The following is a 72,089-nucleotide window of genomic DNA, read 5'->3' on the forward strand; positions in this document are numbered from 1 at the left end:
AGAATTGATCAATGCAGAAGAGATGTGCATTTGTTTAAAATCTTTTTTCTAATTCAACCTCGTTATATTTGCGTTTTTCTTTCTAGTTATTTCTAATAAAGTTTATAGTTGAACAATAAAATATCAAGCCTGGATTACATTTCCTTGTCATAAGGGTTTGATAATAACATAGAAATCATTAAAATCTCTATAAATCAGTATTGGAATTTGTTTTCCTCACTTATATCAGCATCGTTATGAGTCAGTCTGTAGTTTGAACCCCAGTAACTCAGTGACCCTGCCCCTCAGTCAGTTACGTTGCCATGACATTTATCGTTTCTCCAAATATCCCCAGTAAAACCAGCACGACGAGACGCCGGCTCCAGTTCGAGAGCTTTCTGGGAAACTTGTCTTATGTAGCCTGCTAATTTCTTAAATAAGCCACAGCATGAGAAGCCCCGGGTGAGAGTCAGTGATTCATCAGTCACCATTCTTCTTGTGATTATCATTTCTATTTTCACATCTGGGAAAGTCTTTGATGTGTGTGTGTGTGTGTGTGTGTGTGTTTGTGTGTGTGTACGTGTGTGTGTGTGTCTGTCAGCACAGAACTGCAGCTCCCATGGTCGTGAACCTTTTCAACCTGAGATCCACTTCAATGAAGCGTCTGCTGAAAACATTTCTGTGCTGACGGTGGTTTTTTTCATTTTCTTTATCCACTTTTGAAGATATTTAACTTGATTAATGAGTTTAAAACTTTTTTTTACAAGTTTCTCCTCCACCCAGAAATCCCCCTTTAGTGACCTCAGAGATCCAGAAATGTTCGCCACGTGTTGAAAACTGGAAAACACTATTAATAACTAAGAATCATTAAATTCAAACAAGCTGCACCAAGTTACACACGCTCACGGATCAATTCCCTAAAAGGAAGCAAGAAGGTTCCTGGTTCTAATCCCAGTTTGGCCGAGGCCTGTCTGTGTGGGTCTTCTCTGGGTTCTCAGCCGTCTTCCAACCATCGAGACTGGAGTTAGATTGATTAGACTCTAAATCCACTGTAGGTGTGAGTGTGTAAGTTTGTTTTGACTCTGTGATACAATGGTGATCTGTCCAGGATGAACTCCGCCTCCTGCCCAAGGTCAAAGGTTAGGCCCCCCCCTCCCGCAGTCCTCGAAGAATAAGCGGTAAAGATAATATCTCGCAATATTAAAGAAAGTTGAGTTGCTTTTGTGCAACTTGATCCCAAACACAAAGGAACAGAGGTGAACTGCACTTTTTTAATCCTTTTTTAATATTTGTTATTGTTGCCTTCACCTCGATTTCTCACTTTAATGTCAGAGTCAGAAAATAACGAAGCGTAACGTTGCCTCTCTACTTCCTGGAGTAGTTCAGTTATCTCGCCTCTCCACCTTTAACCAACACGTCTGTAGAATCTGTTTTTTCTTTTCCTCTGAACACACACACTGTTACACTCTGGCTTTTTTATTCATGGAAAAAAAGAAGAATATAGCAGAACATGAAGGAAACGCCGGCCGAGACTGGCACATTTGTCAGGGTGTTAACAGGTGAAGGGTAATTTCCTAAAGGTGCAGACCCCCCCCCCGCCCCCCCGGCCTCACCTGCGGTTCACAGTGAGGTCGGGACACCTGCGCCGCTCGCTACCTCTTTCAACTCCCTGCAGACGGCTGCGTTACTCCAGGTGTTCACACCCCAAACATTTCTTTATTTCAGGTTTTTTCACAGGTGCTTCAGATACACTCAGCAGGAGAAGTGAAGATGCAGAAGAAGAGCCCGGGCACAGTCGCTCTGAGACGACGAGGCACGAACAGAAACTTCAAAAATCTTCCACGGTGAGCTGCTGCTGCACAAACTTCAAATATATTTACAGTAATAAACAATCAATGATTCATAAGATGTGATATTTACAGTTATTACAAATAACGTGTTCAGCGGAATGAGTCTGGAGCCGGAATCTCAGCAGTGGGGTTTTTAAAACAATTTACATTGCTCCATGTTTTTTGTTTTTTTTTCTTGTTTCCAGAGGAGGAGGAGGAGGAGGAGAAAAAAAAAGGAAAAAAGCCTCTGGTGTCAAAAGAGTCTGGTCAAGTTAATGCCAAGAAAATCTGTGGTACAATACAAACAGTTTAATTGTGTAATCAACAATCAATAACCACTTCTAGTTAGAACATTTCTGAAGAGAGGGAACCGAGAAACACTTATAAAACAGTCAGTCGTAACAAAATAACCGGTGTTCTCATCGAAATCAACTCATAAAAAAAGAAACACTTTTATACAGGATATTTATACAGGAATAGTTTTTTTTTTTTTTTTTTTGAATTGGATTGTTAACCAAAGGAAGACACATCGCAGACATTGATTTTTCACACAGATTGCATATGTTTTTCTCTCTAAGGTGTTCTATAGGTTAGTCATTTTACCTAAGCTTATTTGCATGATAGTAAAAATTGCATACAACATTAAATCGTGAAGCTTGTAGCATAAGTTGCTCGACATACAGCACTTTTTATAGGCAACCTTTAAAGCACATTTCTCCATTTAAAACGTTTAAGACACTTTTTGTTTTTACTGCCCATCGAAATTACATTTATAAATAGAAAAGAAAAGAAAAACTTATAAAATAATAAAAATGAAAGATCGGTGGAGTTTTTAAAAAAAAAAAAGCGCTACGGGAACATAAAAACTTGAATTCTTTAAAAAACAAAAAAGAAAAGTAATTACATCAGAAACACTGCATCAACTGCAAATAAATAATGTCGGACAACATAAAACATGGTGGAATTCACATTTTCTAACTGTGTGTGGAAATTCAGAAAGTTACAGTGACAAAGGTTTTGCAAAATAATCTAACATCGGCAGTGCCGTATAGTACAAGGCATTTGTTGGCATAGTTTCTTTAAGACTGTATTTTTTTTACAGTTACAATATATGTTTATATATATATTTATATATATATATATATATTTATATTTCCTCCCTAACAAATAATACGTAAAGACTGAGCTGTTCTCGGAGACGCACCAGGGCGGGGTGGGCTCCCATTCTCAGAACAGCCGATCTGCCAGCAGGCTCCAGACTGGTTACCATTAAGGCCTTGTCAACCACTTGGTCCTCAATTTCATTTGCTTTTTTCTTATTTATTTTTTTTAAATCCAGTTAAACATCACGTACGTAAACACCTATCAAAGTCCTGGCACGACTTTTTTCTTTTTAAATATAATAATAATAATAATAATAATAATAATCAGTAGCTCAAAAAAGATAAAGTAAGTCAGTGTAAAACAACAGACATAGAGTGCAGTCAGCAAATATCCACGGCAACATACTTAGAATATTTTTTTGTGCAGATTATTTAAATGATGCATCAGTCTTTACAGTGAATATTACAAGTTTTACAAAATCCAAAAAGTAGTACTTGAATCTGAAATGGGTTTTCCAGTGTGTCTGTGGGTCTGTAACTGATACAGTATAAACACTCCTCGTACAGTCTGTGCGCTGTACTGATTAAAAAACACTACTCTCTTTATTTGCAGTGTGGTGGTTCAGTGTCGGCCGGAGCGTTCAGCACAGTCAGTCTGTGTGTGCACAGGGAAACTCTCAGTGGACGTTCAGACAGGGGGAGGGAGGGGAGGGGGAGGAGTCCTACTCCTTGGCCTCGTGCTCGTGCTCGCACTGAGCCTCGGCGCCTCGGCCCAGCTGCTCCTCGATCTTGATGGAGAAGATGGTGTTGTTGGTCTGCGTGCCCTCCTCCAGCTCGTTCATCAGCTCGCCGCTCTCCCGGAAGTCCGTCAGCTCCTCCTCGAAGGCCGGGCTGCTGCTGCTGCTGCTGCTGTTGGTGTTGGTGGTGGCCGCCGTGCTGTTGTGGTTGTTACCGGGCTCCTTGGGCGCCTTGGCCGGGTGATTGACGTAGAAGCGCTGGTTCTGGAAGAACTTGATGATGGTGAGCTTGGGCAGGTCGAGCTGGGCCGACAGCGTGTGGATGGCCTCCTCGTCCGGGTACAGGCCCACGTCCTGGATGAAGCTCTGCAGGATGCCCAGAGCCTCCAGGGAGATCTTCCCGCCGCCGGTGCGGGACTTGATGCCCCCTCCGCGGCCGCACTCGTCCTCCATCTCGGCCGGAGAGGCTGTGGAGGGCTGGCGAGGCGGCAACCGGGGACCGGCGTTGGGCTGCAGGTGCTGCAAAGGCTGCTGGGACAACAGGGGCTGGCAGGGGTGCTGGAGAGACAGGGAGGCCTGGTGCTGCTGCTGTGGCTGGAGCGACTGAGCCTGCAGTGGGAAAAAGGGAGGAGAGGCGGGGATGTTATCAGCAAACACTTATCTGCGCCTTAATAAGGCCTTTCATTAAAATCAATTGAGTTGTGAGGGAGAACGGACCGGCTGTGTGGTTGAAGGAATGTTCCATGTAATATCTCATTGAATGTAATCAGCTCTGCAGATATGTTTTTCTTCCCTTTTTTGGTGGTGGGAGATTGTGTCTCTCATTGTGGGTGCAGAGGCTTCAGCAACACACTCGTGGTCACACACACACACACACACAAAGTCCAACAACACAATCAGCCCCGCACACACAGTGGGAATTCACAGGGAAACTGGCCTCTCTATTATAGCCTCGGCTGCTTATCAGGCTCTATTGCCCGCCAGTGATAAACAAGCTCCCTGTGCACAATTCACGTAGCGATGGAACCGGCTGATTTGCCGCAGTGCGAGAATGCTATCGATGGCTTTCACTGGGCCGTCACAATCCCGTTAGTGTAAACACATGACACATTACTCGTAAAATGTCTCATTGTGTGGCTGGAGAGGGAAGCGAGTGGGCAACTCGCGCTCCCTATTGACCCGGCGAAATGGGTGCTCTTTTTTATTTTTTCACTCCTGAGTCAGACCCTGTGGAAGAGGTGTTTCGTAATGAAGTTTTGCAAAGCAGCACTTTGCAGGGACTCTGTTCGCCAGCTGCATAAATGCACCCAGAGATGTGATTTTACAGTAGCAATATACCGAGCTATGATCGTTGTTGTTGAGCAAATGAGAGCTAATTTGGCTAATGTATCGTGTTATTGAGGGACGGGCACAAAATATTTAAACCATCGTCTCTTATGGACGATGTAAAACTGCGACATTAAACCTGAAATAATCCCATTTTATCAATCTCGCACTATTTCTGTTTGCACGTGAAGTACAAACAACATTTCCCCCCCCTTTTTTCCATATCTGCTGCTGAAACTGATTTGCGAGAGAAATCCTATTACCTTATTTATATCTTCATATCTTTATAATGGCAGCCTTTGTGAAACACCGGCCATGTATCCAAGTAACGAAACAACTCATCAACCACCTCGGCTGCGGCTCAGACTTTTAATAGAAGTATTATTGTGCTTCATTAAGATATTTCGACCGTTAACGGAGCCCGTGTGTTATTTCCTCTTCATCTGCCAGATGTCTCTTATAAAGCAGCTTTATTAAATAAGTTCAGCCTAATGATACGGTTCACTGGGAAGTGGAACTTTTTAAGTGTTGCTTTGTTTCAAATTAACAAGAGTTCATAAAAATTCCCAAGTGTTGCTTATTACAAATTCCAGGGAAAATTTGTAAAGATTAAATGAACGGAGGGGAAAATTATGTCTTTGTTTCCGATTCAGAGGAAAATAAGAGAATATGCACAGCTACAATAAGCAGAGTTTAATCGGTGGAGTGTTTGTTTGTGTCTCACTTGCTCCCTGAACACATGAACTCATGTGGAATCTCATCCATCTATTCACTGATCATTCTCACAACCGGTCAAAGAATCATTTAGTTTGTTAAATAATTATAAATATCGAGAAAATATTGAGAAAAACTGATCAGAACTCAAATTTCCTCAAATAAGAAAAGCAGCAAAAATTGATGATCTTAATAGTTGCAAATGATTTTTCTCTAAATTAACTGATTGATAAACTTATCACCGGTGAAACTGTGCAGATGTATTTTCATGTACGTGTGTTTCCCACATGAAGATCAACATGTGTGAAAGATAATATTTAGGAAACCTGTGTAATTTGAACAGTATTTAATTGTATTTGTCTTGTTTTTTGTGTTTTACTATAAATAAATCCAGTATTGAATGATGATATGATAATTACATACATCAATATTAGGTTTAAAGTTAGTTTCCTCATGAAAAACCTGAAGCTTTGAGCTCAGTGTCTCAGTGTCTCAGTGTCAGTGGCCTCGCCCTCCTCACCTGTAGCTGGTCACTGGAAATGTGCATCAGGTGCGACGGCCGCTCGTTGTGGTGCTGCTGCTGCCCGGCGCTGCTCTCCTGCTCGTAGATGGCGTCGCGCTCGACCTGCGACAGGCTCAGGAAGCGGCGGATCATGGAGAGGTTCTCCCAGAGCGTCCGGTTCTCCGGGGACGGGTCCTCCTTCCAGCGGAGCAGCTCACAGAGCCAGCCCTGAGCGAGGGATGAGAGAGAGAGAGCAGCTCGGTTAAACACGGTCTTTACACTCCAATATGTGTACAGGTCATTATGATGAATTGTTGTTCTTTCAACAGGGTTAAAACCAATTGTAGGCCCAAGAATATGGAAACTGGTTCATGAAGTAAACCTGAGATTATTCATACAAAAATCACAATATTCAGTAATTATTGTGATTATTAAACCTGCTTCTAAAAGAGGCCGAGATGGAAACGTCCACTGACACTTTTCAAGTGATTCGAGTCGTTTTAACATGAAAGAAAAATCATCATTTTACAAAAAACACTTTCCAGGGCTGAGAGAAATGAAACTGTAATAACAAGACGTCTTATTATTTCACAACGGCTGCACCTGCAGTTAGTGTGAGTTTTTTTTTCTGCCGCAGCTGCAGATGAAGCCGTGAATTAGCCAAGGTCAAGCGACACAGCGAGAAGGAGGGATTCAACGTGACGAGAGACACACGCTCGCATATTGAGCAGCACCCTTGGGAGGCGGCGAGTGACTCCCATGTTTGAAACGCTCCAGCAGAGGGCCATGAAAGACAGAGCTGAGGAAGAGGAGAGGAAAACTACAATCTGAAATGTTTTATTTGATAAATACGGAGCGTGCACGACGAGGGTGACCTTGATTCAGTGTGAGGCGCGTCACTGAGAGTGCGGCATGAAAGACGGAATGAACTTCACTTGTAGTTTTATATGTTTATGTGTCACGCTGAGTTACAAACATTTTCTTTGAGGGGAGATATGATCAAGATTTTGTTCTTCAAAGTAACAAAACCAAAGCAAATTGCATTCAGATGAATGATGGGTTCATCGTCGTGAGTTTCTCTGTGTAAAGAAAACGTCTCTGATGTTAATGCGGCGCCGCTCGTAACAGTTATAATCACTGTGATCATTTTAAACGTCATTTTGCATTTATTTAACTGATATTTCAATGTGTGGAGATATTTGTAAGAAGAATAAAATTGAAAAGTTGGTGGATTAATCAAAATTAGTCGATAAACAAATCATTTTTTAGAATTGTACTATTTATTTGACTGATTGTGTAATTTATTATTATTATTACTATTGTATTTTGGGTTTTTAAAAAGCTGCTCAGACAAAAACATCGATCTGCAGCATCACCTCGAGTTTTAAGAAATTGTACAATTCCCTTTTCACTATTTTCTATCATGATAAAGACACAAACAATAATAAACAGATGAATAAATACTGAAAACGGTCATTATTTGCAGCCCTGCATTCAAACTACATGCTTTTATTCTCTCATTTCTCTACTTCTTAGTGCTTTTGTCTTCTCAGAGTTCAGCCTCAGGTTCCTGGTTGAGATCAGGACGTGGGATCAGGTTCAGATTAGAGTGAAATTCAAGGTTGCAGATGAGAGAACTAAAAAAGACGAGTTAAGCGTGTTAAGATTCTCCAAATCAACCGCTCCGTTCATACATCATTCTCCTTTTTTTCAAAATAAACACAATGTTCCCACAGTGCTTGGGTGGTCTGTAATTACCAATCATGAGCTAATTAAACTTTTATCACGGGCCTGATTGGAAAAAATAGTCACATGACAATGTAGTTGGAAAACATAAAAATTGGTGTAATGTGCGATATTAAAAACACAAACAGCTTGTCCCAACTTTAAATAGAATATTGATTTTGTGATTGTGTGACGGTCTTAACTGTGGAATATAAAAGTTAAACGGGAGCTCAACAGGCTGCAGCTGCCGCCGTCCGCCGTCGACAACCCAGATCCACGAGACCGTGGATGTTTGTCTGGTGAATTTTCGGTCTCGGCTCTTTGGAATAAACACGGAAAAATAAAATATCTCCCAAATATCAGTGAATCAAACGTGTGTTTGTGTTTGTTCACTGAGCCGAGTGATAAACCGAGGAGTCACGACGGCACAGACAGAAGGGCTCTGCAGGGGTTGAGTGATGTGGTCACCCAGGCTGAGACGTGACAAACCAAACCTCAGCAGGCGAGTGTGTGTGTGTGTGTGTGTGTGTGAGTGTGTGAGAGAGAGAGTGGAGGGAAACAACACACTGTAGAGTTGTGTGGAAGAGCGAGGAGGAGGAGGAGGAGGTGGGAAGAATCTGTGGTGAAGCTACAACAAAGCTGTAAAGGGACAAGAGTGGATGAAGAAGGAGGGAGTGACTGGGGAGTGTAGCCGGCGTGGAGAAAACGCAGCGTCAAAGAGAAGCAGTGAGGTGAGAGTGTGTGTGTGTGTGTGTGTGTGTGCGTGTGTGTGTGTGTGTGTGTGTGTGTGTGTGTGTGTGTGTCAGAGGGCTACTCGCTCAGCCGGGTACTCCATCCTGGCAGAGTGACAGAGCGGCGCTGTAATCTCCCGGCCAGTGCGCGGCAGCACCTTTCATTTCCACAGGATTACACCGCGCTGCTGGTCCGCACACAGACACACACGCATGCACACACACAGAGGGCAGAGCCACGTCGCCACACTGCATGCAAGAGATAACTCAGCAGTTTGGTTGTCCCCTGTTCCAACTCCTCCCATAAGCCACATCAAACCCAGGAGGGGTTTTGGAGAGGGAGCCGAGAGGTGGTGGGGGAAGAGAGGGAGACATAAAGAGAGGGAGGAGAGGGAAAGAGGGAGAGAGAGAGAGAGGGAGGAGAGAGGGAAGAGGGGGCCGTAAAGCTAGCGAGCTTGCATGCCCACCTTGTTCCTTTGCCACGTTTATTGTTGCGTTTTTAATTTGCATGCAGAGGGATTTGGATGGCGCTCTAGTTGGGCTGTCTGTGGTTTCAGCTGATTCGGTAGTGAGGGAGAACACACACACACACACACACACAGACACACAAGACAAAACACAAACAGACGCACACAAACCACCCCACACCATCTTGTCAAAGCCAGGGAAACAGTACCCCGGCCCAACGATGGAGTAATCCAACTCAAACACTCCCCAAACCAGCAGGATTAAACCCAAAGTAGCAGAGCCAGTCAAACAAAGGCACGACGTGAACTCCATTCCAATGCCAGGAAGTCCATTTGATGAAATAAAGTACAGAGAGTTTATTAGTTCACGAGTGTGAACGTTTGTTTGTGCGGCTTTTTTTACTTCGCGGCGCGTTGTTTGATCGCTTCGGCAGCTTTCGAGGCGACGACGAGCTTCAACGGAGGAACATGTTAGCATTTCAGTGTGTCGAGCAGCAGTGAGCGCTGCTCCTGCCCGGCACCGTGGCCATTGGACAGTCAGCATTTTCCACGGCAGCTTCAAGAGCTTTGTTTGTGTTTGTCTAATTGCATTGCTTCCACAGGACAGCCAGTGAAAGCAGGGGGACGGACGGGACAGAGAGGTGAGAGACAAAGATGGTGAGAAAACAGGAAGACAAAGAGGAATCTGACTCCAGTTTAAAAGTTTGCATTCAACTTGTTTCTCCCACTAACTCGAAGCTGTGTGAAGTTTATCTAAAAAGTTGAACATTCCCTCAGTGTGGTGACTCCACCGCACTGTTGTGATTCTGTTTCCCCTCTTCGACTTGTTTAATGTGATTTGTTGAGCCTCTCCACCGCGGCGGACAAGCACCGACCCACCGCTCTTGATTGGATCACGGACGTCGCTGCCCCGGCTGCTAAAGTGTTCCAACACAGTCCGGGAAACAAAAAAAATAAAAATCTAGGGCCCTTCAATCCAGTGTGCTCTGCGTTTTGTTGAAGATCATTAAGGGCCCTCTATAAATAAACAGAACAGGTAGTTCAGAACAGGCCATTACGGACTCAGTGTGTTTCACAGCAACACCACCCCCGTTCTGTCAAGAAACTGTCTCGAGCCGCAGGAACCAGACGACTGATTCAAGATCAGCCCGAGTCTGACGAGTTGGATGATTATCACTTAGAGGAAAAACCTACACTCCTGCTAGAAAACAGTAGATCCTGATATAACAGACTTTCTTTTTAATTAGACATCATGTTTGAGTCTCACACCTCTCATCAGCCCACTCTCCGCTGAACCACAGGCACACGACTCCAGGAAAACAAGCTGAGTTAAAGTAAAACAAGTGTCCAGCAGACGGTTAATGACAGTCTGGTTTAGAACTGGATAAAAGATGCACGTTGGTCGGGAGGCTCGTGTTCCTCTGTGTCCGAAATCACTCCACATATATTTAAATTATGATTTTTAATCAACATTTATTGACTAAAGAATGAATTATATTTGTGGTTATATTTCATAAAATCATTTTGTTCAAAATGGCTTAAAATAACAGCATAAAATGTAGAAATACAACCCTCTAAAAATAAATAACAAGCAAAACAGCTTTTTATTATAAACCCTCAGTCAAGCAACTAATCAATTAATTGTAGAAATAAATAGCAGATCAATTAGAATAATTTCAAACCATGTTTAATTCTCAGACAGGGGTTGGCTGCTTTTTAAGGTGACTTGAAAAAAACCTTGATGGCATGAATGAAGTTGACGATGTTAGAAACTGTGAAGAGTTTATAAAGCACATCTCTACATGTCAGTGTTGTTTACTCAGCAGATCAGCGAATAACATCCTCATGACGCTGCTTAAGAAACCCGGCGAGGCCGTGGACACAAACACAATCAGACCGGAGACCAACTTCTGAACATGCACTGAAGTAAACCCATGTGTTTTATCTGTTTTATCCGGATGCTACACGAATCTCTCAGTCGAAGCCACAGATGCTGCAAACAGGTTCATCGAAGCAATGAGTAGCGACAGGCACAGGATTATCGTGCTATGTTGGCACACACCTGCCACAATATTGCCCAATAATCCGCTGCCTCTGGGTCATTGTTGCTTAATTATTAATTAGTTCTCAAACAACGGGACGAGCAATCAAGAAGCTGCAGCCTTTTCTTGTTTCGCAGCGGACGCAGATCTGACCACAGGCTCCCGGGTCACAAGGTGCCAAATTAAAAGGGTAATAAACTCTTCAGCGGGCCATTGTATGGCGCTGGTATAAATAGCAGCCGGGGTGTTCTGATAAAAATATTTTCCCTCGCAAACACAATAGTTGAATTCATGCGCAAAGATTCACCCGGCTCTGCAGCGCCGGCGCACCGTGGATGTGAGCGCTGCAGTCACAAGCTGCCAATGAGAGCATAGGCCTGCTCTGTCAGAGAACAGCATGGTATTCACCGGCCCCAGCCGCCCACCCGTTCACCCATTCACCGCCAGGCTACAACCGCGGAGAACACCCCCAACATGGAAGCTCGGAGAGACAGTAACGGACGACGGACGGAGAGAGAGAGACAGACAGACAGACGGATGGACGGAGGGATGAGCAGACAGGGAGCTCTGTCACACGGCCGGGGCCAACACCTTCCCTCTAATCTCATTTGCTCGGTATCAGCCCCATCAGGCTGACCTCGGCCACCGCAGAAATTAATAAATAAAGTAAGCCAACAGATGTCCATCAATTTGCCATTTGAGTTTTTTTTTTTTTCTCCTCTCTCTCCCTCTTTCCTCTGTTTACTGAGTGTCCAAACATAACGGCTCAGTTTTCAAAACCCAGAAACAGACGACGAGAGAATATAGAAGAGAATCATTTAGTTAAAGATGACAAGATCAGAAAATGTACAGGAAAAAAAACCCTCCTAGATGAAGAAATGCTTAGTAAGAGGACAGAGCTGCTTCCAGGGGCAGAGAGACAACCCTCTCCTCTGTGTGAACAATGGAGAGAGAACCAGAAGTGGAGGGCGAGACAATGCGTTATTGTCTTTCCTCCTCCTTGAACCTGGCAGCGGCCCAAGCCACTGGCAGACAACGCCATGCAGATAAATGCAGCCGATAACACGGTGCGCCAGAACCTGTTCCTCCTGCCCGAGCGAGACGAACCGGTGGCTGAACGTGCACGCTCACCCCCCCCCCCACACAAGGTAACTCTGCTGTAGATACATTACGCCACGGTGGACGCCCATCTGCCCGACGACGGCCCGAGTCTCGAAATGTTCCTGATGCTCGGGCATATGCAAACCTCTCGGGACAACGAGCAATAACCGACCGCACGACTCAGGGCCAGATTTTTTTTCCTTTTTCAGGGGGACAAGTCTTTATATGCAAACAGAGCAGCTACGAGTGACTGTACAAATTGTCTTTGGCAAAGTATGAAGACAGGGAAAGGGAAATGGGGTCAGCGGCCTAATTGAACTGCGTTGGCCATCGGAAGGACGGCAATTATGTCCCCCGAAAAATAAATAGTGACAAACAAATCGTTCGCTGCTAATGGACCAATCATTACACCACAAAGTCCTGTTTATTTGTCTATTAATGTTTGTATTGACGTGTCTGGATCAGGTCAACAAAGACTCAAACTACCCACAAGCTCTATATGGACAATTAATGAAGAGACAAGCGTTGATGGATTGAGTTCTGGTGGCTCCATCGCTTCTTAATGGTGCAATGTTAAAACCATTGATCATCGTGGCACCACTGGGATCCCTGGATGAATGTGAAAGGTTAAGCTGTGCAGGCGTCACACATCCAAAGCAATCGTGTTTATACTCTTTTCATTCTCCCGAGCGACAGAGGACGATCACGGCACGGACAAGGTTTCCACTGGAAAACGTCTGCTAGCGAGATCTTCACATATACGAATTTGTGTCGGTGCAGGAGAGGAGAAGATTAGGGAACCGTGCATTCGTTATAAACCCAAAGTAATCATGTTTGCTATTCTTTCATTCACTTAGAGCCGCGGTGAGGATGAGGTTTGTGCTGGAAATGGCTTTGCTAGATCACAAAATACTAATTTATCAAGCGTCCCTGAGAAGAAGATTACCGAGCCGCCGTCTTTTTCTTTTTTTTTTACCCAACATGCAATGTGCCCTGACGCTGACGATCATGTCATCAATACACCTTTACTCGGTTCCCTCAACTGTGCAGACTCCTGACATTGTACCTGCTGGACATCGACAGCAGACAGAAACACAACAGACGGAACGAGGACAGAAACAAATATTTCAAATGGTTTTCTGAAGGAAGAAAGAGTTTGTTTCATATAAAGGAAAAATATTTTTTTCTTTTCTGAAAATATACCGCTCTGTTTACACTGTATCTGCGGCTGTTCGCCATACGGTGCTCAAAGACTCGACTTTATTGTTAAGTCACATTTTTTTTATTTACCTCTGAATCATTTTTCATAACCTCGCCATCTGATTCATATTCACACGCCGGTGTCCCGTGCGCTCGCGAGGAGGCAGACTACAAAGCAGACGGATCAAACGGACAATCTTTGTGAGATGACATGTCGGCCCTGCGGAGGTTTTGGATTCACCGCCACGGAAACGGATGAGAACATTTCCAGTTCTCATATAAGTACAAATGGCTCCTCTCTTAAGGAAAAGCTTCTGAGGATTAGAAACCGAGTCATCTAAATCATTTGAAACTCGCCTTTGACAAGTCTTTTTTCTATATTTTTTATTATTATTATTAAATCACGTTGATGTGACTCTGATGTCTTGTCAGAGTGGAGGCTTTCCAGATAGCTGTTGCCAGATTGTGTCACTATCCTCTTTTGTGCGGATGTCAGCGGCTGAGCTTCAGGAGAGAAATTTTGCCAGTCGGAATCATACATTGCCAAACAATTAATCTCTATTCGAGCCGCGACACGGAGAAGTCTTAGCCAAACAGCGAGCGTTTTCTGAAGAGGGGGTCGCGACCTCTGCCGATACAATACGCGAGTCGACAACAATGACAGACTGACGGCTAACACGGCACACATTGTGGAGGCAAGGCATGACTGTGCAGGAAACGGCCCTCTCTGTGTCAGCACTAGCTCCCAGAAACAATACGGACCAGTTTCTGTGTGGCCGTGTACGTCATGGCTGGAGAACCAATAAAGTGCGCGGGGGATTTTTTCCGAGCAACCAAACAGAGGCAGATGGAGCATAAAGAATAACCAAAGGCAAATGACCAGTCCATCTGAAATGGAGCACATTAAACATCTGTGTGGTTACGGGTTTTTTTTTTGCTTCCTCTCTCTGAACCACACGTTTTGTTCTTTTTCAGCAAAGTTCCTCTCTCACACACACAACAGCACAGAACGTGGAAACAACAACACGAGACGGGATGGATCCTTCTGTAAACATGTGTGAATTAAATATCTACAATTAAACAGGAAGATTCATATTTTGTCTCATGAAAAAGGTAAAAATTCACATTAAATATGAATGAATATGGGGGGAAATCGTGTTCCCTGTGTCCAGTTAAGAACTTGAGATCGTGTGTGTGTGCACAAAATGGTTGAAAAGCGACTCACTGACGATGCTACGGCACACACGCCTCTTTGTATTAAATATTAGTACAGTTGAAATTGCACCATAATCTGGTTTCGCCTGGCGGTGGGCTGATATTTGGGGAACCGGCAGCGTCTGCACAGCCACACAGGATGTTCAAACACGGCTCTCCCACCAATAATTCACTTCTTGTTTATAATCTTTTCTGTTCGATACTGCTGAGGCAGATGGAGGATGAATGCACGGAAGACAACAAACACGCCGGAGATGAACTAGAGATAAACAAACGACGGCAGCGAGATTACAAACGCAGAAAGCACCTACATGGAGTCTGATTCCATCAATTATAAGAGCTTGATTGAGATTTAATTCAAAGCTGGGGTTTAATTGCTAATATCAAAGCATAATTAAGCTGATAAATCATGACTGATCTTATTGAATTAGGGATTGAAATAGCGGAGAACCTGCAAATTGTCTATGTCAGCTAAATAAGTGTTCTTAATTGGCCGACAAGTTTGCTTCAGCTACTAATGAAACCCAACAAAATTTTTCATCCCCAAAAAGTGTTTTGAAATAAAAGCCTCAATATTCAGGAGCTGGATCTGTGTCCTGTTCTCCCTGGAAATGTAGCTTCAACCTCAAGTCGAGCGTTTACATGAGTGGACACAACAAAAAAACCTCTGTCTCTGCACGAGGGTGAGAAGGAAGTGAAAGTGTTTTTGTCTTCCACCTCCGTTAACGTGGGGATCGTGACTGAAGGACACGATGGATACAAGTAGAGAGAGAAGAGAATGTGAAAGACAGAGTGAGAGCAAACACTGATCGGAAAACCAAGTGCACACAAGCACCAGCATGAGCACTTGGATGGATCCTAATATCTCCCAGTGCAATTCCCCCTCACTCACACACACACACACACACACACACACACACACACACACACACACACACACACACACACACACACACACACACCCCTGTATGCACACACACTCGCACAGACACACTCGCTCTCTCTCTCTCTCCCAGACTGCATCTGCCGGAGCTAGTGGCTGTAGTTAAATTGAAATATTTCCCGGCGTGTGTCAGAAGCATGCAGAATGGTAATTATGACAGATCTGATTAGGCGGGCCGAGTCGGGCGGCTCCGGGCTGCAGGTGCGACCTTGTGCATTCCTGCGTGTGTAAATAAAATTAATTACAAGCGTAGGGGGCGCGCAGCGCGTGACATCAGCACGCACAGGGGGGACTCCCACGGGGGGCACCCTAATGGAATATTTTCCCCGAGTCTAATAATACAGTTGGTATTGACTTGAGGTAATTAGGGGGATCATTAAAGCGCTTTTCCCGGCGTATTTGCCTGCCTGATCAGATTAGCGAGAATGGGCCTCAGAACAAGCCCTGTGTGGTCTGTCAGGAGGAGTGGAGACAGTGGGAGAGAGTCAGCTAGCTAACATTTGTAGGAAAGGAAACAGCAAAATGCTGCGCCTGTCAGTGGGACACGGACACCACCTGCTAACAAGCGAGCGGAGTGTCACGACGAGTAAGGTTAGGAGACAGATTCACTGAGCGAGGGGCGAGTGAGGGACTCACAAAGTGCTGGTTCAGTAAACTAGTGAACACCTGCTCCACAGCAGAAAAGACGCGCGGTGTAATAATGCAGTGGATGTGACGACAAAGAGACGCGAGTCCTGTCGAGGCAGAATCCGAGTTGGGAGCGCGGGGTGGGAGGCAGGCGAGGAGCAGAGAGTGAGTTGTGCGATTGGAGACAGATGGGGTGAGAGGTGGCATGTAAGGCGTAAGTGAGAGAGATGGCAGGAGAGACACCAAAGTGCTCTGGGCATGCTCAGTGAGACCCCCGAGGAGGAGGAGGGTTCGACGGAGAGAAAAACAGACTGGTGGGAATTCCACTGTCCATTAAACAATAAGAGAAAGGCTCATTTCAGAGGGAGGGGAGGACTTAACTGTTTGCAAGATAATTCATTCGCTAAATTAATTATTCAGACAGCTCGGTCTCCAGTTCAAGAAATTGTGTCTTTAATAATAGAGAGGATCTGGCCTAGCCTGTTTCCCATGGCAACCTAATAACCAAGCAGGCACAGGAGATAAATAAATAAATCAATTAATAAACAGTCATGGCCCCTTTAGATCCCTGAGGGTTGTGATATGCTCGCTCTGATCTGCCTAATTTGAGGGAGAGAGGGTTGTGGGGGAACTGAGAGGCCACAAACAAAACAATGAAGACGTCTCGACGCCGATGAGAGGCGGTGCAAAGATGTTGCAGCACGTGAAAGAAAAAAAGTGTCTGGAAACATCTTCACTTTGTCACAGGGATGCAACTCAACACAATCTGTGCACAACTGTTCGTGCAAAAACACGACTTCTCGTGTGCCGACCGCACACGGCTCCTCGGAAACACACAAACCTCCGTCACCATCTACAGGCGCACCCCCCGAAAGGTCAGCCATCTGCCCCTCTTGTTAGGCAGCCATTGGATGGAGCAGCGTGTGTGTGTGTGTGTGTGTGTGTGTTATTTTGGTCGGGTGGGTTGTGTGTTTAACATCCGAGATTCAAACCCCGACCGTGACACAGACTCCACCTTTAACAGGAGATCTGTCGTTTTTTTTAAGTGAGCGGTTGTTTGTCCGTCACCTTCTCTTCCTCCTCGTGTCGGTGTCCCCACCCACCTCCACCCAGCTCCACCCACTCCCCACCCACTCCCCACCTCTCCATACCAACGAGCCACTCGCTCCACTGCCCCCTCCCGCAGCATCACCACCCCCTACCCCTCCCCTCCAAGGACTGCTGCTCAAGCGGGTGCAGGGTGACAGATGGCATACACCAACCCACCCACCCCCTCCCTGCCCGCCACTCTCCTCCCACCACCACCACCACCACCCCACTGCACCAGCCCCCACCCGGCCCCCGGTGGCGCAGCGGCGGACCAGATCAGTGCCATTCTGTCTCATTAGAGCCTGGCTAATTAGTGTAGCCTCTTCCAGGGGAGAATGAGCGAGTGAGTGAGAGACAGAGAGAGAAGGAGACGTGGGGAGGGAGGGCAGCGGCGGCGGCGGTGGCAGCGGCTGCGTTCTGTACTCTGCTGGTCATTGAGGAGTCGCAGGGCTTTGAGCCCCGCGGTGCGTCGGGCTCCCCGGGTGCTTGTTTTATGACAGCGGGGACTCTGATTCCATCCGCTGTGCCATTCCTCTCAGGAAGTGTCGAGGATGTTTAGACATAGAAGTTGTGTCAAAGGATTGCCCCCGAGCTGCTCCGCCCCCACCCTCGGCTAACCTCCCATCACTCAGCCGAACATTAGCCGCCCTCTCTGCCAGGCTAGCCAACACAGCAAGCCTCCCCCATTAACATGAATGAGAACAAAGCAGGCTAGCTCGCGAGATAGCACTCCAGTCCGACTGAGCCAGTTAATAATGTTGACATCAACGCCGGGCGATCCAGATCAGAGCGCGCACCTCGATGGGCTAAGACGAAAACGGGCCGCTTGGCGAACGCAGCTCCCTTCTGGTGGTGACATCACTGGATCTGAACCAGTGGCGCAGGGTTTGTTTTCTCCCAAGTCTGACATCTCCTGAAGCGACGCAGAGAAGGGAGCTGGAGAATCTGATCAGCTCGAGTCATCGCGGGATGGATCATGAATAATAATTCTGATCTTTAGAGTAAATATATGTGTCGTAGTAAATCAGAAGGGCTGGACTGCGTGGCACAGGATTGCTTCCACAAAAAAAAATGTGTACGTTCAAACTTGAAGTGAATGGCAGCCATTAATCTGATGGAGTTTGGGTTGGAGTCGCTGCTCTACAGTTACGACTGTGGCAGTAAAAGTGTGATTGAAATGCAACATTGAATACGTGAGAGGAGGGGTGGGAGGTGGGGCAGTTAAGGGCTGGCAGAGGCCTGCTGTGGTTACGAGTCCTGAGAGAGGACGGCGTGGCTGCATTCCAGGAACCCCCCAGCACACCGGCAGACACAAACACACACAGTCAAACATCCCTGCACATAAACCTATATTTGATGCACGCAAAACACACATCTATATATAGGACAAACACACACCTAAGCACACACACTCAGTGCAGCACACACCAATCAGTTAACTCCTGTTTACTGCTCCTCCACCCTGGGGACCACTGTGACCTCCGTCAACTCCACGTCTCTCTCTCAGTTCTCCGCCGGTTCTCTCCTTCCTGTCTAAGCCATTTAATCTGTCTCTCTGTGAATGAGGCGAACGTGCAACACACAAACAGCGAAAACGCTACATGGTGTACACACACACCCGAAAACATACGGGACTGATACCAGCGGATCCAGGTCGCCTGATCCCGTGCTTGCGTAAGCGAGCTGGAATGAATGCTGGGAAATCCTAAGCTGAGCTGAAAGAGGCAGAGGTTGAACTGCACAGCGAAGCTGACAGGACGGCAACCAGCCTCCGAGATGAGGCCTCTTCCGCACCCTCCCCCAACAATTATTTTCCCGGACCCCATATGGGCATGCTGCCAGTCCAGCCCATCCTCCATCCTCATCACCAACCACATCCACGCTGCGCTCCCCAGCTCAGTAGCAGCAGTCTCTGCTGGCATGGCGCTCTACCTCAGGCTTGCTGGTTATTTTCTTCCTGCGAGGCTGAAACCCTCCGTGGACCTCGGCTTTTGTCACTTTCAAATATACATTTTTCTTTTCTTCCTTCTAACTATAAGGAGCTCACGGACAATTAACGCTGATTTACTCAACACTCACGAAAATGTCCTTTGACTGAGGTGAATTCTCTGGTCGCGTGAAGCGATCGCCGGTTTAGTGCCGGCACCAGGAACCTTTTTCTGGAACCAGTGAATAAGCAGAAATGAGGAGCTAACCTGAGCTGCAGTATCTGGTGTGTGTGCACCGCAACTACCTCTTTATCTGGAAACTTCTGCAGCGTCCTCACGTATCGATTATACAGGATTTTTGCTCTGGGCGGAAGATGGATTCAATATTCTATTCATTCTTTCTTTAGCTGTTTCTAAAATAAAACACATGACGTCTCATAACATTTGTATGGACATTAACAGTTGGAACTGAGTCTGCAATCATCAATTATTTTAATGATCAATTCTGCCAGTTAACTTCTTAGTTGTGTGTCCCTCACAATTTGTCCAAAGAAGACGTATTCAAATTGCTTCCTTTGTTTGACCCGAACCCAAACACGTCCGATTCCCAGTGATACAAGCAGCAAGTTTCACGAGCTGGAAACAGCATTAATGCTCAAAAAGTGACTCAATTAACTGATTAGAAAAATAGCTCCCATTATATTTTCTGACAATCAAGGAATCAATTATTTGATGAGCTCTGCTGCCGTCTGCAAAACAACGACTCGACAAGCGTGTGGCTTCTGTCTCGAAGGGTCAAACGACACAACATTTAAGGGAAAAGCCAGAAAAAGTAAACTTGTGACCTTGTCCCACTTTGAATAAAAACCAAAACAAGGCCCCGTGCAGGGTTTTAGAAGCTCTTTGAGGAAACTGTGACTGAGAACTGGGTGCTATCGTCTGTGATTTTCAGGGTTCAGGGGTCCTGATGGGGAGGAGCAGCCGCTGGCCTGGCATTGCTGGTGGATGTGGCAACGCCGGCTGGGTAGTAAGGGGGGAGACCAGCTGCCCGGGGAGCGCCCATTACGAGATGGAGCCAGAGATAAGTGCTCTCCCAGGCCCCCTTTCACAGGCATAATTAGCACACTTCTTATCTGCTGCTCAATTCACATTCACACTCGCCTGCCATGAATGGAACGTGAAAGAGAGGCAGAAATCGGGGGGAACGCGAGAGGTAGAGGGGCAAGACAGAGGGATGGGAGGGAGGTGGAGAAGACACACCGTGGAAACCTGTTCCCAGACAAACCTTCATTTGGGAAGAGAGACACGTTTGAGTTAATACCGCCAGCGCCTCGCTCTCCACGTTCCTCTCTCCCCATCCTTCCACGGAGTCTTTGAACTCCTTAACAAAAACAGTGGTTTGTGCATCAAACTGCAATTTGGTAAAACAAAGCTATCTGGGGGTATAATCATCCTAATCAGCAAGAAAAAAATAAAGCCTTTGCAGATATTTCTAGATTATTCCGCCCTTGGTGATCTATTTCTCCCCCCGTCTTTTTCATCAGGCACGATTGTGGAAATCTTCCCAACTCTGCCTCCGACAGACACATGAAAACCTTTAATAATAGCTCCTTAGTGCCACAATTTTAAATTGCTTTTAATAAAGACGTGACTGTGCCGTGTTTTCTCTTCTTCCCCCTGTTTCCAACACACACAAGCTTGTATTGTGTGAGTTCCCTGCTCTTCTGGAAGAAGATAACAGGGGCCCCCATGGCCTTGCTGAGCTAATATAAACAGGTTTGTTTGGTGTTGAAACCGTGTCGACTGTTAAAACTCCAAACCCATAATAAAGAAGACATGTGTCATTATGCCGCTAAACGACCGCAGTGACGCACTGAGGCAGGTTCTGTTTCGACTTCTTTTCCTTTTTATAATCTGTGTGTGTGTGTATCAAACAGTTCAGGTGAATTAAATCAGGTCAAGATTAGATAATTTTTTTTTTTGGGGGGGGGATGATGAATAAAGATCATGTTTCATTTTTTCAGCTTCAGTTGTGGAAAGAGAAATAAAGAGCGCTCTTTTCATGTTGCATGTTAGTGGTCAATTGGGTTTTCTGGAAGAAGACACTGAATCAGCGATGAAGGAAAACACCAAAAAGGCTTTTTCACAGCTGATAACATCAGGTTTTTGGGTTTTGCTGCAAATCTCTGTTTTTAAACTGAGCTCTCCCCCCCGTGTGTGGTCAGGTACCTGGCTCTTGGAGGCAGCCACCTTGGCGAACAGAGCCTGGGAGACTTTGGCCCGCTTCATCTCCTGCTGGATCTCGTCGTAGATGGTGGAGTTGATGTTGAGGATGCAGCTCTCCGTCTTGCCGTTCCACTCGCTCGGCAGAGGCGACTGTTTTACCTGTTACCGGAATGAAAAAGGGATGAAAAAGTTAAAACATCAGCCACAATTTTGAATCTTCCATGTGTATGTGATGGTTTTTGATTGTGTGCAAGGACAGAGTCAATGCAGTTGACCTTAAAATCATTTTCTCACATTATCAGAGTCATGTGTGACAGCCTGTATATACTTAATACTAAACGCTGCTGCTGTTGTGTGACTGAACCACAAGGTTTCTCTTTATCATTTTATTATCAAGGCATTCTGCTGACAATTTAACACTCACAGACGAGCTCTATTCAACAAAATCTAATTATTAGATGTACTTAAAATCAAAATAGTGCATCATACATATATATTTATATAGAAACTATTTCAAACAACAACCGATCAAAAGGAAAATATTAGCCTCGCACTTTAAAGTCACGTGTTGCTCTTATTAATGCTTCACGAACAGAAATTGCATGTTGGGGAAATGTTGAGCGCCAGAATGTGTATGATCTGTTAAAATGTGTAAATTCAGATTGGTGAAGGGGGGGGGTGAGGTTATCTGCTCACAGGGGAAATGCCCACAGGGATCCGGGGATTCCAGTCCTCGGGCCTCACGCTGTTGCAGTCTTCCCTCCGGGGCTGCTGCGTCGGGAAAACAACACAACCATATTTGTTCAGACTCACATGACGAAAATGGAAATCTGGCAAAAGCACAAGCAGCCACGCACCCAGATTACACCCATGCACGGCACTGTGGCTATTTCCCTGAAAAACACTCAAACGTGTTGTATGAGATGTTATTATTCGCATGTCAAGCTGGTGATTAAAAAATAAATGCAAGTCTAATGAAATCAAATCATCTTCATTGAGCGTCTTGTTGCATCTTGACAAAAATCCTTTCACAACGTAACAAGTATCCTAATAAAAGCGTTACCCACGATGCATTAGCATATGAATCATTTCATACGAGCCCCTTCTGAAAGGAGACATCCACAGGGCTGGGTACGAGTGCGAGTACATGGTATGCAAATAAACCGTAATAACACCAACAGCGACTAACTCGTGATGGAGCCGGTGATCAAAAAAACATATATATTCAAGTATTTGTCTAGACTCCTAATACGAGAGCCTTCATGTGTTCGAGTCAATCACATAATCCTAACATTTTGTGGTGAGAGTGGAATGTCGGTGCGATCCCGGGGCCCTTTCATCCAGTTTTTACGACGGCTCAACGTGGGCTTGTCAGTCTGAGCGGTAGGTTACCATGTCAAGCTAATTGTTAAGGCCGAGACGTGCACTAACTGGCTTTGGGGGAGTAGAGCCGACCCGATCAGTACACGTGAGAGAAACATACCTCCGCATCTGTTTTTATGAGGCCAATAAAAACCCTCCTCTGTCTCTAGCTCAATTGCCACCCTGGCTGATTTATGTGCTTAAATTCACACCGCATTGCTCCATAGGAGAGGCTGGCAGATGGCCAGGTGTATGAGTGTGTGTCTGTGGGTGTGCGTGTGAGAACCGCCTTGTGCGGGAACAGGTCTGACATGATGAATGTCTGACATGATAAATGTTAATGGGTTAAAGTCATACAGGTAAGGGCTATATCAGGCCTCCAGATTTTTGAACTTATGTGCCGACAGGATACAAAAGCACAAACCAGAGGCTTTGGGGGGGGGTTTGGATCATTCTTGAAATAGATTGCTCTCCACGTTGCATAGTTTATTGTGCAGCTTTGAATTTGTTTTCAGATCTGTGAGCTGGTCTCAGATCTGCTGTGTACAGGGCGAGGATCACCAGATGGGATTATTGAAAAAGTAAAAAAAAGTCGTAACTCCAGATCCCTACCTCTGCCACTGGGATGTTAATAAAAGCATTAACACTGGGTTATTCATTCCTGTGCACAGTTCCACTCTATCACTCTGAATAATGTCCTGCATTAGCACAACCTCTGATTGTAAAGATGGGCTGTGAACTGCAAAGTGGCCCCGCTTAAGTTCAGCCCCGCTGCCTGAGAATGAGACTCTCCAGTTGTGTGCGACTGCAGGGGAGCTGCTGGGCCCGTGGTTCTGTCTCTGTGTTCTTCTCACCTAGAGAAAAGCCGAGGATGGGACAGACGAGGCCTTTGTCCACCGTCCTCACCTCCTCGACTCAGCTGACTGCAGCTCAAAACAGGCTCAACTGGTACGAAAGTTGCCCACATACCTTTAAAACCAGGGACGGAGATTGGCGGTTGTGCCGGCGGTTCGCAGTGATTTTAAGAGGCACTGACTAAATGATGTTTGATCTTTCACAGAGCTTGTCATCACCGAGTGAGTTTTATTTTTTTTTAAATGGGAGGGTTGTTAATGCCGCCTAATGCACGAGAAAAGGTCAAAATTAGCACAAAAAATTACCCATCGTTTGTGCACCGTTCTCACCTGGTGTGGGGAGAGGGGGGAGGAAGGAAGCGGAGCTCATTTACATGCAGGGGAAATGTAAAGGAAGAACTCCAGACGGGGATAAAGTTGATATTCCACGTGTTTTCCAGACAGGTTGCAAACTTACACGTGGGAATGTGAAGCACGTAACTGAACAATGTGCGAGGGCGGAGGCGTGTGAGCGCATACTTCCGATCGTCACATGTAAACAGAGTGTGCTAACGAGTGCGTCTCAGGACTGCATCTACTCACACGTGTTCTGTGATATTTGGAAAATAGCCGCTGTTGATCCACTGTTTTCTTATCTGCAACTGCTTTTTAATCCACATTCAAGTAAAGGGATAGTTTCTATTGAATTCCACTTTTCTTTTCAGCCATTTAAACGTCAAGAACTATCAGTTTTGTTTCCTTGTGTTACGTTTGAAAGTCTTGTTCCTCTGAAGGGAGACATTATCTCATTAACCTTCAATGGGCAAAGCAAACAACACAAATGTTTACACAGTACAAGTGATGCAATGGCTCAGGTGGGTAACAAGACTGGGAACTGGGGGTTTATAAAGAAGTTTGAGGAACACAGGTGCCAGAGCTAGCCGTGTCTACGCTCAGCAGCTGATTCGATAACCGTAATCTCGCAGACTGACGAAGGACAATCGCCAAAGTATCGTTCCAGAACTGAACGCAGCTGATCTGAAATCATCAGTGGACACGCGACACACGATGCTGGACTCAGGAGCAAAGGGAAGAAACTAATGTATGTCTCTGCCTATGGAACAGCTCTGCCTCTAAGATAATAAGATATCTGCAAAACTGAAACTCGGAAAAACCACAGGAAAACATGCACGTGGAGGAATCAAACATCTGGTACCTGTACAGGGCGGCTGGGTGGCGTGCTGATGAGTGGAGGGGCGCCCATCGCAGAGGCGGCTGTCAGGCTGCGCTCCCTCTCGTCCTGATAGATGCGGTCGCGCTCGACCTCCGGCAGCTGCAGGAAGTTCTGCATGGCGCGCAGGTTGACCAACAGCGACTGCGACGCCGTCTTAGGGTCTTCCTCCTTGCGCAGGATCTCAGACAGCAAGCCCTGCGTGACGGACCGGGGCGAAGAGAGTTGATGAGATGGAGAAAAACTAAAAGGAGGGGACCAGAGCTCCCAGTGAGTGAAACAGTTTGGTTTCAGAGGCAAAACAAGACGGAGAGTAATCACATCAGTGGCTTCTTAAACAAGACGGCAAAAGAGAGTCATAAGTGTAAATGGAGACTCTAATGACACTGGAGAAGTGGCGCTCTTACACCCACTTAAACAGTAAACTAATAAAACCTTTCAGGGACTCAATATGTAGTCCAGTAGTTTTTTTTCCTCTGTAGATGCAGGTGGACTCCGGCTTTTCCTGTGTATCTACTTTTCTTCCAATCGTTAAAATCATTTAATTGATTTTCCCTCCTCGTCCAAATCCTCGAGCTTCACAGCAACAGACAAACCTGCGCCACAGAAAGGTCGGAGCTCACTCCATTTGGGCGAAGTCGTGTTGCAGATCTTGGACACGTCCTCGGCGCCGCACGCCGCTCTGGATAAGAGCCGCTGCGACTTGCCTGAAGCGCGAGAGTCTTGCGCGGGCAATCAGCGTATCCTCTGTTTACTTTTCAATAGCGCTCAATTCCAATCATTACGAGACGGCGACGACTCCATTATCAGAGACGTGTGATTGGGCCTTTTCATCAGCTCCTGGCCACACACTGAGCCAACCATCACTCCGCTTCTCTCACTATCAATAGGTGTGATTTGGTAATAAAACAAGGTGATGGAGAAAACATGCTTTTATTTTTTTATTTCTAGTTTCTTTTTTTTCCTTTTTCCCCTCCTCTTGGAAAGTGAGTCACGCTGCAAATATGTGCTCGATGTCATTTGGCTATTAAAGTGTAAGCGGCTATATACGTGTCATGCTTCAATAGGCGGGGTGTGTGGTTTCCAGACAAGTGTGGACAGATCAGAGTCTGAGGAGCGAGACTGTAGGTGCACAAGTATTCACGGGGATGGATTTGTGGCGTTTTCTCTTTTTCTGGTTTGCGGCGCGTGTGGCGGCCCTTGTTGGCGTCTGCATTCTTCTTATCGTTCTTTGCCATCAACCCATGTTGGTCTATCTTTGTGGTCGATCGCTTTCCGCTCCTTCCCACCACGAGAAGCCCCCCCCACCACCACCACCACCTTTTCTTTTATTAACTCAAGCTCGCGGAGAAAACACACGTCTAATAAATGATCCTCCGAAGGCGAACTCTCCAACGGCACATTGGGCTAATTCCTCATATCAGCCACAGATAAGACTGTGTGGGAGCTCGCCCGTCTGCACAGAAACACCAGTGTCTCACTGGATACACACACACACGACACACACACACACACGCACACACACACGCACACGCGCACACTCACACACACACACACACACACACACACACACACACACACACACACACACACACACACACACACACACGCTTCCTTTTCAGGGGGGGGTTCCTGTACATTCTAATTCTAATTGATTCTTATCAGTTTCTGTTGTTTTTTTCTTCTTCTTTCATACACGGCGACTTCAAAGTGAATGGAGTCTTAATGAGGTTTGCTGTCACCTCCCTTCAACCCCCTCTAATACACACAGTACATCTTGAGCCATTATCACTGTCCTCTGTGTGTGTGTCGCGTGCGGTGTGTGTGTGTGTGTGTGTGTGTGTGTGTGTGTGTGTGTGTGTGTGTGTGTGTGTGTGTGAGGCCTCCGACTCCTAAAGTGAAACCACAGATTTTGGCACAGAGAGCGCACGACCATTGACCGAGCCTGGGTCTCTCACATGGGCAGGCTGCCAGCTGCCTTCAAGTACAGTAGAGGTGCGACATTACCGGAGTGTACGAATGAGAATTATGAACGAGATATGAGACGTGGAAACAGACGGATTCAAACGTCGGGCTGTTCTTAGTCTAAGTGTTTAACGAGCTGTTGCTGCGGAATCGGAGACGCGTTTAGTTTTAATCGTGGAGAGGAAGAGTTTTATCTCAACGCTGACTTGTTAGAAGACGAAGCTGGACATACGTTTTAGTTTCACCCTGTTGCCACCAAAAGTGGTCGGTTTCCCAGGATGCATCAGTTGGCAGGAAGTTCAAGTTCTTCTTGAACTTGAACTGAGTACATTTTTTGTACGTGAAGCATTTTACTACCTTGTCAATGTCTGCGTCAGACCGGGGTATAAAATTGTAGATTAAAAAATTGAATTATGATTAAATTACATTAAAAGATAAATTCAATCATCAGTCAACCTGAGATTATGTCGCAAATATGTTCTATGATTATACAAGTCCAGTTTCAAAGTATAGAACATGACTGTATTCATCATCGAAGTCCAGGACAAGTCAGGTTCCATTGACCTGCAACTTCTGATCTAATTTCCTTATCTGAAAGTTCTGTGTCTCAATCAGCTGCCAAACTAAAGCTTCCTTATCAAAGGCACATGAAGGGGAATTAGACACATAATTGACATAAAGACGATAGCTTTACTCCAGCCCATCTGTCTTCCCCTCCTCACCTGGGTTCTGTTGAAAGCCACGCGGGCGAAGACGGCCTGAGAGATGCCAGCTCGCTTCAACTCGTCCCTCACCCACTGGTAGATCTCCATGGACACCTCCGTGTTGGACCCCAGCTGTGGCTCCAGGGGCTTGTTGTGGGAGTTGCGGTTGACAGGCGGGTGGTTGAGGTACTGCTGTGACAGGGACTGCTGCGCCAGCAGCCGGTTCACTGCATACTGCTGGTTGAGGATCTGTGCCATCACGAGCTGCTGGTTGACCAGCTGGGGGCTGATGGGCGTGGACACCAGGCCCGGGTGGTGCAGGCCTGGGATCTGGGGCTGCCGGCCTCCTGTCTGACCACCGTGCGATGGCGGAGCGTGAGGCAGCGGCGGCACCGGCGAGGAGGGGGTCTGTTCTGCTGTGCTGCCGGGGATGGGCTGCTGCTGCTGGGAGAAGCCCAGGTGATTGTGGTTGTGGTTGGAGCTGGGTGGGGACAGGTCAGCCAGGCCGTCCATCTCAGCTGGAAAGACAGATTATAAAATACTCATGTCAACTCTCAACATCACAAAGAAAACACAGGAGATCAGAGCGTACAGCAGAAAGAGAGGGAAAAGCTGAATGACATGTGCTGGTCAATCTGAAAAATGTGACACTTTAATCGCAAAATCATGACCATAACTCAAATAGCCATTGTGTCTAATCAGACGAATGAATGAAACAGATCTTCTCTGTATCAGATCAAATTTGAGTGAGTCTTAGTGGGTCAGCGAACATTCCAGTTGATCCGCCAACGACTGGTTAAAAAAAGAAAAAGATGTTAACACAGATAAAAAGGCTTCATTGTGTTTGACCTGTGTCTCTCACAACCCATGCCTCGGAAATTAAGTTCAGAACGTCTGGCCTCATCACGAGCAAAGAAGAGGAAATCTAGGCAAAACAGTGGAGTGTGTGTGTGTGTGTGTGTAAGAACAAGATTAATGTGTATCTGTGTGTGAGAGTGTGAGTGTATCCACAAAGGAGCAATGCTGATAAATCAGATTCTCTCTTTACATCCTTAATTCTAAAATAAGGAACACGAGCCCGACAACATGACACTTTTAGGGGAGGGTGGTCTAAATATAAACGTAGGGAGCAGCGAACAGAGACGGGAGGAGCACATCAGAGGATGTGGTGTGTAACCTGAACGGAACGGACTTAAATAAAAATCTGTGTGCCGTCATCTGATGGCGTTTAAGAGATTTTAGCGGCATCTCTGGCTTTGGGAATCTTTAAGACCATAATGGCTGCTGGGGAATATTTTAACACCGGTTTAAATTATGTGCTCAGAGAACGAAAACAATGATTTAACATTCAAAGTGCTACCCACAGCGAAGGGGAAAGGAGCATTTTGGAGCAGCTGAATGTTTTGAGTTTTTTTTTGTTTTTTCGGTCCATCTTGAAGGAATCCACATATGCCGAGACTTTGCCTTTTTTTTTTTTTGCGTGCACCGTGCCGAGGCGAGCGCGTGAGGGGGCAGCGATTGAGGATTCACACGGATGGCAACATTAACACCTCAGAAGTGTGCTGCGGCCTCCACATTCCACAGAAAAGCAGCGTATGAGATTGTGAAAAGCGTAAATGGCTGTTACGAGGGTTGGGGTGGTGGTGGGGGGATGCTCTCTTCAATAAGCTGAATTTTTTAGCAGATGAAAGATTAAGTGCATGGATGTTTTCCAAAAATACCCACAATAATCGTGTGTTTTGAGCTGCCTGTTTCTTAACTGTCAGTAAAGCACAAAACGCCCGGCCAAGACGGGTCTATTGAGCGTTTGTCGAAAACAAATGATGCAGGGGGTGGAGTGGGGGTGGGAAAGAAACAAAACAAAAAAATCTTGGTAATAATCACATCTCTTCCCATAATCCCTGGCATTCCCTGGCTCTGATGGTATGGCGCGCCTATTCACTCATATGTGAATGTGTGTGTTTCTTGTGTGCATGTGTGTGTGTGTGTGCATATCCTTGCTCGCACAGACTGCTGGGGCATGCTCACGACACACAAACACACAGGCACACGGAGGCATTTCCATGCAAATTGAAAAGAGAAGGGGTGACAGAAGAGCATGGCAGGCCCTGGGAGAAAAAGGCTGCCACAGAAGCGGGAGTCCTCATGTGGAATCCTGCCACAAAAGAGCCCCGGATTAAACACACAATGGGAATGGGATGTGGGCTGAGGGAGGGAGGGAGTGTGTGCTTGTATGTGACAGTGAGTGAGAGAGAGGGAATGGGAGAGAGAGAGGGAGACACACACAAAGTGACCTAACTCCCTCTCCCGTGTTGGCGTCCCTGCCACGTCAAAAGAAACAACAACGCGCTCGCTGGCGGCTGGTAGCGGCCCCTTCAGCTGGCAGAGCGGCGGAGGGGCTGGCCAGCACCTGTGACCAGGTACTTATTCCCCTCGACTTCAGGCTCAAACTTGCAACGCAGAGTGGCGAAGTAAATGCAGAGTCACACGTGACGCTGCGGCCAAACCACAAAGGGACGACCTCGGCACTCCCTCTCCCGGCCTTCATACTTGGCATTTCTGCAGCACTTGCTCCTCCTGCCATTTGTGGCCATGTGCGCGGAGCAGACAGCAGCTCGTCATGAATATTGAGGTTAGAGGAGTTGCCACGGGTGTGTGTTGGGCACCTGATGCTCGTGTGCCAAGGTTTTGTGTCTGAGGTTTGGCTCACATGACACAAGAGCTCCTAGAGTTTGTGTGTAAGCACATCTTGAACTGTTATCACCGCCTCTGTGTACGTGCACAGAGTGTTTTCTTCTTATCAGTCGCCGATGTCCTCAGATAGAACGATACAGAAACACATTAAAATGAACAGTATAGCAGTTCAAGCTTTTGTTTTTCAGTCACGGGAGGGAAAACAGACTCAGGGTTACTCCAGTTGAAAAAGGATTGGCTGTGTTCACGTCGCATTGTTGGATCGTTGTATTGAGGCACCGAAAAGCGATTGACCAAGAAAAACCTGTTCTGAAGTCAGTTGTAGAAAGTATATTCAACGTTATTCTAACAGCGAATTGTCAAGATAGTAATAATATATGCGTACGTAGCCGAATGAACAACGCACGTATACTTCTTCTCTTTTGCCCGAAAAACACTTTCTTACGATCTTGCAAATCCGCCATTATATAAAGTCGTTCGCTTTTAAGGGGGAATGGGAGATCGCACTCGGATCGGTTTATTGAATGTCGCACCCAAACGCACAAGCAATCAATTAGGAAGCTAAGCTAACAACTTTAAACATGTCCCAATGCTAAACTAGTCGATTCAGACACATCTGAAATGTGCTTGTGTTTAAATGGAGCCTTTTATGTGAAGGGCGTGACCAGGACGGATGATTCAAAAGCTTCGTTCTAAGTTAAATTATAGATTGAGAAAATTTTAATTCTAGACTACAAGCAAACAGCTATTTTTATTTAAATGTGGCTTTAAAGCACCAGCTGAGTTTTAGGATTAAAAATAAGATTAGAGTTGAGATCGGGACATTTAATACTGAGCATACAGGGATTGAGGAAGACATGTAGCTCCTCACATGTCGAGTTTATCTTCATCGTATCAAACAAAGGGTGAGGAAAAAAACCTGGTCTATATGAGATAAAGCCTTAAATTTACAGAAAAATCTGTGTTTAAATATAGGAATGAAGTTTTTAACATCTAGGCTTGAGTGGTTCTGCTTAAGGTTGCAGAAAGCCTCCAGGAAATTCATCTATGCCATTGCACTGTCCTCCAAAGTGAAAAAAACAAAAAACAAGAGTGTTTTAGTGTGTAGGTGAGTGTGTTTGTGTGTGTTTGTGTGTGTTTGTGTGGCCATGTTGTGACATACCTAATGCATTGGCACGCGGGCTCTCACGGAGGACACACGTTCCCAGGTAGCCCTCAAGCTGGGAGGGTTGGCGCATGCCTGCACAGTCGGATGGCAGGTCACGCACATGCACACACACACACACACACACAAACACACAAACACACACAGCAGAGAGAGTAGACGTGTGAGGAAAAGAAACACCAGGTTAAGCTTTTCTCCTTCTATTAGCTCTCAGCCACTCCAGCAGAAACATGACACTGGGAGCAGCAGCGCCACAGAGGCCGGGGCCGGCAGCTGCAGCAGCACAGTCCCACTTTTGAGGAACATAAAACCAGATTTACCCAAAAACAAAATAAAGCTATTGTGACAGAAAAGGTGTGGGAGTATACAAGAGAATACACAAGTACAGCAGGTCTGAAGTAAATCATGTTCCCTGCGTTTGCTGCCACTTTAACAGAAGAAGAAGAAGAAGAAGAAAAAAAAACATCAGATAAGATATGATCACAACGCGCCATTTGCATGGACGCTGTGAAAACATTTTTTGATATAACATCTCATGTGTCATCGCTGCAAGCGGCAGCACACTGGAAAAAGTAAAAAAACAACAAAACAAAGATTGTTCAACAGATCGTTTGGAGCTAATATCTGAAGATTAAAGTGCACTACGAGCTCCGCAACATGGGGGTGATCTGCTTAATCAGAAAAACCTTATATATGGGAACTCCTATCTGCAGCAGGGGTGATACTGGCATTATATAACCTCATTTCCTGGCAGGTCAAAGGGGAAATTTGTAGATACTATAAAGCATGCTTTGTTAGAGGGTTGATAAGAAAATATAATTGAATTTCGGACTAGGCGTTGGCCGGTTGAAGTCATCGCTGCCTTTTTTTTGTTCATGGAAAACAAGAGTTACAATCCAATACACCACAAACAAAAAAAAACAAAAAAAAAACCCAGGCCTCAGCTTGATTCCAGGCATCAGTGTTAGTTAGAACAATAAGGGATAAATTAAAGATAACACCGTGTTCAACTGAGCAATCCTGAATTATTAGATAACGAGATAAAAATGTATTTCTGCCTCGTGCAGCAGCAGGAAGACAAAGAGGCGGTTGGTTAGAGAACATATTGTAATGGTGACTGGTGTGTGTGTGTGATGTGTGTGTGTGTGTGTGTGTGTGTGTGTGTGTGTGTGTGTGTGTGTGTGTTGTGTGTGTGCAAAGAGACAAAAGTGTGAGCGCCATACTTTGCGCCCCTCCGTTTTGCTTACCCATCATATCTTTTGTCTTCTTGAAATGTTTATACCAGCGCCCAAATTCCTGACACTTCGCCGCCGACACATTTGCATAGTAAGTGCTGTTCACAATGGAGGAAATCATACTCTGAAAGAGAGAGATTGATTGAGAGAGAGGGAGAGAGAATGAGAGAGGGACTTTGGATTCTCATTGTGGAAAATACAGACATAATATTAAAGCTTGTGAAACATGCAGTAACACTGTAGCTTGTCAAAACAAATAAAAGATCGGGGACATGGTAGCACCCGGCAGTGGAGAAAAAAAAAAACACAGAAACTGAAAAGCATCAGACATGCAGAAATTTCCCATATCGTCCTCTAAAGGTAAAACAAATTAAATCAAACAAGGCTTTATCTGTTCTTTTTTATCAAATGCCGTTGAGTTTGTCAGAAGGTTTTTATTTTTTTGTGTGTGTGTTTTTTTTGTGTGTGTGTATTTCAGAGTGGGTGAATTATGAGGTCAACTGAGTTCCTACGTGTGTGTGTGTGTGTGTGTGTGTGTGTGTGTGTGTGTGTGTGTGTGTGTGTGTGTGTGTGTGTGTGTGTGTGTGTGACATCGGGAGCAGACGGCAGGAGAGATATTTACCTTCCAAAAGAAAAAGAGGAAGATAACAGCTTATTGAATATCAGCATCTGGGGAGTCGGGCGATGTAAACAGATAAACCTCCTTTTATTTTTCCAGCTCTTTATTTACACAATCTGTTTAAGACAACAACTTCAAGCAGATTGAGGGCCGCTCTGAGCATGTCGCCCTCCGCCGCTCGCGTGCTCCCATCCCTCCCTTTACACCCGACTCTTTGCCCTCTCCACATTCACTTCAACCATTCCTCCTTTCGCCTGAGAAAAAACACAGCTTTTGTTTTTTTTTTTCTCCGCCTCCTTCCAGTTTCATTAAAATGAATGTTTTAACACCTTGGCGGCCTCCGGGCGAATAGTGAGGTTGGTGCAGGAGAAATTGTTTTTGATTGTTATAAATATTCAAAAGAACCATACCATCTGTTTTCAAATTACAGGTATGCCATCTTTATCATTTTCTATAATATATGCACTTGGAGGATGGCAGGGGAACCTTCTGGCAGAGCAGCATGGTGGTGGGAGCACAATGAACAGGTTGAACTGGATGATTCTGGTTCTCTGGCTCCAGCGTCTCTCTCTGCGCAAAACAAAAACGCGGGGCGGCAGCTGTGGCGGCAGGAAGTCTCGTCCTACTGAACTTTGAACTTCTGACCCCCCTCCGTTACAACCGTGCGCATCGTACGTGATGGCAACACGCGTTGAACACAACACAACACAACTCAACACAATCTTGTGGAGTTCGTAAGAGGAGCCGGAAGGAGAACGATGGACACTTCTCGCTTCAGTCTGCTTGAGATTGAACTTAAGCAAAAGCTGCCAAAAGCGCCATTTTCACCAGTTTCTTGTGACGGCTCTATTGAAAACTGGACTTCTGGGGCCAGTAAGACCACACATGGAAGCCAGAGCTCCCAAAGACAATGAGTGTGCAAGCTGACAAGTCTTAGTGCGAAAGTATTAAAATGCAAATAAGAGCAAACCAAAAATACAACGAGGAAGTGTTCACTTATCTGTTAATACTTATTCGTGTAAACCACGAATCATCCCCTGAACGTGACTCTGGTCGTACTCGCTCGCACCAGGTTGAGTCAGTTCGGCTGCTTTTTGTCACACCCACTCAGCCGCTTCCTTTTTTATTTTTTTTATTTGTGAAGTCAAATATAGGAAAGCGAGGCGCGAGAGGAGTCACGCTGGTGACTGAGTGTGAGTTTGTGCCAACTATGCTGCGGTGCATCGTGCTGTCGTGATGAGAAACAGGAGGATGAAGAGGTCTGCACGTGAACTCGCACTGTAAAGCTGAGCAGTCTTTTATAGGTACATTAAAAAGGCCTCAGCTCAATGAAGACCCTGATGGAGTTCGCGTCGGGGGTTAAGATGAAAGAATTGCTCCTCTAATGGGGTCAGACTGTTACGCTTGAGGCTGCTGCTGCTTCTTCTGGACTCGTGCAAATATGAGGACACAGCAAGTGCAACAGTTTTAAAGCGAGAACTCCCGTTCATCCGTCATTGATGCGCTAAAGCCATCAGGACACGTGGGTTGGCTTTTGATTTACTGCCTTTGGAACAAAAACGCGAATATTTGGGATGGTGATTGGTAGAGCAGCAAACCACAAATTCCTGTTTAACCAGGTTCTGAGAGCCAACTCCCAAGTCAAATATCCATGTGAAAGCCACGAATCTGAAGTAAGAAGAATTCTCCTTTAAGTGGAGGGGATAATGAACTCCTCTCCTCCTGCCTGCCATGTTTTATTTACAGTATATCTGGGCTAAAGCAGCTCCAGGCAACAAACAAGAGGCCTGCAGAAGATGGTGTGCCTCTCTCTCTCTCTCTCTCCCTTCCCATCTTTTTCTCTATCTCCCTCGCTCCCTCTTTCTCCGCCATCTTTGACACAGATGTTCTAATAAACGCTCCTCATTAATCAGCCCTCTCCCTCAATACATCACTCTACCTCTCACAGGGGGCCCCGGCGTGTATGTGTGAACGAAACAATGCACACACACACACACACACACACACACACACACACACACACACACACACACACACACACACACACACACACACACACAGAGACACACACACACACTCCTGTTCTCTCTCTCCTCTGTGCTCCGCCACACACACATTCATCCGCACTAAGTGAAATCAAGCAAATAACCAGAGTCTCTACTGCCACTGCGGTGCCAGCAGGAGGACTGTGCTAGGGCTTGTCAACAGGTAGCATGGCTCTGTGTGTTCGAGTGTGTGTGTGTGTGTGTGTGTGTGTGTGTGTGTGTGTGTGTGTGTGTGTGTGTGTGTGTGTGTGGGTGTGTGTGTGTGGGTGTGAGTGTGGACCCTTTAAGTGATAGCCATCTGCAGCACAGAGAGCTTATCAGCAAGACCAGGAAGTGGCACTGGGCTACTATCGGTCCCCAACATCTACTCTACACCCCATCATGGGAGACAGGAAGAGAGAGAGAAAGGAGATGTGGGTGAGTGTGTGTGTGTGTGTGTGTGTGTGTGTGTGTGTGTGTGTGTGTGTGTGTGTGTGTGTGTGTGTGTGTGTGTGTGTGTGTGTGTGTGTGTGTCAGAGAGTAGTGGTGCAGCAGGCAGGTACTGTGTGGGCACCCAGCTGCCAGCGTTAGAAAGTGGTGCATACACCGGCAAATGCAAACACACACCGAGCACAACCCCTGCAGATAAACACACTTGGTGCAGTTACACGAATGCACACGTGTCAATAAACACAAAAACACACACGCACGTACACACACAAAAACACACATTCCAACTTAGCCTGATGTCTTGAATCAGCTGGGGAAAACGCGCATCCCATTTGCAACACTGTGCCTCGTCTCTCGCCAACATCTAACACAGCTCAATTATGGCGCATATCCACCTCAAGTGGGGTGACCCCCTCCTCTCCCTTCAATCTAACACACACACACACACATGCACACAGACACACACACTGGCAGCCAGGTTGTGCCTATGGCAGCTGAGGTGGTGAAGGCCTGCAAAGATGGCATTTTGATGACTATTTGCTGCTACGCAACGCAGCAGCTGGTGCATCAGGGGCCGCCCAGTGAGAGTAAAGCGGGGGGGGCAAGACGAGGTGGTGGTGGTGGTGGCAATGGGAAAGAGTGGGGTGAGGTGGAGGGAATCTCGTTTGTTGCCATAGTTTCTGAGAAGATGGGCAAGGGGGTTGCCGAGCTTGGTAGCAAGCAAGAAGGAAAAGACTGCGCCTGTTTGGCAGCTGGAGGCAGAATCAGAATCAGAATCAGAATCAGAATCAGAATCAGGGGAAGTTTGATTTTTTGTTGGGTTTTTTTTGTCTCTGAGCCGTAAACTGAGAATCTTTAAGTGAGCTTCACGTCCGCGTGGGTCAGAATCTGCTCCTCCGGCCGAATCACAATGGGCATCAGTAAATATATTTCCCACCTCGTGTCATTTGTAGGCCAAACACACAAGGCACGACTCCCCGCGACAAAAGAATGAAACTAAATGTTTGACAAGGCGCCGGACAAAAGCGGCATTTCACAAAATAACCCCCCCGCCGCCCGCCCCTCTCTGCTCGGCTGCCCCTCCCCTCCCTCTCTCTGTTCAGAGCCCTGTTCAGAGGTGGGCTAATTCTCTTTCACTCACTCACTGTAATTCTCTCATCTGTTAACCTCTCTTTTGGGCCCGGGATTACGCTGCAGAATATCAAGGAAACACTAATCCTAAAAAGGTGCCAATCCTCTGTTCCCCTCCTGCAACACCCCCCTTTCCCCTCCCACTCATTTCACTTCTTTGGTCTCTCGGTAAGAAACTCAGAAAACAACGCAAAGAAACCTCGCAGGGCGGGGGAGCCGGTGTTTGGAGGCGACGCAGGGACACCCCCTCGAATGTGACGACCAGCCTCACAAACCATTGGGGTTCGGGAGGAGCACGCCGCTGCGCTCCGGGTGCAGCAGGCCACACGACACCCCACAGAGTAACAGATGTCAAACACCATCATGGCGGCCGTGTTTGAACAAGGCACACACAGATACAAGTAGATCATCAGGCTGTGAGGTAACAACAGAGCAAAGCTGCCAATTCCTCTTAAATCACATTACAAATCTGAGAAACTGGATTACTGCTTTGACGTTTGCTGATGTAAAAACAGATAATACAATTACAAAAAAGAGGCAAAATATCCCAAAGATGAAATTCATTTTTGACTGAAGCTGCAGTTTGTGCGTGGCGGTAAATTTAGATTCGAGTTGAGGACCAAACTGTCAGAAACAGATTCAGTTCAGGATATTTTCAGGACCAGGTTTCATCCTCACTGGAGAGCGGAAACAATCTTCAGTTTAATTTGAGACTGGTGTGTATGTGAAAATAGCAAATGTGTGTCTGAGGAGGAGTGTGCGTGTCTGTGTGTGATCCTCAGAGCTCGCGTGTGCTCTCTTCTGAGCCGTCTTCACATATGGACCGTAAACAGGGTGATTACCAGACCGGGCTGGGCTCCGCCTGAACGCCACCCAGGGACTCTTTACATCATCAGCGCACTGCTCATGCCCGGCTAAACACACAAACACACACACACAGACACACACACACACACACACACAGCAGCCGCTCGCACACACACGTACGCACGCTGCAAACGAGGGTCTCCAGGTGACCATACGGTGGCCTAGGAGGAGAGCTGGCTTCATACCGAAGGCTCCTACGCACAGGCTCGGATCTAAATACACACACACTCACACACCGGTAACGCTCTCAGATATACAGTGTGTCCTGTAAGTTGATATACGTTTCACAAACACAGTCAGGCAAACACACACACAGAAGCACACACACACACACACACACACTCAGACATACACACATTATTGGCCCCTGTGAGAGATATACTGCCGTTTCATTCCATTCACTCCAGAGCTGCCTCTATGATATACTGACTACACCGCCTGTTAATACAATATCTGAGCTAGTGCTTTCTATCCAACCTTCCCAGCCGACACACACAAAAAAAAAAATAACTGAATATAACACCTAACATGTGAAACGCACATATCTGCCGTTGTCTGATGCAATGAAATGTTGAGAATGAACCAAACGGTGGAAAAAAAAAAAGGAACAAAAACAATCCAGATCATTCTGGGTCCGGGCCAATGTTTATCTAACAATAACCATACGTTCAACAACACCTCTGCTTTTTGGCTGCCGTTGCCTACTAATCTTTGTGCGTGTGTGCGTGTGTGTGTGTGTGTGTGTGTGTGTGTGTGTGTGTGTGTGTGTGTGTGTGTGTGTGTGTGTGTGTGTGTGTGTGTGTGTGAGGGGCAGTACAAAAAAAAACAAAAAAGAAATCATGCAGCAAACAATAGACAATAGCCATTGATTTGGATTTTTCTATGTGGATTCTTTCCCCCCCCCCCTTGAATCAAACTCAGGGCATTTGATAAGTAAAGGATAGAAGACAGAGGTGATGGCGACAGGGTTTGTTTTGTAGTGTGTTAATGTAGCAAGGCAGTGGGGTTGGGCTTTTGTCTTTTTGTTTTTAATAAGCAGACTGGGCTTCAGCACCTGTGATAAGGGACATTCTTTAGCCAGAGAGCTCTGATTCATGTCTTTGAGTAACTCCTTGAGGGCGTTTCTTACTGTAGAGTGGCTCCATTGCTCAGGTGGCAGGTCCTCCAGCTTAGGACAACTGTGGAGAGAGAGAGAGAGAGAGAGAGAGAGGAGACATAGGGGGTGTGGGGTGGAGGAGGTCAGGGAGATATAGGGGGAGGCAAGAGGGAGGAGGAGAGAGAGAGGGATGCAGAGAGAAGGGGGGGGGGGGCGAAGGGAGAGAATGAGAGACAATTCAGATGAGGAGAGGAGACGGAGAAAGAAAAGGAAAGCCAGCAGCCCTGATGCTCTCTCAAATCAAATGATAAAATAAACAAATCATTTAATCTGACTGTGTGTTTGGATGTCCCTCAGATGGTGAGAAAAATGATTATAACACCTTTAATAAATTTGACCTGCAATATTACGGAAGTACATTCTGCATCATTCCCTCATCCAAACATCACTGGTTTCAAAACAGGTTTTTACTCAATGTGGTCAAACAGATACAAATAATTGAAAATGACAAATAGAAAAAAAAACGCAAGACATATGTTTAAACAATGTACAAAAACATCAAGTGCTGAATTAATTATTCAGGTAATTAGTTCTTCCTGTAAGTCACTTCAGTCCATTAAATGTCACAAAAATAGAAACAAATCACACAAAGTCATCAAAACCCAAATTGAAAATGTTAAATTACAACAACAATCAAAATCCCAGAGATGATAATAAAATGCTGCAAACCTCCTCCTATGAGGAACCAGTGAATGTTTTATGTTTTCAATCATTTCTGCAATTAATCAACGTTATAAATCGAATGAATCAAAAATTAATAATTTTCTGTCGATCGACTCATCGACCAGTAAAGTGCCCCCTTTCCGAAATCCTCCTCAACACAAAGGGTGTAAATTGGGGTTTGTTGGCGCGAGCGCGGCCCTGTTTTATTGATGAATTATGGCTAAATCCCTGAAACGATCAGATAGGTAGAGAGCGGAGTGGAGACAGAGAGAGGAAACCAGAGAGAACGAGAGTCTGAACACACACGGGCCCCTGCTCGCTTTCCCTGCTGCAAGCGCCCCTCCAAGACAGACAGATTTCATTTGGCGCATCAAGCAGATGCATCTGGAGATTGCTCTGTCTCTCTCTCTCTCTCTCTGTGCCTGCCTCGCTCTCTCCCCCCTCTCTTTCATATTCTCCCTCTCTCCCTCTCTCTCGTTCTCTCTCTCTCGTTCTCTCTCTCCTGATTGTTCTGATTAGTTAATTACTTTATACAACACATCTGCTGGATTGATGCATGAATTATACATTAGCTGCATGTGGCGACTATTATTTCGTGTTACTTCTACCTTCCTGGCTCGGTGTGCTCGGCAAAACAATTTAAGGTGTTACTGGCTAGATTTCTGTGGCGGTCGGGGTTTGGGGGGGAATTGGAGGGATGGCGGGGTGGGGGGGGAGAGAGAAGGGGAAAAACAAATACAAAACAATAACAATACTGACAACAATATGCAGCAAAAATCCAAATAGATTTATGTATCAAGTGGATAAATTGGTTTTGCTGTTAGGTAGTGCTACTGTCGCTAACGGCAGGAATTCAGCTCCGTTCAGCTTAGAAATGAGAAATATATTTTACGCGGTGGGGCGGGAGCGCGGGGCAACCGAGCCGAGCGCCCGGGTTTGCACTTCACGTGTGCGAGACGCATGTGTCGCTGAATTACTTTTCGGTAAAACCTGCCTTGACACTTTGCAAGTGAGGGAGATGAGACACTGAGCGAGGTTGTGATGAGTGCCCATTGTGTGCGTGCGTGTCCGTAAATCTGTCAGTTGGCGGCGTCGGGGAAACGTTACGAGCGAGGAGATAACGCCCGGGATAGAAAAAGGGATGCGTGGAACGTTCCTGAAGCTAACATCTGCTCGTGAGGGAAAACACACGGCCTCTCACACACACACACACACACACACACACACACACACACACACACAAACAATGGATTTTCCAGAACACCTTAGACTGCTCCAGCAGCCAGAGCCTCTGGGGAGAAGGAAGTGAACAAGAGGAGGGAAGGAGGGAAGGAGGCAGGAGAGAGAGAGAGAGAGAGAGAGGGGTAGTGGAGAAAGACAGCTATCTGTGCATTCAGGGCTAGCAATGCCGGAAATAAACACAACCTTCTGTACGCTGGGAGGTGGACGCGTGCACGTCAATGTGTGTGTGTGTGTGCGCGCGCAAGAGTGTGTGCGCTTGACTGGTGAAGGCGGGTGGCGGCGGCGGTGGCGGTGGTGGTGGTGTTGGTGGTGGTGGTGGGGGGGAGAACGAGGGAGAGAGCAGGAGGAGAGAGGGAGAGGTAGAGCGAGGTAGGAAAAGAGTAGGAACAGCTCTCCAGAGGGTTGCAGAACACTGGGTTAGCGTGCAGCTGGCACAAGCCTCCACTCAGCTGTGTGTGTGTTGTGTGTGTGTGTGTGTGTGTGTGTGTGTGTGTGTGTGTGTGTGTGTGTGTGTGTGTGTGTGTGTGTGTGTGTGTGTGTTTTGAGTCTATGAGCACATACGAGCCGGTTTCTGTCTATATCTATAAACGCTTGTATGCTCTCACTGTGTGTATAAATACAATGGAGCCTCACACCTACAGAGCAGCATTTAGCCGACAATATGGAGAGTGATGGCAGTCGACAGCGAGCGCTACCCAGTCGGTGAGGGACGGTTTCAGCTTGTTAGGTCTTCTGCTTTATTATCACGACGATGCTGAATTCGGATTCAGAAGAAGTATAGCTCACTTTAAAATAGCCGGCGCAGCCCAGGTTTATTTATCGTACTATTTCAGGTGAACAACCTCGTATTCATCTGTGGTCCGAGTCATTTTTAGCCGCGCACCTTTTCCAGGTTTCCAGCCACGTTCACTTGCTACCGTGAAAAGAGCTGAGGCAGAGTTGGGCTCCAAAAAAACACTCTACTTTATTATCATATTTCTTTTAAGTTTTGTTCCCCCCCCCCCAATGCAAAACATGCACATTAGTTAACATCACTTAGCAGTTAAATTTAGAGCAGCAACAAAAGATAAATCCTCTTCATCACGTACCGCAGCGTGAACTCAAACGTTAGCCAGGACAAGGGGAGGATTTCGGTGACTGCGTTCCCATCGATTTAACAAATAAACCAATCCCAACGCCGGGAGAAGATATTTTCTCTATTTAAGGGGGTTTTTCTTTTCGCATTTCCTGGGAGATGTGAGCGTTTCGAGTCTGTGTGAATGAGTAATAAAGCTATTCTCAGTATCAAACATGCAGAGGGCATTGGTAGATTGGCGCCTGCCTCTGCTGGAAGTAGATATTAATAAATGTAACTGTGCCTCTATGTGTATATAAGAAAAAAATGTGGAATCATCTACACATGTTTTAACTTGTGCACAAACACACACAGGGGACAAATTACAGGAGGGTTAGGGTTGTGACTTATTAAAGCACTTTATGTTGGGTTTTATTCTAAATTATTCCACTCACAGAATCTATGGAACGTTCTGAGGGTTATTTACAAGGTTTTTCTAGTTATTTAGTGGCTTCTAGAGGAAGTTTTAAAAGTAATTAAGAGGATTGAGGTCCTTTAAGAAGTTGCAGTGGTCAGTGAGGAGGTTCGAGAGGTTTTAAGAGTCTCTAAGGTTTCTTTTGGAGGTTCTACTGGTCACTGAGAAGGTTCTACGTAGAGTTTTAGAAGGTTTAGCGGTGAACAAGAAGGTTGTTTAGTGGTTCTTTATGGGGACCTTCAAGTCACCCAGGAGAATGTAGGGTCCCTCCAGGTGGTCAAACATTGACGGGGGGATTTTGCAGTGATGCATTCGACAATGTCCCCCACCCCCCATCAGCAAAACACCAAATTAATTCCTGATTTAAACTACACAGAGGAATATCTGGGTGTGTTTCTCACCTGTGGAGCTGGATCTTAAGCGTGACCACGTGGTAGACGTCCTGCAGCATGTCGGCCACTGTGGCATCCGGTGCGTCTGTCACGTATGACAGGGGGACAGGGTTCCACTTCCCCACCTGAATCATGCCTGAGAGATTATGGATAAAAACACAAACACGGGTAAACGATCATGACTCACATGGACACCAGTGAAAAGTTATTAAGCTTTTTGGATCACTAGGCTACAAGTCGTCTCCCCGGCACTATCCCGGTGACACAGGAGCTCCGTGCAAACTTTTACTTGATACTGAAATCACAACAACCACGTCAGAACTTCTGCTGAGACTACCTTAAAAAAAGCAGCAACCCACACAGCAGAAAGTGAGGAGGGATACTGCTCATGGGAGCAGTGAAATAAGATGTGTGAGAGTGTGTGTGTGTGTGTTGAAGTGTGATGGACAGGCTATAATAAAAGAGCATGCTAAGAGGCACCTTGAAACCGCCACCCTCGGCCTGCGTGTTCTCTAGTGCAATTAGCAGACCCTTTCCTCCGCCGGCCCCTCCCACCTACTGAGTCACCGAGTGTATGTGTGTATAAATATATACTGTACGAGTGTGTGTCTGTGTGTTTTGCTTGCTGAGAATGTGAATGTGCATGTAAGCATTTTTAGTGGGTAAGCCTGTGCGTTTAGACTGTGTGGGAATGTGTGTGTGTGTGAGTCTCCTGTCTGGGATCAGTGTCAGGATGTGTTACTGTGGCTTCAGATCTGCAGGCACTGGGCTCTCATGGTCACAGACTGTGTGAGTTTGAGTGTGTGCACTAGTAGCAGGTCGTCAGAGAACGCCATACAGAGGACGTTAATGAGCGTCAGAGAGACGAGGAACGAGAGAAGACGAACGAAGAGACGACGGCGGTTACCTTTGGCCTGAGCCGCCGAGCTGTGGGAGTAGCCCAGCGACAGCAGGGCCATCTCAATGAGCTGGTTGAAGAGCATGTCCTTACGCACCAGGACGAACTCGGCGTGCTCCTCCTTGCTGTCGAAGTCCATGGGGTTCTCGTAGTGCTCGACTACACAGAACACGGGCAGCATGTTGCCTGAGGACACAGAGACACACACAGACGTCAGTGAGAAACAGCGAGAAGCTCACATGTCTTCATGCGTTAACTTTGACCTTCAGTAGTCGGAGTGTTTCACAAAGGGACACGAATGATGATGAGTGGCGATGATTATGTTACGTTGAGGTTGAGGGTCAGGAGGATTATGAGTAAGTGAGTGGATTGCTGAAGAGGGGAAGTCTCACCTCTTAGTCGTTATGACAAACTCAAGGTGAGGAATCAAATTCCTTAGGGGCACGATAATACGCTTTCCAGTAAGATTACACAAAAACAACTGATGCGAAGGATGCGGGTCAGGGCAGAGCCCATAAACATTGTGATGCAGATCTGGATCAGGGGGCAGATCCAGGAATTGTTTATTCACTTTCTTTTAAATTGTGAGATTTAAAGGTTTTCTTAAAAACAATTAACGGATCTTGATGAAAGAAAACAGACACATTAAGGGAACTGATTTCTATGTGAAATACTGGGCGTCGTTCTAAGTCCCTTTAAATAAACTATTAGAGGATTCCTTCAGTCTTAGTGTTTCTTCTTCACGGTTTTAAGATGATAACACAGATGTTGCACAACGAGCATGAGTTGTGTGTTTAATAAGAAAGTTTACATATAAATGGCGCATGAAAAAAACGTTTGCTTGAGCGTTAAGCAGCCAGAGAAAGAATCCCTCGACCCTTGTGTCTCCTTTTGGCACAATGCACAGTTTATTCACTGTGGAGGTGAAGGGATCACATTAGCCTTCCTCTCTGCCTGCCAACCCAAAATCAGCTTCCCATGATGCAGCGCTTCGCGTCCCGAGCCACCTCTGCTCCCGGAGGTTTCACTACCCCCCCGTGTCAACAGTGTCTCGGCTGCGAGGTGGAACGAGCGACTCCTGTCCAAAGACTAGTCGAGTGTTCAAGGGGACCCAATGTGCAAATATCACCCACGGTGTTGTTTTTACTAAAATAACATCCCTGAAGTGTTAGAGTTCACCGACACGGGGGGCAGCTCGGACTTCTGAAGCCTCAGTCCGAATGGAAACAACCGCAGGCGATCGAACTTTTGTCAAAGTGTTAATGAGGGCCAGAGTCTACCGCTTATACTCTACTTAGCAAATCCTACAGTGTTTATGAGGTGGCCCTGCTGCCCCTCGCTCTCAATGGGTCTCCACCCGACCGGCACCTGGAAACATTTCTGTACGTTCATTGTCCGCGCTGATTAAAAACGAATCACGCTCTAATATTTTCCAATCCCAGGCATTCCAGAAGATGTACACAGCTCTGGCAAAACAATCAATAAGCCGACAGATGCCAGGGAATGTGCTGAAAGAGCTGCTTTTCTCCTCCCCTGATTTTAATAGATAAAGATCTAACAATAAAGACTGCTGTGTAGGTTCATTTGGGGGATCAATACTGGCTTTGTTTCCAGGGAGCCCGGAGAGGGCTGCTGTAAATATTGTTTCGGGCTCGGACACAATGCCCAGTGTGGGCCCTCTGCGAAGCCTCCGCGGCGGACCGCCCACCTCCATCGGCTGCTTCGCCCTTTACCCAGGAAGAAACTTATTTGAAAAAAAACTGAGGCGAGGAATAGGGTGGAGGAGGGGGGAGAGCAATGAGGAGGCTTTGGAGGAGCAAACGTTGCAGGAGGCCAAGAGAAGCAGAGATGATGGAGGTGAAAAATTAGGCTCTCTCAGTTGGAGTGCGACACGTAGATTAAAGGAGCAAATAAGAGAAACGGCCCATCTGAGGACACTCACACAGCCGCATTCCAAGAGTTCCTGGGTCCCTCTTGCCCAAAGAAAACCGAACCGGCCAAAAAAACAAACAGACGAGCCGCGGCAGCCAAGTGCGATAACAGCCCCGAACCTGCAGCTTTTCAAACTCATTTCCAACCCACTAAAAAACACACAACCGTAAAAACTGTTCGTACTAGAGATGGCTTTGCCCGCCGTGTTTTTCACCAGACAACACCAGTTATATTAAAAAGCTATGTCATAATCTCAAAGTAAAGGACCCCCCCCCCACCCACCCACCACCACCACCACCGTCCTTAAACAGCAATGGCTCTTAAAGGACTCAAACTTCCCCTTAATAAACAAATGCCAGCGCAGGAGGTGCAGCGGCTGGAGAGAGGAGCAGTGACACAGCGCTATGCAGCACGACACGAGGATAATTCTCACAGTGTTCCTCTAATAGCTATTGTCTGGGCAAATAAGTGGGAGTGTGTGCAGCACGAGTGTGTGTGTGTGTGTGTGTGTGTGTGTGTGTGTGTGTGTGTGTGTGTGTGTGTGTGTGTGTGTGTGTGTGTGTGTGTGTGTGTGTGTGTGTATGTGTGGGAAGGGGGATACTTAAACAGCTCTCCTCTTTATGTTGTGTATTCTCTTACACAAATACACACAACACTCGGTTTGTATTCCCTGGCTCTGCAACTAAGAGTTAATTAACGTCATTGATCATTTTATAAAATGTTTGATTAATTAATGGATCGTTTAGTGTGTGAAATGTCAGAAATCAGGGCTGCAACTTGTGAACACTTTCATCAGCAGTTAATCTATATATTATTCTCTCCATTAATTGTTTTGTTTGGAAAATGTCAAGGGCAAAAAAAAAAGAAAAAAGTGACAAACAAACATTGCATGACAACTTCCCAAATGTGAAATATTCTAATAGTTTTGTCCCGTTAACGGTTAGCAGCAAGCAGCACACGTGTTGTACATTTTGTGTTGCTGCTTTTTGGATGGTGAGTGACTTCCAACAACTAACTAGTTTGGTAAGTGATTAGTTGATCAGATAAACAGTTAATAGCCAAGTTGTTTTAGCTCAGGAACACTAAGAAGTGCTTCTCGCAATTTCCCAGACCTCAACGTCAATTGAAACTGAGAAAATCTGACAATCTTTACGTTCAAGCTGCTGAACACAGCAGACGTTTGTTTCTCTTTGCTCAATGACCCACAAACCTGAAATCAAACACAACTGTTGTCGATTAACTTTCTTCTGATCGAGTACACGATCCTCTCAGAGTAAGTGCAGACCCCCCCCCCGGACACACCCTCTCCCTCTTACCCCTCTTGTGGCAGGTCTTCAGCAGGTGGCCGGTGGGTTTGTAAGGGACCCCGGCGAGCTTGGCCCCGGTGCTGCCCAGCCTGGCTCGGCCCAGGGGGCTGCCGTTCTGCTCCAGCCGGAGCAGCTTGGCCGGCGGGGCCTTGGCCTCGGCCATGCTGTTGACCAGCTCGGAGTTCTCCTTGCCCAAACACGCCTCGCTGAGATGGTCCATCATTCTCAGCACCTCTGCTCACTATCACCTGGGGACAGAGAGACATTCGAGTGTCAGCGGAGAGACGAATGTGTGACACGAACCAAGCACAAGAACCGGCGGCTACAAAATCCTTCCTGTTGACATCACTGACATGTGAAGACGTGAATGGACGTTTTTATAGAGCAAAAAAAAAAGAAGTGCTTCAAGTAATGGAGACCTCTGAGAACAGACCCGTCACGGCAGTAACTGTCAATTCGCCTCAGTAACGACAACTCAGGCCGCGGTGACGTTCTCGTGCCGTGTGTAATGTTCCCATTTTCCAATGCATGTATTATGTATGGGTGTCCCGCTAGAGATTCCCATGCGAGGGGGGGCAAACAAGCCCTGGTTTTAGTGCAAACACATTAATTTGCTGGGAGATTCCACTTGAATGGATACAGTGCAGTTTAAGGAACAAGGTTCTGCTGCTGCGGTGCACGCAGAGACAGAGAGAGAGAGGGGCGGCGAGGGCGGGGGGGGGAAACTAACGTAATTCACTTTCTGAGTCACTTCTTGTGGCTTCACATTCCAGGCGCTGCAGCTCGGGGAGGCAAAAGGCCGCAATGTCATTTCACTGCGACCCGACGCACGCGTTAGCACGTGTGTCCGCAGACACTACAGGTGTGGAACTTTCATGTGAGATCCTGCAAAGTGAAAAGTTAAACAAGTTTTTCGGGATTGGAGGACACAGGCAGCAAGTTTGACAAAACAGAGTTGCTGACTCATTATCACAAATGATAAAAGTTAAAGTGAGGAGAGGAGTGGATGGGAGAGAAAGATGGAGGCTTCACCCACAGGTGCACACACACACACTGACACACACTGACGAGAGCTCCCTGCAACTTTTCGGGTCAGACTCCTACTTGTATAAGAGATATGTGGCCGTGTGTGAAGCTGCGAACAGAACAGTGATTGTGTGGATGCAGGTTGACGCACGCCGCTGATGGACTGCCGCTATCAAAAGAGCGAAAAGGGCAAAATCATCCACCCCCACACAAAAAAGATCATGAACTCCCCCATTCATAACATGCAATGAGGCAACTAATTCCCCACAAATAAGAGGAGGAGGAGGAGGAGGAAGAGGGGGGGGTGGAGGAATCCAGACCCGGATACAGCCTGGATCCAGGTCAGGATTTTGTTTCCCATAATAAGTCATAATGAATCAAATGGACCCGGAGGAGGAAGTTTAAAGGTAGAAGTTGAACCACCAACCTGAACAGCAGCACTTCAGCACTGGAGAGCATAAAACACCGGCTGCACGAAACGCGTCTTCTCCAAGTTTGGAAAAAGGAAAAAAAAAGTCCTCTGGTGTGATCTGTCTCTCTGTGTCTCTCTGTGTCTCTGTGTCTCTGTCTGTCCCTACGTGTGCATGGCTGCAGAGAGCTGCTCTTTAATGAATGAGTGTGTGTGAGAACAGACGCTTCCTCCTGCTCCTCTGCGCGGAAAACAACAACAACAGCGACCCGGCGGATCTGCGGAGGAGACGAGGTCGAGACGGACCGGGAGAGGCGAACATTGGCGTGTGTGTGTGCGAGCGCGCGTGTGTGTGTGTGTATCGGGGGCTAATCCCGTCCGACTGCCGGGGAAACGGCGACTACAGGCGGCGACACGGAGCCGCGTCCGTCGCTTCCAAGTGCGGGCGACTTCTGCGCTAGTTGGCGCCCCGGCATCCGCGTCGCCTCCGCGGCGGCGGAACGGGAGCAGCGGCCGCCGCCGCCGCTGGTGCTGCTGCTCCTCCTGCTCCTCCTCCTCCTCCTCCTCCTGCTGCTGCTGCCGCTGAGAGCCGGAGCAGCTCGGACACACACATGAACCAACAACCGCCGGAGAACCACATAAAAAACACACACACACACACCAAAAAAAAAAACAGGCTTCAACGTCGGCTTGATTTCACCCGGAGATAAGCAGAGATAAGCGGGGGGGGAGAAATGATAATACTCAGAAGGAGGAGAGGAACCGGCTGGGTGATCGGCTCCGTGTCGCGCCGATGTGGACTCGATATGCGGGAACTCGGAGCAGGTTAGCGGGGATTAAAAAAAACACACACAGCCACACACGGGGTGGGGGTGTCAGGAGAAAAGAAAAAGTGGCGTTTACTTTCCCGGTGTCGAGCATAAATAGAGGCTGCACAGGAGAGCTGCTGCCCGCGGTAGTAAGAGGAGGAGGTGTCCTGCTGCCTGGTGGATCCGGACCGAGCTCCCCTCTCTCTCCCTCCCTCTGCTTCTATCTGTCTCCCCCCTCTCTCTCTCTCTCTCTCCCTCTGTGTCCCCATTAAATTATTAGTTGTATTGACTCATCACTCCCCCTCTCTCTCTCTCTCTCTCTCTCCCTCTCTCTCCTCCTCCTCTCCTCTGCTGCTCCCCCTCTCTCCTCAGTTCAGATGGCGTGGTGCAAGGAGAAGGGGTAAAAAAAAATACAAAAATAATAGGTGGGGGGGAAACAGAAGGAAGGATGTGTGTGTGTGTGTGTGTGTGTGTGAGAGGGAGAGGTGGGGAGTGTGTGTGAGTGTGTGTGTGTGTGTGTGTGTGTGTGTGTGTGTGTGTGTGTGTGTGTGTGAAAGTGGGATAGAGATCATTTCAGTTTATTATAAGAAATAAAGTAGAGGATGAGAAAAAGATGATTTCTGCACATCTCAGGCCCCAAAGTCCAGGAGTCAAGTGGAGAAAGTACACACACACACACACACACACATACTCACACACACACACACACACACACACTTAATGCTGACCCCAACCCCACACACACACAAACTCTATAGTTGTGAGGACACTTGCATTCTTTAGTCCCTTAACCATAACCATAACACCAAGTCTCAACCCTCAAACATGGCTTTACATTTGTGAGGACCAGACAAAATGTCCTCATAATGATGGTATTGAACCAAATAATATAGAAAGACACACACACATACACACACACACACACACACACACACACACACACACACACACACACACACACACACACACACACAATGGAGAGGATGCACGCTGGTGCGATTTCCGGCTATGCGCGCAGGAATTTTTAATCAGCTTGATTAGTGTGAGGCGGTCCTGCATTTATTACAGGGCGACACACACACACACACACACACACACACACAACCATACCTTAATACTGTGCATTATTTATATTTAACTTTATCAAAGCATAGTTGTTATTTTTTACTAAATAGTACACGTTGAAAACAGATAAATGTAAAGTGAACTCTTTGACCTTCAGTCTCAGATACACGACAGATTCAATAAAGTAAATAGAGCCTCTAAAAAAACATGTACGTGTCCCCATCACAGAAAAAAACAAATTAAAGGGAATCTCTGTGTACACTATCAGAAAGTAGGTCCATATGTGAAGTCTCTATATTCTGTATGCTAATAAAAACTGTTATTACTATTAAACTACTGAATTATTATTATTCTAATAGAAAATGTCCTGTCAATGTTTTTTATACTAGAACTAAAACACCAATACTAAATTTTACATTTTACTTTCTTAAAAGACTGCATCATGATAGCAATGTACACTCAGACTTTACAATAATAAATATATGATTGGCTTTAAAAAGTGGTAAAGTCTGTATTATGATTTTTGTCTAATATTTAGCTATTGCATATAAATACACATATTTATTCACCAAACAAATAAAAAAAGAGGATTCAGAATTTCAAAAATGTGCTGATGAATGTATTTTCTCTTTATATTTATATAATTTAGGTCAATTTAAAAACGCTAAATGATGTATATATGTTATTAAATCCCATAATAAGCTTAATGCAAATCTAAATAAGTAGTTAAACCTCTTCATGCTACAAGCAGAGAGGTCAGGTTCGATGGGATGTCGTCTCACTGCATCTACGAGGGACTACTTTCTGTGGACTGTTGTCATTATTCCGTGTGTTTACCTCCACGGCAGGTCACAGCCTATTATGCCAAACTGTATTATATAAAAATATTAGACAAGCTAATCTCTGTTGATATTTGCAACAAAAGCAAACTGTCAAAGGAGAGGAGGAGAAGAAAGGAGGAATGTTGAGAGGCTGGAAAGTGACACAATCGCTGCAGACAAAAGCTCCTCAAGTTGATGTGCAATCTATTGTTGTTATTATTTTATAAAAACTCCTGACAGGCTTTGTTGCTCCACAAGAAAAAATATTAGACAAGGTCATCGCTGTTGATATTGTCAATAAAGGCCCGATATGGGGTTGGTGCTTCACTTTAAAACGACCTAATAACTGCTTCACCTTGTGAAACCACACAGTCACACGGGTCGTACAGCACAGTGTGTGGGGCGAAAGGTCAAGGTCAAGGCCACGGGGGTGAAACATGAAACATACTGAACTCATGGATGTAAATTGTATTAAAGAGCATGAATCTTTGGCAACGGAGGTCAAACAAAAAAGCCAGATGGGTCCAATATCTACATCAAATAGAAATAAGCTTCTGTCCAGGTTGTGCAAGTACAAAAACAGGAAACCCACAGAAAACAGGAAGTGCGCGCACCTACAGTGTCGCGACGAGAACGTCAGTAGTTACGCGTCGACCGTGGAGGTCAGGCGCATGTGGAAACGCTACGTAGCACTGCGTGGTTTTTTTAAAGTAAATCTTCACGGGGCTCATGAATTCCATCTGTGTGAGACCGTAAATACAGTAATAGCACACTGTCGCACACAAAGCTGTTGTTTCATAAACAAATGCAAAACCACAGACATGAGCTGCACGGCTTAGAAAACAGAAAACCCACAGTCAGGTGAGAACAGACGTCGGAGCGACTCTGACTATAAAGGAAAAAACGCTCATTTTAATGGAAGGGGCGTTTGTTTTAGGGTAAATCTGGAAAAGCAATCGTGGAAGAAGTGATGGCGTATTGTTTTTCATCGCGCCGCCGGTTACAGTTACACATCTCATTCATCCCTCACTTGTGAAACCGAGTCATTGTTCCACCCCCCCAATGCGAGGTCGAAAGTTTACTCATTTCAAAAACACATCTGTGTCCAAAAAAAAAACGAAAACAGCAAACAGTGATGAAGCTTTTACTGGAAAAAAAGTACACTGTGAAACTCACCTTTCACACCTGCCCTGCTACACTGACACGGAGGTGGCATCAGGTGTGAGTTTTCAGAGGGCGGCAGCTATTTAACAGGGGTCCCACATCTGTGACTGTGTGTGTGTGTGAGTGTGTGAGTGTGTGTTTGTGTTTAAACAGGAAATGGAGGAGTTGTTGAACACACAAGCAGAGGTCGCTGCACGGATTCGGTGATCAATTCCTACCTGAGCCGCTCTCTGTGTTTCAGTGAGAGGCCAACGCAGCGAGAGCAGTGAACCCGAACAGGAGACACAGCTGTGGCGGTTCAACCGCTCTGCTTCAGAGTCTGAGTAAAGGACTCAAACGGTGGAATAATCACGGTGTTTTTTCACCGAATATCTGAAATTTCAGGTCACTGAGGAGAATCAAAGTAAAAATTCACGAATGAACACGGTCGAAGTTGCTGCTTATCCAGAGTTTCCTGCGACTAACGAGGAGGAAATTGTCCCGTCGCCGTGTTTTTTTTTGGTCATTTTCACAGAAATAAATAACAAAAAACAGGCAGAATTTTGCCCTTTTTTAAAAAATACATGAGAAGCATCGTTTTGTTTTTTTACAGCAACGTGCCTCCTGCTCATGTTCACCAGTGTCACTGTGATGTGCAGCAGCATGAATCACACAGAGACGCTGCTGCAGCCCCCCCACCACCAACAGAACCTTCACCTCAGCACATCATTCTGCATCACCTCAACCTGCACGCCGTCGCTGCACAACATCCTGGATGTTGACACCTATTTCACGTCGCGGTGTTTTACACGATGTTCACTGTAGCTTCTCTCGTCTCTCTCTCTTTGTTTTTGTTTCTCCCCTCTCTCTCTCTCTCCCTCTCTCTCTGTCTCTCTCTCTCTCCTTGGCCGTGGTTAGCAGCGTTCGGAAAAACAGGAGCGACGGTGAAAGCGAGCCATTGTCGGCAAATGCTCTTTTCTATCTGGCATGACGCAAGCAGCCGCAGTCATTTCCACTGTGATTGTCGGGCACCATCAGAGAGCATCGATAACCCCTGCCAGGCCTTGGCACCGCCAACAGGTGCCAGCACTGCCAGCGAGGTTGGCACTGACGTGGCTGTGAAAACCCTCTGACATCCAGAAGGGCACAGATTTGCACTGAATGCACCACTGAATCAACACTGCTGATTATCAATTAACATATACCGTTTTGTATCACAAAGAAAAGGAGAGGGGGAAAAAATGGGTTTTGAAACACAGAAAGCCTGTTTAAAAATACTAGCTGTGTGCCGTTCTAATCACGTGCTGAATGCAGATTTAGCCCTGTTCAAGGTGGGTCTTTACAAGCCTGTGTGGCTTTGTGTCGGGCAGATACAGTATGTCGTGTGCCGCGCGTGTACACAAGTGTAATTGTTCAGACGGTATTTTGTGCTCGTTGGCTACATTTGTAAAGAAAACACGAAAAATGACATGAGAACCACGACAGACTGATGCTACATCCCAACAAAGGACACCTCGTATTTAAATGTCAGGAGTCGCAGCATTACGCCGCAGATACATTTCACATCACTGTCGGTTTCCACCACTTATCTGCAGTATCACATCTGGGCCCCGCTGCTGTTTAAACCACATGTTGGTGTCTCTGAGGGGATGAGGCATGATTTCTTTAAATCAAGACGCTAATAATCTCCACACAAAAGGGAGAAAAGACTGGAAATGAATGAGAAAATGTCTCATCGCTGGCGCCTGCTCTTACTGTACGTAGGTGTTGTGATGTCTTCATGCTCGCCACTTGTGATGCGTCTAATGGGCATTAATACGATTATTTGGATTACTAATACAAATTAGTCTGCGCATCAAGTCTGAGCGCACGACGCAGAACAGCACGGGCGCTGTCACCGGTTCAACTTTGAGCGCTTTCTGCAAGTGTCGCCCGCAATAATAAAACACACACACACAAACATAATAGTGTTATTAGTGGCTGCAGAGGATTAAATAATCTGTCGGGGAAACATGTCAAAACACGCCTGCGTCAGTGTGGGTGCATGCGTGAACCTCGGAGAGGCAGAGGATGAAAAATAGGAAAACACGGGTGGTTTACATCAGATGCCGTGAATAACAAGCGAGCAGTTAAATGGGAAGTAAAAGTGACAAAAAGATGAAATCAATCTCATGTCTGAACAAAACAGTGAATGAATGGAGACGATGGTGTTTCCTGCGTTAACGATGTCTGGTTCGAGTTTTTTTATATCGTGAATGAAACGACGACAAAGGGAGGATTCTGACACTCGGGAATTAAGAGATGATTTAGTGCCGTTCGCGTTCGCGGGTCATTATGTGGCTGAATGAGTTTCAAACTGTTACAGGCTGCCCCCAAGACGTGTGTTATTAAAATAAAATGTTAGGTTTTAATACAAAAAAAACAATATGGAAAGTCTGGACACACAAGCGTCATCATTTCGTCTGCACAGGTTTCACTTTCCTCATCCTCTTCTCTGAAATTAATGCCTGTTTTGTCGGTGACGCCTTTTTTCTTTTAATTCTCATCTGTTGCACAAACACACAACTTGGCTTCACGTCTGCGCGGAGTTCAGGGGTGAGACGCTCTATTAATGTTCCCTCCTCAAACATCTGAGCACCGTGAGAAATTGCCTAATCAGTTGTTACAAGGTAACCACAGATAGACTAAATATTCCATAATGAACACATCCACCAAATCAAATTAGTTTCGTGTTTTCCATCAGCCTCTAATACGGCGAGTGTGGCTTTCAATTACTGGTGAAATAAGGTGATTTCTACATTTCTCATATGTCCGCGCTTCGGTGTGGGAGGACGCGGAAACCAAGAGACAGAAAGAACAAGGGGGGATGTAATGAACCGAGAGTCGGCTCCAAAGTGCTTAATTGTTTTATAATCATATGAAGTCGACAGGAATAGCAGCAGAGTGAGTGGTCTCCACCTCAGGTCTGCGAAACAGGAAGGTCTAACACCCGTCGGCCTCATCAGGTCTCTGCGCTGAGACCTGGTTGGGGTTTTTTTCTCATTTGCCTTGTTCTCACTCTCCACTCTCGACACCCACACTTTCGGTGTGCGGTGTGCACTGTACACCATGCAGCTCCCACACAAGATGCATGCCACACACGTAGACAACACGTACATCCGCCGTGCAGGCTGCGCTCGAGTCGAGCGAGGCCTCTCTGCCTTCCGGGTCCGGGCCCTCGGCCTGAACCCGGACACTACAGTCGGCCTCTGTGTCATCAGGTCGACATAAGCCCGTAATTACCCCTGAGCCACGCCGGGTCAGTCTTGTGTCACAGGAATCTGCATTAATGATTCTAAACTGGATTCCCACCCGGCCCGCTGAGAGGACCCTTCACCGCCTTGTTTATCACCCCCTCCCTCCCTCCCTCCCTCACCCTCCTCGCCTTTATCGAATTATAAAACCAATTAGACATAGAACAATCAACAGGCATCAGAGGCAAAGGCCGTTTTTAAAGAAATTACTTTTCTGTCACTGCTCGCTGGACCCCGGTCATCACATGACCGAATAATTAAACTCTAATTTCAGCCTCGTGGATCGCAACAAATAAACAGTTAATAGAGTTAGAAAGACAGTCGTGTTTGTGTGTCTGTGTGAGTGTGTCAGAAGAGAGAGAGAGAGAGATACTGAGGCATGGCCTTGTGGGACAGACCGAAGGGGCGAGAGAGGCCACCGCATCCCGCGGGGTTTCTCCTGCCGTGGGGGCAGAGGCGGGGGGTGAAGGGCACAGTAACGCGGCCTCGTGGGGAGGTCCTGGTAGTGTTTAGGAAATGAAGGCAGGTGACGGGATGGTGTTACTCGCCTCGGCGTGCCAGGAGCGACGCTGTGCGCCGAGATGAAGGAGAGAGATGCAATATGAGCATGTGGGGGGAAAAGAAAAAACGTCTCTTAATATCGAGGCTTATGCAGAAGTGTTGAATAAGAGGTGCAGACTTAAGGATGAGGTTCTTTATCTGCACTTTTTTTCCTTTGCACGTTTAATCCCTTGTCAAAGGATGCGTCATCCATCCAGTTGAACAAAACAGTTGATAAGGCAAGGGTGTGTGTGTGTGTGTGTGTGTGTGTGTGTGTGTGTGTGTGTGTGTGTGTGTGTGTGTTTGTGTGCGTGCACGCCTCATGTGTATGAGGCGGAGGGAGAGAATACAGTATCTGTTGAAATTGTTTCATTGGAGTATGTGGGTGGAAACCGACATGACGGACTTCAGTTTTTTTATCTCCGGGGGGGGGACACGCCAACCCATCTGACGAACGGGGCTGATTGTGAGGACCCAGAAAACAATGTGACGCTTTTATCACTAAGCCAAGGAATCTGGATCAACAGTATGCAAAACATATGCCAGAATGAATCCAGTCCAACGTGCTGGGACAACGTAAACACCGACCACTATCCCCCTTCTCCTCTTTTTCTGCTCGTATGAAAGAACTTTTCCAGATAATGACAAAATGAGCTGTAACTCCCTGAATCACACACGCTGCACCGTGCACCCAGGGTGGTATGTCTGTAAGTGTCAGAGGAGGAGAGGGGGGGGGGGGCCTTTCTTACATATCTGAGTCCTGGAATGCAGCCGTCATTATTAACTCACCAACCTTTTTTTCCTTTTTCTCGCAAACCAGTTGCAGCATGTCATAAAAAAAAATAAACACTGGGAATCATTGTTATCTGTCTCCGCTATTAGCAATCATAACAGAGCTATTTCATACAGGGGGAGGGAAAGGGTGGGGGTGTGGAATCCCCAAAGAGCCACACATTAAAAAAAACGAGACAGGCCTCTTATTTACTGGCGACAGTCTAATAAATACATTTGCTGGCAGCTAAACAGGTATTTACTCTGCTCCCTACCACAGGTATAATTTCACTGTTTGCTGAGCTGTTATTTCGCTACAGTGATAATTATCGAGGTGGTAAAGAAAGACGATTAATGGTTTTAGCCGAGATATCAGCCTCAGCAGAGTGAGGCACAGCCCAGATCTAAACTCCCAGCAAATACTCAGCAGTCGGCGGTTTTAATAAATCCGCAATTCTTTTTTTTTCCTTCTCCATTGCTGCAGGAATTTACACAAAGCTGAGACGCCGTAGCTTTTGTGAGCATATAGAGGTGTTTTTTTTTTTCTTTGCATGTGCAAGGACAAAAACTTTCCCCGCAAGTTTTTTCTATATTTCCCTGAAAGCAATAAAACTGATTATGCAGAGTATAATTTAATTTTAAAGCAAAGTGAGGAAGCGATACAATCATTTCACTTAACATCATCTCAGAAACAGACTAGACGGCAAAAACAACAACGGAACAACAACAAAAAAAAAAAGAAATCACAACCTGTTGTCTCCGACGTGCGGACTAATTGGTCTCTCAGGGTCACGGGACAAAGTTTGCTCTCATCTGACGAGCTGCTCTTCATCGTCTGCTAACCTGACGATAATTGAGCGCCGGGCACGTCAACACGCAGCCGCCGTGTTGTTCCTAACTCCTCTAGTCGACGCCGGAGGAGAGTAAGGTCTGACTGGTGAGACACAGAGCTGCTCACCGTGCCTGTCCTAGAAAGAACGTGCCCGGCGACCTGAAGTGACGCTCGAGAGGATGTTGTGATGCAAGAGTGTGTCGCGGGGAAAAGAGAGCAAGACATTGCACGACTGTTTGTGAACAATACACGCTGATTTCCTGCTCTTACACTACAACGCCACAGTAAACGCTGTGTGCACTGGTTTCGATTAGTCGTCATGAAAACAAAACTACGAGCTATCGGTGGGGTGGGGGGGGGGGAAACATGAGAGTGCAACACGGTTATAACTGTAAGTTGAAAGCAGAAAGGTAGAAAGGTGGAAACACTTAGGTGTTTTCCCAGGTCTCCTCCTAATTGTAAACCTCGGTAGGGTTATTGTAAGAACTGTGAACACGACAGAACACATTCAAATGAATTAATTACTCACTAATAAGCTGTGACAGATGTGTAGGCTTTACTGCGGGATCTGTGTAACCTGGCAGCCGCGTGCAGCGCCGCCGTCCTCGCACTGTGATTCTTATCATTCCTGCCAAACAAGTTTATGTGGAGATTTTTTTTTTTTGCCAAACAGACTGGCATGCCGTTGTGGGTATGTACACAAGTTTCGTTTTTTTTTTTCTTTCTTCATTTTTTTTTGTGCCACTTTCACAACCGCAAAGTGACTAAAAACAAGAGGTTGTGATGAAGGTTCAGAGCCGAGGAGTAAACCTGAGAAGTGTTGCTTCTCACGAGCTGCCGTGGAGGCTTTTTCATCTTGTCTGAGGACTTTTACAAGAAGTGACACATGGCGGCATGAGACAGGAAAAGGGCTGATGTGTGTCACTGCTGTCAGAGGCACTGACCAGATAAGCCACAGCACCTTGAACTGCCACAGATCCGCACAGATAAAAGTCAGCGTGCTGCACCGTAACCTGCTTCTTTTCCTCTTCTGTGCCATGCTTGACCTCATAATCGCATGTGAGCAAGCAAAGCACACAACCCGACAACCGCAGCGAGATAATAAACAAGCAGCCGCACTGACGACTGAAGATGTCAGATTTCGAGAGAATTGCCCTTTAATTATCTGATCGCGTTTCTAATTCAAAGCAAACTTCTGCACCATCTTTAATCGAATTTACTCAGCAGTTTGTGCTCGTTTCCACGCGGCATCGCGGCTAAATGGCCAAACACAATCTTTAAGACAGCTGCAGCACAGACACACTGGTCTTTCACGAGTGTGTGTGTGTGTGTGTGCTGATATCTTTACATAAATAATAGTGAAGGTGAAAGTAAAACCCGCTCGGCGTGGCCGTGTGTGAAATGTCACCCTTTAAAAAAACCACAGGACATCAGTGCCCACACACTCTTTAAGGTGGCAATACGTCTTCTCAGAACTGAGTGCTGTGTATTTCACACTCACACACACACTCACACACACACACAGGGACCTGATCTTACTTCATCAGCACTGTGATAAAGCCACACACCAAACAGCATGACTGCACCCCCTCTGTATCATCACATCAGTCTGAGTGCCTCACGCCAAGTCATCCAGAGAGAGAGAGAGAGAGAGGAGTCATAAACCCATTAACTGTTTGTTTCTCCCAGTCTGTCACACCTTTTTTCTTTTTAATAACCTTGTTGGGCTCATAGTTGGTATATTTCTACACAAAGTGTCTCGTGCTACACGGCCGTAAAAAAGTGTTGAAGGAAGTTGACACGTAATTAAATAGTAAGTATATGGAGAGAATAAATGAAGTGGCTCTAATGGCCTAATAAAAAAGTAGTAAAAAAGTAGATGGGCAGTTGGGCTGCAATAGCTCCAGCATCTCTAATAGACAACTGTCAGCGGTTTGATAACAACTGTGTGTGCTTTGTCAACACACACTTTAATTATAATAATTTTTTAAAAAAATGGTGAATTCAAAAGGCCTTTTTAAAATATATATATATATTTTTTTTTTAAATAAAATGATCCTGACAGGAGCATGCGCACAACAAAAAATATACACATATTTATTGTGAGGAAATAAAAGTGTGAGCAACTTTCTCCCCCCTTGGTTGGTGAAAGCCTCCGCGGGTCAGCAGCGGTGGAGGCACCACTCCTCCTCTGCTCCTCCTCTGCTCCTCCGCGCTGAACAAGTTGTTAAATGAATTAGAGGAGATGGATGTACTTAACCCCGCGAATATCACGAGTGCTTTGCTTATTCGTGCAGAAATGACACAGGCCCGTTTCTGCACATTTCAAATTAGATGGCAACCCCCAAAAAAATAATAAAAAAGAGAGTCTGAACGCGTGCATTTATATATTTACTATTAAGCGTGACATGCATGGTGTGTGTGTGTGTTTTTTTTCCTGTTTATGAAATATTAAAAGCGAGCACGCCACCTTTAGACTCTGTGGCTTTTAAGTGGCTTTTTAATTCATTTTCCGTCGCGCGTAAATGTCTCGTTCTAATTCCAAGGAGAAGCAACTTATTCCCGTTATAAGTCATGAAGCAATTTTTTTTTTAAAAACACACACACAAGGTGATTAAACAACGGAACCACTAAGAGAAAGGATGAGTGAGGAGGAGCGTACCTTTAAAGTCAGCAGTCGCCCGACCTCTTGTTTTCCATCAAAAGTTGAGCCACCTCTTGTCACTGCTCCACGACGACTGATCCAAAAATAGGCAAACTGCTCTGTGGGAGGACAACAACACGAGAAGAAGCAACAAAAAAAAAAAAAAAAAAGTCAAAAGTCCTGCGGATGATGAAGGAGGACACGAAGGAGGAAAAGAGGAGGAGTGGGTTGGGGTGGGAGGGGGGGGAAGAGAGACTCGTCTGGTAAAGAGAAACCGCACGAGAAAGCGGCTCGGGAGCTGCGGAGCGCACAAACGGCGGATGGAGCGCAGGAGTGCGAGGGAGAGAGAGAGAGAGAGAGAGAGAGAGAGAGAGAGAGAGAGAGCGAGCGCGCTGCGGGCTGCGGGGGTGAAGTGGAGGAGAGGAGAGGAGAGGAGAGTAGCGGCATGTGAGGAGGCTCTGCTGCTCCGAGAGGGCGGCAGGTAAACGAACCGCCCCTCCCCGTTTGCTGATGCTCAAATCGATGATTTGCCAGCTGTGGCGCAGCTTGTCTCATTGCCCCACTTTGGTTTTTACAGCCGCTCCTCTCCGACGCGCTGATCTCCGGGGACAGAGGGGGGGAGAGAGAGGGAGGGAGAGAGTGTGTGGGGGAGTCACTGCCAGGAGAGCCCTCACACTCATTCATTTTCATATTTACACGCCACATGTTTGCATGTCAAGAAGAAGAAGAAGAAGAAGAAGAGGAGGAAGGAGAAGGAGAAGGAGAAGAAGGGGGGGAAAAGTCTGCTAAACAGTCCGTTGCGCACAGCGGCGCGTGTTTTGCTCCGTATGGAGAGGAAGCGTGTTGTTGTAAGAGCGGAGGGCAACGAGCCCCCCCCTGCACACACACACACACACACACACACACACACACACACAAACACCTGAGAGGAACCTGAGACCTGCAGCTCCCGGTGCATCACATGCTCCCAGTCCAGAGCTGCTTATTACAGCTGATGGGATGATTGTACTTTTCAAATGGTTTGGAAGGGAGGAAACATAAAGAAGAGAAGAGAGAGAGAGAAAAGTTCTGTGGGATAATGAAGTTTGAAGAAAGCCAATTAATTCCACCAATTTGAAAAAGAAAAAGATGTTAAAAAAATTATTATTATTATTCTGAGAATTTTGCAGTGAACAGTTTTAATGTAGCAGCACAAGAAACACACACTTTGGTTTTTATTTTTCCTTGATTCAACTTCACACACACACACACACACACACACACTAAATAATCCCACCGCAGGCCTATATCAAAAATAAAATACATATTTGAATATAAACATAAATCTGTGATTAAGAAATGCAAATGTGTAGGAATTTAGATGGAGAGGGGGATCATTTGATTTCTCTCCTTTCTTTCCTTGGACATCTTTAAGAACAGCGCCTGCAGCAGGAAGCGGAGCCGGCACCGAGGACACAGTGACAGAAACACAGCTTTTTTATTTTTCCACCCTCACAGTGTCTAAACGTGTTTGTGCTGTTTTAATTGATTTTTCAGCTGGAACTACATCGACTGCTGTGGGGGAAGTAGCCTACGGAAGATATCAGTGGCCCTGCTTTCTGCCAAAATCTGATATTAGACGAGAGAGAAAAAATATATCCAGTTTCAGAGAGCGGCGTGTTGAATTAAATAGTTTGAACGAAGAATGTATTACAGCTAATGAATGTGGAGTAAGAAACACGGACTCGTGCTGATTCCTGTTATTGGACGTCGAGCCTACAAGTTGTATATTATTATTTCCTACAAAATGTGCTAATTAAGAAAAATATATGAAATAGATTTTTTGCATGAATGATCATCTCTTTTCCCCACTCGTTTGATTGTGTGTGTGTGTGTGTGTGTGTGTGTGTGTGTGTGTGTAAATGCACATACATTACATACAAAAGCAACATTATTATTTGTGTGCATGAACCTGTGTTCCCATTTGCAAACATTTATACTCATTTGTTGTGTGTATGCCTGTGTGTGTGTGTGTGTGTGTGTGTGTGTGTGTGTGTGTGTGTCTGCACATGCAGTTACATAGCTACTGCATGTGTGTGCACGGTATGTCTGCAGCTCAGATTGTGGTTTGCACGCACGGTTTTATTGTATGTGTGCATGAACCTGTGTGCCACATTTGCACACATTTACACTCATTTATTGTGTGTATGCCTGTTGTGTGTGTGTGCGTGTGTGTGTGTGTGTGTGTCTGTGTGAGAGAAATAGAGTGAGAGAGAGAGGAATGATTGACAGTTTGCATCTGCACACAGGCTAACTGCTCTGCACTAGCAGGTGTGCAGGAGCCCACAGGTAATGCAGCTGTTTACTTACAACATGAATGTGTTTCTCTTACGGGGGTTTAGCATAAATAACACACTGATACGTTCACATTTACACTTAATTTACACATCCCATTGAAAATAGAATTAGTGTGGAGCATAAAAAAAAATTAAAAATAAAAGGAGCTATAAAAAAAACAGAAGAAGCTGAAACAAGACAACAGGAGATGAGAAGCGGAGGAAAAAGGTTCTGTCCTTAAACCCTTAATTTCCAGGAGTTTATTTATCAGAGATGAACCAGAGCCCTTATCGTAAGCTGGTGTGTGCGAATACTTCTCAGAAAAGTTCATGTGTTGTGGTTTTGAGACTCCACAAAAGTTTCATTATGAAGCATCTGAGATCTGCATTTAAAAAAAAAAAAAAGAAAGGACACAAAAAAGAATAAATCACACACACACACACACACACACAATCTCTGCATACGATTCCCACCCTCGCTCTCTCCTGGGAAGCTGAACGGGAATTGAAAAGTTCCAGTAAAGAGATTCAAATTTTTTCTCTTGCTGCATAATTATAAATTCATGCTAAGTTAGGGATGTTTTCATCATTACGGACAACAGCTGGTGATTCCACTGCAGCCTGTGTTTTATCCAACAATTCATCTCGCTGCCTCCCAGAGACCCGCACGCACTGCAGCTGACACTTTGGCCACAAGGGGGACAAGTGAGCCTCCTGTAAGAGAGAGTGGAGCCGAGGAGCAAAAGGGATGATGATGACGAAGATGATGACCTTTTTTTTCACAAGACGTTTTAACACTTGTTGTCGCTTCTTGACGATATTTTCAAAAAGCAGCCGACCCTGACCTCTGCATTCAAACACACACACACACACACACACACACACACACACACACACAGAAGAGTGTTTGTGCGGCAGAGACGAGGACGAGTTCCAAGACGTTAATGTAAATTGTTAATGTGCATCTCGGCTGCCGAGGCATAAAGAGGGCATGTGGAAAGCAGGAGGCAAAGAAAAAAAAAGAAAAAAGAAACAAATATGTGTGTGAAGTGTTCAGAAATCAAAGGAGACCTTGAGCCGAGACGTTTCAATCGTCTCTCTGAAAACAATAAACAGTACTTGGAAAATTACAAGGGTTATACACCCCAGAATTAATCTTTCCAACCCATAACTAAAGAGAGAGACACACTGTTGCCTCGCCATCAAGTGGGTATATTTTAATTACAGGCTATTGACTACTGAAAGTAATTTGTCTCAGAAAGATGCCCAAGAGCTAAAAGACAGACGTCTCGACTAAATCTGGAATGCCTCAGCCACTTTTTTTTTTTTTTTTTTCTGCTCGGGTTTTTGTGGTGAGCAACTTTCTTCAGTCGCTCTTTTTTTGTATAATTGTTCACCTTTTAAAGATTAACAAGGATTCCCGGGAAGACTCACACTTGTCTCCTGGGTAAGTACTGGATTTTCACTTCTTTTTTCTTTTCTCCCGCCCCCCCCTCTCTCTGAAATTGAAGAGTGGATTCCTCTCCCCTTTTTCCTCCTCGGCAGCTCTTTGAATTTTCTTGAAACGGAGGCACTCCACGAGCTCACCTCTCGAACGAAACACTATTAATCCTCATTTGCGTCGCTGCCAAGGAGGACAGTGGAGATGAGAGCCAATCAGAACAATAAACGCTGACCCTCGGCGGCGCCTCCAAAGCGCACACGCCTCCAGCTGTTAATGGGATGTCAGTCAGCTGGGCGAAAGAAAACAGCCCAATAGTGTAATTACTGTCTGGTGTGAACTCTCAGCTGTGGCAGCTTAATGTCACTTAGTACATTAGTGGGGAGTGGCGGCTGAATGCGGGTGGCGGCTGCCCAGATGTTAGAGGACCTCGGCCACGTGTGCCGAGTTCCTTCAGGTATTCAGAGGTTTTTTTTACGAAACACAATCGTCACAGATCACACGTCAGTCACACGCAGCGACGGCCGCCATGTCCCTGCTATTTCCTTTCCTTTGACTTCCTGTTAATGAGATCATAGCAACCGCCTCATTAAACCTAAATCCTCTTCAATCATCAACTTTTTATCACTTGACCACAAAAAATGTCCCATAAGATCAAAGACCATTCAAGTCAAATCTTCTCCGCTTGTAAACTTGTGTCACGTGGTGTGAAATAAAACTTTATTAGTCCCCAGGATGGAAAATTAGTCTTATTCTGTTTATTGTTATTAACCGTTGCCTTGGAGGCAAAAGTCGTTTCTATTGAGTTTATATGGCAAAGGGCTTGAACCCATTTGAATTGGTGCTACTTTTTTTTCGGGGTGAAACCCTGAAGGGGAAGAACCCATAGAGTTCGTGCCTTTTCGATTTGTCACCTCAAGCTGCAGTTGAGAAAATGAAACAATACAAGACTTGAACGAAAAACGAATTGTAGATTCATCCTAAGAGTTTAGTTCGGTTGAGCATCTGGTTTTCTTTTTCTGCCACTGCTGCGTCAGTAACAAACCCAAACGTGTCGTTGCTGTCGAACTTAAAATCCGTTCTTCTCTCTTTCACCTTTGGATCTTTCCGTCTCTTCATCACATTCGGAACTTCAGAATCTCCACGTCCCATCGCCACCATCACCAGCGTCTAGATCCCCAGAGTGGTTTTCTATCCTACGCACAACCTCACACCTTTCAAACACGATGACATCAGGGTTGGAGTCTAATGCTGCGTTCCAGACAACTCGGATGTTGGAAATTTCCATCCTCCTACTTGAAACAGTGCAATGGAATGTCACTCAAAGTCGGAGTTCCAATCGGACGACCGATCAGACAACAGGTGTCAGGAAAATGTCGACGGATTATTTCCTTTAGGGGTGATGCCACCGGCCATGACGTCAGGAGGGAGGAGCCGACTCGGGACATTAAAAAGTCGACAGCAGTCTGCAACTTGTAAAAAAAAAAAGGAAGCACATCTCCAGCGTGTTTGTGTCAGACTTGCTAAACGTGGTTGGATGTCGAGCCTTTTAACCAGCACCAGGCCTCCGTGTTTGACATGCAACTCAACGCAGCGCCGCTGTCACAGTGAGACGCCCTATCTCCTGGAGAGTTTATTAGCTGTGCTTAATTAAACAAATGTGATTAGACTGATCCAAACTCACACATCTGAATCCCGGGGTAAGAAGTCAACCGTGAGAGGCGGCCGCGGAGAGAAAGTCGAGTCACGCACGGCTTAGCTTTATTAATAGCGCCTATTACTCACTAACGTACACCTTAGCGAGCCGCGGAGTTAACGTGTGAGTAATGTGCACGGGCGGCGACGTTTCAGGTCCACTTCTGAAGTTTGTCAATCACGGTTTAGCGCCGACTGAGAAAATGAAGCTCTGGTAATTTGATTGTAATTGATTACTGGTAATTTAGTGTAAGATATGTGGGTGGGATTCTGCCATTACGGCTGTCAGTCTAACTCTGTGTGCTAATATTTTACAGGGGTTTTAAACTCGGCGTCGTTTCTATTCGACGTCGAGCGTGAACTCCTTTTTTTGTCGAGAAAACACAACTTGCTCCTCGGATGTGCTTCGGTTTGGGGACAGAAGTTGCATCATCTCACAAACTCGGTTAACGTCTGAACTTTCGCTGCCCTCTGCGTCTCCTGAATCTGATTGTGCGCTCGTTACTCAATCACAAACAACCGAGACGTCCAGGGCTGCTCCGTTTAATACAATGCTTTCTCTATGTCCGAGCGCACTGAGGGGATGTGACGGGGCACTGCAGGTAATACAGCTGCGATATGTCATTGGGTCAATGCCAGTTCAAACTAATGAGGCCTTCGATAGTTTCTTCAGAAGTTCAGGTTAGAGGTCACCCGAGTTGGTTCGTTTTTTAAATGACCCATTCAAACTGTTCCGCTTTTGGAAAAGAGCCAATTCCTGCGATTGTCTAGAAAGACTCTGAATGGACCCGGGGGGGGTTTTCAGTCAGGGACAATCTGCATCAGTCACTTTCAAAGGGATTTGGAACCAGTTAAAGGTTTGTCTGCATGTCTGCGATGACACTTGAAGGCGATGCAGCGTCGGTGTAATACAAAACTTGGTATTGATTGTTTTTAAAGTGCATCTTCAGACAGTAATGGCGTGTACATTAAAAGGGTTGTTGGTCGTTCTACATGTTTTTCCTCTGAATACCAGCCACTAAAGAGATCACTTTCTAAATCAATTACACTGAGAGACACGGGGACAACATCCACAGCAGTGGGTGTAAAGGTTCAGCTGTGAGGCTTCAGCAGACAGAGGTAGACAAATTAAGATGGATATTATTTTCATACCATTCATTTATGTAATTTTTCATCAAATAAGGGAAAAACTAATCTAATAGCTAATTTAATCCCAAAAAACAGACCCGGAGCATCATGAGCTTTTGAAGTTTTCTTATCTGTGCAAATAAACAGTTCGGCTAAACCTTCACTATTGATCCTTTCATGCTGCGGATCCTTTCCTCTGTCTTGAGCTACAACCTGCTCTGTTGATCAGATTAAAGGAGGTGGAGAGCAGCAACCTGTAGCGCATGTTTCACATCACGACTAGATTGGAGGCAGCTGCTCGTCTGGGCAGCCGGAGCAGCTCTCTGCGGAGAATTTAGTGTCATGTGACGGAGCAAATACTGCTTCAGGAGGCGTCTGCATCCCGATGACAAGAAGGAACACGCAGATGACTGGGGGGAGAATCACCAGAGTCAGCGATTTTATTATCAGCCACGAGTATCAGCTTTCAGAAACAGAAACTGGTGTGAGCCCCAATATTAGGAGAAGGAGGGAAGAAAGGAGGGAAGGAAGGAAGGAAGGAAGGAAGGTCATTTGGAGAGCACATATCTCTCCCAAGGCTACTTCCCTATCTCATTATGTTTCAGAAAGTTAAAAAAACATTCCTGTGTCCACCTCTTTATCAGGATCCACTTCAAAATCTAAAGGGTTCATCCTTGGGTCATGAGCATAGACTGTAAATAAAAATTGCAAATACAAATCTCTACTTCCTCCAGAAATGTCAGCTGTCAATCAAGACTTACATATCAAATAACTAACTCCAAACAAACGTACCAGAATGAACAACTTGAACAAACGTCAGTGCGATAAGAATTAAAATCACAGAAACCATCTTTGAGATAAAATTGACTGTACTTTGACTTTTAAGTTAGATGGAGATCAAGATATTTTGGCTTCGCTTTTGGGAACCGTCACGTCGTCCATCTTTATTTACAGTGTATGGTCATCACAGAGCTCTCGACAAAGTGTTGTAGAAATTGGTTCAGTAGTTTCTGAACAATCCTGCTGACAAACAAGCAGCAAATAAAAACATAACCTCCAAGATAATGTAGCTGATATGACAAATAATGGACATAGAGAAAATCAAAATTTGACAACAGTAGAATTGAGAATCTTGAGGTTACCCTGTTGCTTCCTGTCGTGTCTCTGTGAAGCAGATCGAGATAAGACGGTGACGTCTGTATCAATAGAGACGTGAGCGATAAGAGCGAGAGAGATGACGGATGTATTTACGCTACTTTGTGTTGTTGAGGAACCGCGTCATGGTATCCCACATAATTATATAGGACAAACATGCGTGACGTAACCATGGCAACACGTGTACGCACCAGGGCACACCTGTGCTGTCGTGAGAGGGAATGTGCGCACGTGTGTGTGTGTGTGTGTGTGTGTGTGTGTGTGTGTGTGTGTGTGTGTGTGTGTGTGTGTGTGTGTCGGTATCAGCGAGAGAGTTGAGCTGCTTTGCAAACACGGTTGAAGTCATGGGCTTCATTGGAGACGTCAAAACACTGAAGCGTAACATTAAGACTCTGATTCAATTACATTTTTTGTCCAAGTGAGAGACGCTTTAAAGGCACAACAGTGTTGAGCGGCCGTGCGCAGAATGTCGAGTTCACAGATGTCGATGTGTGTAGTGGATGAAATTATCAAACTAATTTCCTCTAATGTTCACCGGGTATGGACACAAGAAACATTCTGCTGTGATGAAGCTGCAATTCAAATAAGTCTTGGTGGAAATAAATCTGTATTTTGTGTAGTTCAAATATTTCTGTACTTGAAATAGACGGATATAATGAACAGATAAATATGATATATTAACTGTAATTTAATGTCAATCAATCAACTTTGATTTAATAAAGTAATAGTCATACATCCATCTTATTATATTGTCTAAGTTCATCCATGGAAGTGAAATCACATGACCAACAGAGAGACAAACAACCATTCATGCTCAGATTCACACCTACAGTCTATTTACAAGTTTTATTAAGTAATATTCATCCATCCATCCATCAAGTAGCCGTGTATTTGGACAGTGTACCTTCAGAAACCCCAAGCAGACACGGGGAGAACATGAAAACCTCAGTCCTTCCAGAAGGCCCTTTGCCCAGAACATTAGCTGGGAGGTAAATAAAAAAAGTTTGTGGACATTTCTCGTCTTTCCAGTTTTGTGTCACTTTCTGAAAACCAAGCAAACTCTGAAAGGTAAAACTCTCCTCCTGTTTATTTTTCCGTTAACATCAAGCGCAGACACCGTTTGCGTCTTTGAACCTGACTTTTATCTGCACTGAAACATTTATCCAGGCCTGCGATTCACTGCTGCATCCATCACGTCACCATTAAGAATCGGGATGATTTAAGCCTCTTAAGCACGTTTCCCTTTTAACCAACACCACCACCACCAGAGGAATCTCTAATTCGGCATCATGTTTTTTAGCGACGCTCGGCCTAACCTGATTGTGTTTATGATGTCGATGAGGGAAGCGAGCAATAACCAGAGTTCCACCAAATGTGATTGGTTAACGTGGAGCAAAACCGCTGGACCATTTACCAGATTAGAAACCACAAGGCGAGTCGATGTGTAAGAGCGTTAGCGGTGTGTTCAACATGTCGGACGCTAAAATAATGAGTTCTTCCTGAAGCAGTACCTTGGTTCTCTGGAAAATCCATATGGGACCATTTCCATTCAAACTACTTCAGACAGAGGAAACGGTTGACTCACCTCTACTGTGTTGAGGTTGAGGCAGAAATCTCGTATCTCCAAACCACAACCTGAAACCATCTGTTTGGTGAGAAACAAACCTGCAGCTCCATAAAACTGGGAGACTCACAAGAGACAAGTTTAAACAAGAGAGGTCATAATTCATTTTTGCTTCAGTCTGGCTCTAAAATAATGCTTTTGTCATTTACACTTCTACGTCTCACTTCGAGTTAGTGATACGATGAATAGCTGTAACCACGACGACTTAAGTATTGGAGATAAACGCTGGTTTTTAGTTTGAATGAATTTTGTTTCATTGATCTAAAGTTCAGAATCAGGGCACGTTCACATCTACGCGAATCAGCAAGCGAGGAGGCGAGAAAGCGAGAAAAACTTTATTCGCTTCCTCTGGCGCAGCAAATCCGCAGCGTGGCTTTGCGTGGACTTCAACTTCGGTGAACTCTGACCTTCTATATTCACTTTGCGTTTTCGCATGTGCGACTGGGCCCTTACTCCTGAACTAGCTGGGTCTGATTCTGACGATTCAAACAGGAAATCGTATCCTAACCGAAGTTACACAGAGCAACAGCAGACATTCGAGGTGAGTGGGGGACAGAAAGAGGAAACATTCTCCCGATCTCGTCCATCAAAATCATTTTGAAGCTGCTATTTTAAGGTCGCATGGTGTTTCGTTGGGTAAAAATTGACAGCAGATCTCAGCTGACTTGCGGGGGAGTCATCAATAAAAGTCTCAGGCCAGTCGGGTGATTTCCTTTACCGCACACTGAAGCACTGCTTCGTTTTTAAAGCCTGCAAGTGTCCCGGATCATCCATCAACCCGGAGACATCTCCATACGCCGCGATGCATCACTTCATTTCCAACAATCACTCATACTGTAAAGCTCTAATCCCGCTTGCACTCTCGAGTCGTCTTTGACAGCAGCTTAGCCACCCCGCCATCCAGCGTAACGCAGCGGGTGCGGAGGAGCCCCTCTGGGGTGAGATATCCTCCTCCTCTCCGCCACCTCTTCCCCGGTTGCCCCTGGTGACAGTGACAGAAGTCTGTAATTGCCACCTCGTCAGACGGCTTCATTAAGACGAGCATTGTCTGCACAGCTGAACGACGGTGGATAGGGGAAGAGCGGGGAGAGAGCCCACAATGCAATTACTGCATCGCTGTGACAGGTGGGGCCTCCAATCCTCTGCGTCGGTGGGGCCCTGATGCATGTTGGGGAGCCACGGCAGGCTCTGCATCATTTTTCACCCCCCCTGTCATTAGTTGGTAATGATTGGATTATTTTGCAGATGAATCGCGGTATATATCTTGCTCACAAACACTTCCTGGCCGTATTAATCAAAACCATCAAGGCAGAGCAGTCAGAGCGAATTAAAAAAACAACACGTCTAGATTAAAAATTACTGTAATCCTTCATCAGTGGGCCTTTAACCCTTTGATTGTGGGGGGGGGAGGGGGGTGCCATCTTTAATCAATGTCTTTGACATAGTGACAGTCTTTATGAATTGTAAAACCCAGATTACTGATAATGTTTACGGTTCATAACACTTGAGTAGGAGCGTTCAGCACTGAAGCAACACACACACACATTGTCGTCACATCTTGTCGGAGCTCTATAGGAATTTAAATTTACAGCGGACGAGTACACAGGTTGCATTCAGAGCCGCTGACCTGCAGCGAGCGTCACATGGAGCACATTCATCAGCTGATTAGGTGAATCTCAAGTGTAACAGAGCTGTGACACACAAACAGGAGGTTCACTTTATTTTGAAATTGATCCTAAAATGTGTTTTAAATCGGATAAATCATCAATAATTTAGTTTTTCTATTGACGACATTTTGAATCCCAGTCGTGAGTTACTGCTAAACAGAGGTGAAGGAGTAAAGAAGAAGAAACTAACTTTACAGGGGAAGTGTCGCTACGTGCTCCTTTACTCATCGCAAACAAGTTTCCTGTCAAACACATAAGTTTGTGTCCTTTTATAGACTCAAACAATTAATTAACAACCTTCATCTGATGTAAACTGCAGTTGTCTTGCATAGATATTGTAAAAACTAATCATTTAAAGTACTTTATGTAATTCAGGGTTTAGCAGAATCCGTGTTTCTTGGTGTTTGAGCAGCGACACCTGATTGAGTTGATCAAATCCAGGTCCAGATTATTGATATTATTAACAGTGATATTACTATTAATAAAAAAAGCATAAGGAAGTTGTCACATAGCTCATGTATATATAGTATATAATATATGTGTAATATGTATATAAGTGCCGTGTAACACTGTATAACACTGTGTGACACTGTAGGGCTGTTTCTGGAGAAACTGAAACATCTGTGTAGCTACAAACCACCAGTTATATATGAGGAGATATGTTTTATTGTAATTTTGTTGTATGACGATTGCCTTTATGGACGAGCTGCATTTTGTCTGAACACTAAATGTTTCAGGGCTAAATTCACCGTCACGTTCATGACGGATTCTTTCTTATTTCTGCCACGAGACCTGGAGGTTTGCGAGAGCAGCAGCCTGACTCGCTCT

General features: G+C 45.8%; 1 protein-coding gene across 5 annotated transcripts; it reads right to left on the minus strand.

Moving 5' to 3' along the window:
* Positions 1–1,439: 1,439 nt before the first annotated feature.
* On the minus strand, positions 1,440–60,437 carry LOC118114341 (DNA-binding protein SATB1). Of its 5 annotated transcripts, none has more exons than XM_035164750.2 (13): positions 60,255–60,437; positions 46,893–47,131; positions 43,654–43,830; positions 42,756–42,882; positions 38,819–38,942; positions 32,686–32,797; positions 31,436–31,513; positions 27,598–28,097; positions 24,896–25,108; positions 22,181–22,252; positions 21,488–21,643; positions 6,209–6,418; positions 1,440–4,257 (listed from the first exon to the last, which is right to left on the minus strand). In XM_035164750.2, the coding sequence occupies exons 2-13, from the start codon at positions 47,104–47,106 to the stop codon at positions 3,634–3,636; spliced, it is 2,607 nt and encodes an 868-aa protein (XP_035020641.1). In that variant the 5' UTR covers positions 47,107–47,131; positions 60,255–60,437; the 3' UTR covers positions 1,440–3,633. The 5 variants fall into 5 exon arrangements, with proteins under 5 accessions (XP_035020641.1, XP_035020637.1, XP_035020642.1 ...); XM_035164746.2 differs by having other exon boundaries at positions 22,181–22,255; positions 60,255–60,436; XM_035164751.2 differs by having other exon boundaries at positions 22,181–22,255; positions 38,894–38,942; positions 60,255–60,435.
* Positions 60,438–72,089: the final 11,652 nt, after the last annotated feature.

The sequence above is a fragment of the Hippoglossus stenolepis genome, chromosome 8 (assembly GCF_022539355.2).
Source record: "Hippoglossus stenolepis isolate QCI-W04-F060 chromosome 8, HSTE1.2, whole genome shotgun sequence".
Lineage (NCBI taxonomy): Eukaryota > Metazoa > Chordata > Actinopteri > Pleuronectiformes > Pleuronectidae > Hippoglossus > Hippoglossus stenolepis.

Coding starts and splice junctions, on each gene's coding strand:
- LOC118114341 (XM_035164746.2), bottom strand. CDS start 47,106: ATGATGGACCATCTCAGCGAGGCGTGTTTGGGCAAGGAGAACTCCGAG. Junction 38,943..42,755: donor CTTAAGATCCAGCTCCACAG/GTGAGAAACACA, acceptor CTCTCTCCACAG/TTGTCCTAAGCTGGAGGACC. Junction 25,109..27,597: donor TGGCTTTCAACAGAACCCAG/GTGAGGAGGGGA, acceptor TCCGTCACGCAG/GGCTTGCTGTCTGAGATCCT.